This window comes from Anabrus simplex, chromosome 5 (genome assembly GCF_040414725.1).
Source record: "Anabrus simplex isolate iqAnaSimp1 chromosome 5, ASM4041472v1, whole genome shotgun sequence".
NCBI lineage: Eukaryota > Metazoa > Arthropoda > Insecta > Orthoptera > Tettigoniidae > Anabrus > Anabrus simplex.
The window spans coordinates 381,532,893-381,593,840 of record NC_090269.1 but is presented as its reverse complement, the minus strand read 5'-3'; the positions used below and the strand labels follow the sequence as shown (position 1 = coordinate 381,593,840).

The 60,948-nt window shown below is 41.5% G+C and overlaps 1 protein-coding gene across 1 annotated transcript; it reads left to right on the top strand.

Moving 5' to 3' along the window:
- Positions 1–3,034: 3,034 nt before the first annotated feature.
- On the top strand, positions 3,035–33,814 carry LOC136874555 (glucose-dependent insulinotropic receptor). Its single transcript, XM_067148191.2, has 4 exons — positions 3,035–3,450; positions 7,265–7,465; positions 28,276–28,540; positions 32,048–33,814. Exons 1-4 carry the CDS (start codon positions 3,035–3,037, stop codon positions 32,357–32,359), a joined length of 1,194 nt encoding a protein of 397 aa, XP_067004292.2. The 3' UTR covers positions 32,360–33,814.
- Positions 33,815–60,948: the final 27,134 nt, after the last annotated feature.

Below are 60,948 nucleotides of genomic sequence, written 5' to 3'. Positions count from 1 at the left end.
TAAGGCAACACACAACGATGAGTGTAATCTGCGTCACAGCGAGTGCGTGACCAGATCAAAATTAAACGAAACCAACATGACACAAGAGAAATATACATATTTACATACACACACACATTCACACTAGGGAAACACGTTTTATGTACATTATTTACATCGAATCCTGTTATGGCAAGTTTATTCATAATTTTTATTGGTGGTCGGGACGCGTAATGTTTAGCAGAAATAATCCGTGTACTGAAATTATCCTTCATTTAATAGTGGCTAGTGATCGAAGTCATGGGTATCACTTGGTAGAAACACATTTCACATATCAATGTAAGTTCATCTAACTCATGAAATTATAATGGAAGATTCTAGTAAAATCCATAAGCACTACCATCATTTGGGCTACAGGTTGAAATTACCGCAAGCGTGAGCCTTACTTGTATTACTTTTAATTCCTACCTGTGAAATACACTCGCAACACGTGCTCCAATAATTATAATCCATCTTGCGCTCCCAATACACAAGAATAAGTCAAATATCATCATTAAATCATCAACTGCACAATTATACAACAAGTATCCCTCAGGATTGGTCATATTCCAGACCCTTCATGAACAGACCACATTCAATCTCACATATAAGGACTCTACAGTATTTTTATGGCTCACGGGCGTTTACTTCTGTTTTACCCGATCTTTAGTTAATATTATTATTATTTAAGTGATTATTACATCTACTGATCCTCATGGAATATCGTAAAATTAGATGATTTCATCATAAATGCAACAAGTGATCCTGAAAGACACTAGGTTCGACCCTATTCACTCAAAATGTACACGTAAATTTCCATCCAGTAACTTTCAACATTACAAGGAAAGTAGATTTATCGTGTGGTCAGTGATTATTAAATATAAGCTCCTTAAGCATGGGAAATCATTCAAAGACAACCTACATGTCTACTCTAATAGATTCCCAAATTTCATTCACACGTACCTAGTCTACCACGACACCTTAAGAAGTGGAAAAATGAAATATTTCTAACTACAGCAAACTAATAGATCTACGACTTAAGAAGAAAGACCTCTAGTTGTACAAAAGGTAAGACAGATAAATTAAATTAAAAAGGTACTCAAGTTTTTGATGGGGTTCGATTCCGGTCGACAGTTAGTTATTCCAGCATACTCCTCCGGTCAGTCTCCTTCCAATTACCAGATACGCCTCACATTTTACAGCTCCATGGAGGCTCTGCAACAGGTGTCCCTCGATGAAACGATGTTGTCGGTGGTTGCGGAATTATCCATCTTGAGACGTTCAATTCCAAGACGACTTCCGTAGTGTGCCGGTCACAAGCTGTAACTGAGATGACAAAATTAAGTATTTTGCACAAGCACACGCCGAATATAAATATCTCGTCTACACTGTCACACTTAACTTGGCTCCTAGGCGTCTTTATTCCATAGAATTCACTAATGGTTTCTCTAAATTCTAGCAGAACGGCGTCGACTTGAATTGAAATTACTTCTCCACGTGGTCTGAGAATGTGGTGCAGCACAACACGACGAAGGATATTCAGAGTAAGAGCTTCAAGAACATTAAGAGCATTAAGAGCATTAAGAGAGCGATTTACTCGAAACAAGGCCTTTTATCTAATTAGCCAGGGAGGTGTGATCTTCAGCGAGAACGGTAATTGGCTGATGGTCTCCTTTAATTGGCTCAGACTATTCCAGAAACAAGCTGGGTTGCGCGCGTGCGAAGGCAGTCACGTGGTTTGCTCTGACCTTGGCACAGTCTTCCCGGTGTGTCACCCCTCTGAACGACGAAAAAACCTCGTTCTCAGCTCGCCACAACTCCCCAAATGATATGCTGCAGTTACAAGCAGACAATAAAATTTTCACTTTCCACTTGTTAAAATATTCGTAATATCGCCAATTTTAACGGGGACACACCTTCTTTCGATAGGAAGCAAGTCGTATAGCTCTGTCCCTGACGATTGCTTTCCATGTTGTCTGCTCCTACCGCTGACAGTGTTTTTATGAAATGGCTATGACGAGTGCATTCGTTGGCCCCTGTGCGTGTCTTGCTACCAAACGGTGGAACAAGACACTAGTTACACGCCACCACCTTCAAAAGTGGAATGTGAACCATACCCGGACTACAAAATAAATTAAAATAATATAGTACGTCCCTCTTACCAGCGATTGTTATTGTAATTTGCAACATATAGCATTCATGTATTAAAAATAATCCATTTCACTGACTTCGTGAGATTTTAAAGTAAATCATAAGTGTGAGTGTTTTTAATACGTGCTTCTTCTGTGGGGTACTCACTGCCCCGATGTACGATTCCAGGATAAATAACTCCAAGATACTACTAATCAATCAATCAATCAATCAATTAATTCATTCATTCATTCATCAGGTGGCAGATTCCCTATCTCTTGTTTTCCTAGCTTTTTGTTAATGATTGAAAATGATTTGGAAATTTATTGAACATTTCTCTTGGTAAATTATTTCGATCCGTGACGAATATTTGCCCCGATTAGTCCTCTTGAATTCCAAATTTATCTTCATATTGTGATCTGTCCTATTTTTGAAGACACCACTCAAATTTATTCGTCTACTGATGTAGTTCCACACCATCTCTCAACTGACAGCTCGGAACATACCACTTAGTCGAGCAACTCGTCTCCTTTCTCCCAAGTATTCCCAGCCCAAAATTTGCAATATTTTCGCAACGCTACTCGTTTGTCGGAAATCACCCAGAACAAATGGAGCTGCTCTTCTTTGAATTTCTCCAGTTCTCGAATCAAGTAATCCTGATGAGAGTCCCATACACTGGAACCGTACCCTAGTTGGGATCTTACCAGAGACTTATATGCCGTCTCGTTTACATCCTTACTACGGCCCCTAACTCCCTCGTAACCATGTGCAGAGATCTGTACCCTTTATTTACAATCCTGTTACCCCAATGAAGATCCTTCCACTAATTACTGACCAACAGTGTATACAGGATATTACATTCTCGCACATTAAAAAGTTGTGTGTGATGCTCCGCAGGATCCTGTCGTCCGTCTACTGGATACGTCGCAAACTCTCCCGGACGCTTCTGATAAGTCTGAGTCTAGCCGGAGCAGACGTGTTCTCCTCAGTGACGCTCGGTCTTGGTCTAGTGATCAACAGCCTCATGGATACTGCCCTGGAGATCAAAGTGAACGACTGCATGGCGCTAGTCCTGGAGGCGTCCCGTTTATCGGCTGTAATAACGACGGTGGTCCACCTGCTGGCGCTGGCCGGAAATCACTACCTGGGGATACTCCGACCACTGCACTACGCTTCCATTATGACTCACCGCATGACTACACTGTGCATTGCGCTGCTGTGGCTCTTCCCCCTGGTCTTCATCTTTTCTTACTTCTCTCTGCTCGACCAGCAGGGCTTTACATCACCAAATTGTGCCAACGAGTAAGTACTAAGCCTCTTTTACACCTTATATCAATGTTTCCCGAAGTGTTTTGTAAAACAGTTACATTCGGACAGCACTTCTTATAGGTTAGATTGTCCTGGATATTTTAAAATTAATTTTGGGTTATAATTGCATTATAATATAAAAGAAACTATACTGTGAATGCCATAAACAATTGTTTAATTCCTCGTTCTCTAAGTAATCAATAATGTACGGCTATATTTTCTTCTTCGGCGAAACTATAGAAAGCTGTATTCAAGGTTTAGTAACACGAGCCACCGCTAGGTAGCGCACGCCAGTTCGCTGTCTCATCAATAGCGCTGAGAGGGAGCGCCGACAGGAATGGTAATGCTGCCAACTGTTGGTTGTTGGTTTGATATGGCTATACTTCTTTTTTCTTGTCGTGCGTACAGTATGCGCTGCGGCGATAGAAAAGAGCCTCTCGAAGGTAATGTGGCCCCAAAGGGGTCACTGTTCTCATGACAAAGGTTACAACTACTAAACTACCTTTTTTCTTGCCGTGAGGACAGTGTTCATTACCTCTCGAAGGTAATGTGGCCCCAAAGGGGTCACTGTTCTCATGACAAAGTTAGGTTACAACTACTAAACTACCTTTTTTCTTGCCGTGAGGACAGTATGCGCTGCGGCGATAGAAAAGGGCCTCTCGAAGGGAGTGTGGCAATGGTTGGTAACATTCTCCGCCTCATCCTAGGTGTCAGTGACGTCATCCTCTTCCTTACGTGAACCAATCACCGTTATAAGCAATGGAGTATGGCGTCTAAAACAGTATTTTTGGTTTAAACGTAAATGTACTTCTAGGGGCGGGTGGGTTGGTCCCAGGCATGGGTATTGAACACATCTCTCTTCCACGATCAAGATAAGGTTGGAAGCATTTAAAGCAACATTCTATGTAAAAATCCTTGAGCACCGGTTGCTATATTTTTACCTCTTCTTCTGTCCGACTCGTTGGCTGAATGGTCAGCGTACTGGCCTTCGGTTCAGAGGGTCCCGGGTTCTATTTCCGGCCTGGTCGGGGATTTTAATCCTTCATTGGTTAATTCCAATGGCTCGGGGGCTGGGTGCTTGTGCTGTCCCCAACATCCCTGCATCTCACACAGCACACATAACACAATCCTCTACCACAATAACACGCAGTTACCTACACATGGCAGATGCCGCCCACCCTCATCGGAGGGTCTGCCTTACAAGGGCTGCACTCTGCTGGAAATAGTCACACGAAATTATTATTATTACCTCTTCTTCTTTGTGTACTATAGATATAGCTATGTTTCCATTAAGAGGCTGTCCAAACAATCAATATCGAAATGATCTCTTACATCCTCAACCGCCCAGCCCGATGAAAAGTACATGGAAGGACAAGAACCTGGTCTAAAATTTTACCGTTCAATGTCTGAATTAATGGAGTAGGCAACGTACAAAATACAACATGAACGTGATAGAGACATAAATATATTGCTGGTTACTTAGCCTTGGATTTGATGAAAGCTTAAAATTGCCTTCGATGGGTAGTCTATGGTAGAAATTTACCTATATAATAAAAATCTTCCGGGCTGTTATGCCGTGGTCCACTCCTCTCTCTCCTCGCATGCTCCTCGCAAGAGGAGTGGACCACGGCATAACAGCCCGGAAGATTTTTATTATATTGACACCGGCCGTGAAAGCCTTCATACTTTAATAGAAATTTACCTACTTAAACTGCCTCTGCAGGCGAGACCTAATGTATTCTGGTCTGGGGTAGAATGAGTATGTTACTGTCATTGACTTGAATCTGTCTCATCCTACACTTCGATAATTCGCAAGTGACTGAAAGTCGTAGTGGTCAAAAAATGAAGGTATCGGCCAAAGAAAGGCAAGTACCACGAAGGACGTGAAAATGAAAGACCTCGTAGGCCTCCAATGCTCTAATACCGTCGGAGTCAGGAAATAACAAGAGTTGAACAAGTAGGGTCTCATAGAATAGATGAAGATGAGGAGCCTGGCACAACTAACTGGAAGCAATACAGGACTCATCTAATGGCCCCGTGTCCGCCAACCCATGCTTCAAAGTTAAGAGCACCTGAAGCCGCTTTTAGTCGCCTCTTACAACAGGCAGGTATACCGTGAGTGTTATTCTACTGCCCCCACCCACAGGGGATCATCATTTTGAACATTGATCATTTCTTCACTAAAATATCGGTACTTATTTGAGAAACAATGCGGACTATCTGTTTTAATTGAAGATAATCTATAAACTTACAAAGAGAAAATTACAGAAAAGGGATAAATAAGTAAACAACAATCCATCAAACCGCTTTAAAACATCTTGCTTAAAAGTATTTCTGGAGGGTTTTACTGTAAATCACGGGTTCTTTACACAAACGTAACCTAAAATCACTTTACTGCTGAGCTAACACAACAGGGCACCAACTGCTATCCTCTATCGCAGCATGATGCGATGTTGACAGGTGCTCAAAATTAACGGCCATTTCTGGCGCAACGAAACACTTGACAAAATCATATGAAAGAGGTATTCCAAGGAGGTTTATAAAGGTCACAGAGTAGTAAAAAAGTGTGCTATTTCAATAAGAATCATCGATTCAGTTCCAAAAATCATTTTCACCAGAAGCAAAATGAGGAGGAGTTATTTGTGAGAAAGAAATGGGAGATCTAGGGAGGTCGAAATTCCAAATTTGTTTATCGTTAAGTCGCATTATTCATAAAGGAAGTGTATTTCTGAATATTTTCTTCACTAATAATTATCGTATCGTGGTAAACTTTGTATCACTCTGAAACTTGAAACCTCATCTAGTGCCTGGCAGAGAAAAAATCCGTTTTATTTACATTTATATTTAAAAAGATACAACACAATGTTTTCTTACATTTCACAAGAATACAAATAATTCAGATATGACGGACAAGTCAAAAAAATTCTGTGTCAGAGTAGAACATTGTTTTTAGCTGAAGAAGAGTGAAACAACTGTGGTTCCTTCCACCTTATATAGTTATTGACATATGGTGGTTCAAGTTTTGTAGCGAAATTAAGAACGAGACTTTTCATTTTAAACAACTAACAAGGAACTTCTAAAAGGCATATCGGAATTTTTCAGCGGAACCTTTTGGAAGAGTTTCAATACCTTTACTGACTAACACAGTTCAAAAAATTAAAGGTTCCTTGCAAAGATGTACAAATAACTTAACTGTGAATTGGTAGCTCGAAGAAGTCGCTTTTACTTTTTTTTTCAAACTCACTTCATTTACATCAGCGCGGTACGACTGATTCATCTTCCAGTTTTCCCAAACGGATGGTCGTTCTGGATCTCTGGTGACGAGTTTCAAGGTCGCTTGCGGCGATGTTATCAACTTGAGCACGTCAAAACGGGGAGTGATGATTCACGTCAGTACTAAGAACTGCAGCGGTGCCGAAACGGATTGGCCATTACTGGGAGGGCTACATATCAGCACTTTCGATGCTAAATATAACTCTTCTGCACTCCAAGGAATGTGCAAGAAGCGTTATTTATTGATATCAAAGAAGGGGGTCAGTGTTGTATTTAATAAAAAGGGCAAAGTCCGACTAGGCTTAATTCCAGAGGGGAAGAAATAGGCAAATCCACGACCAGCCAGTTGTCGTGCTACAGCTAGAAATGCCGGCTTTCCAATTGAGCACGATTGTTGGTGGAGACATGGTTTTTCATAAGCTAAATACCCATCACACTTCGTCCCCAGAGATCCTGAACGACCTTCTGAAGTACAAATGTTGTGTCTTTGTTAAGTAATAGGATACAGTCTCACCACCCTTGTTTCCTTGCTCAGTTTCCTCGGCTACTCCAAGTTCCGTGTCGTCTTCGCGACCTTGTTCTTCGTGCCGTTCCTCGTCATGCTCGTCGTCTACTCGCACATATTCATCATTGTACGACGTCATCAGAGTGCGAGGGAAGAGCTGCTCCGAGATGGGACCATCAGGGCGCACCAGAACCATCGTCTGAACAGCATGAGCCGTAACTCCCATTCGAGGTGAGTAGCACCAACTATTACCTTACACTACGAGGTACTTGCACCGAGTCTATCAACACAGGCCATAATACTGATCTCTGTTACCAGAAACACTGTTAACCCAAATACCGTTTAAAAACAACTACCTAGGAAAATATGTTTTGTTGAAGGTCGGCGGTTGCAGAGTTGGCTTCGGCGGTTCTGCACTCTGACCGACCAACCGAGCAAAGAATCACCTACTCGTCTCTTAATACATTCTTTTACCAATATATACACATCTCTTCTTATTGTATTTACATTATATATAATCTAACACTTTCGTTTAAATCTTACTTCCCATTCCTCTGAATACTTCATTTCCTTATTCGACTCCCCATTTCACCTATCTCCTATATTCCTCACATCTCCGCCTGCTTCTTTCCTCTCCTATCGCCTTTTCTAAACATAACTCCAGCCCTCCCTTCTCCTTCTTTCTTCCCTTCCTCTTATCCCTATCTTGTCTCTCACCTCTTTTTATTGCCCCCTTTTCGCTCTCACCATTCTACCTGCTATTCCCTTAATTTCTTTAAAAATCTAGCTCTAACCGCATTTAAATATTTTGATATATTTGTACCTCTTTCCCACTCTCTGCAAAACTATGCTGTCATCTTATAACTCTTTTCTACGTTTTCTATCTCTTTCTTATTCAGCACTTTCTTTTTAATCTACTCTAAGGCTCTGCACTGGTTAAATATATGCAGGTCCGACATCCATACCCACACAAAATACATCTATCCTTATTTTCTCGACCTACCCAGCCTCTGTTTTTCGGAACTCCCATTTCCCACCAGTATAAACCTCTTTTATCCCCTCTGCCCTCAAATTCGGTTCTCGGATTCGTTGTTTCCAACAATTTGTTTAAAACTGATAGCGAGTCTCTTTCCCTACATTCCATTATTGAACTTTGTCTTTCTATATCTGATACTCTCCACTTTACCATTTTCTATGCCCATTCTTTCCTCTCGCCCCATCCCGCACACCCTAATGAAACATATCATATTGCCCCAGGGACTTTTATTTGCATAGTGCGCAACACTGTGGAGGCGTTAAATTTGAAAGACTTTGTTTGCGAGGTGGCAAGCAAACGGCTTTGTGCTGGGCCGCGCCCTGGAAGAGCGGCCGGAAGCAGGTTTGAATCGGCCTGTGGTTTGAAAGTTTGAACGAGGCTGTGGGAGTGTCGCGGCGTCACCTAACGTGCGGCGAGTTTGAAAAGAGCCAATCGCGAGCTGTGAAAGCGAGTCATAAAGAATTGCGCGGGGTTGCTAACTTCGATCATCACTGTGCCGACCTATTAGAAATAAGGGTGAAATCTGATAAATAACCCGTGCTCCACGGTTTCGATACGCCTGATGAGTAGTAAATGAATTTAGACTTCTTTATCTGTTCATTCATCGGCTAACTTCTACATATATATTTGTGTGGATAGGTTATAACGGTTGTGGGCTTTGTCCTGAGAAAGCGGTTGAAACCTCGCGCCATAGCCAACAGGGCCACCCCCTCTTTTCGGAACGACGCGGGTGGGTCCATAAAACCAACAGTGGCTTGGGGAAGCGGGGCTGTCTTTCGTGAGGTGTCCGTGGTACAGAAGGTAGTCTCCACGCCAGTCGAGATCGCCATTTTCTTTGTCCGATATCAAAGTGCTACAGTGACGTTATTTCTTCATGATTGCTATATGAATATTATACACATAGAAGCGTGCCCAGACTACAGTAAAACGTATCACCCTGATGTGAGTTACATTTAATAAATACGGGAGTTACAAGTCCGTATATGTGTATTTACCGCTACGCGTGTGACGCTTCGCTCTTACATCAAGTGCGGTAGGTACCACGTATGTGTGAACGCGGTATATAAAAGGGACGAAAGCTGTGCATACCGGGAAGATTGTCGTGAACTAATTAGCTGTATTACACGCCAACGTTTCGGGTCGGTTTCGCGATCGCGGAGAAAACGTGTTCGATCGTATCGTAATTGCTCTTGCATACGGACGGATCCGGGGCGCATTCCATGATACTACGACTCTGATCAAAGAATTAATCTTTGTCCAATTATGTGTGCTAAGCAATATCTCCTTAAATAGTGTGCGCGTATGCAATTGAGCAAGTGAAGTGTTAACCTGTTTTCCATTCATTGTAGGAGTGTTATCTGCAAGGACAATCATGGAAGCTACATGTGTAATTCATATCTTTTGTAACGCCATCAAAGAGGATATGATGGCCTAGTAATCTCCTGACGCTGCAGTTGTGCAGATGGTGTGATTGCTGAAGACAACAAAGCTAAGTGGATATGTCAGATTTTTAAGCATGTGGGTAACATATGAGGTCAATTCAGTTTCATCCAGTTTTTAGGGTAATATTAACGGTCAATGTCAATTTGCTAACGATGAGTAATTATATTGTCAATAAATCAGTGGGAGATCCAGGGCAGCATGCATGCTAGTGCCCTTATTTGTTGCAGTGATTCATGGTTAGTTTAGTTATGGGAAAAAGGGTTGTAAATAGGTAAAGTTAGGAGTGGGTGTGCATGCATTGTTTTTAATCCTTTCAGAGCATTCCTATGTGTGTGTGTTAAGTATTAGGAAGGTGGATAGTTTCATCATTGACGAGGCCAGGCCGCCTTCTCTTTGTGGAATAATTATCAGTAAAGACCAGTGTAGGCCTCTTATATTTTATCTGTGCGCGATTTCAGATATATGTTCGCTGCCACAGGAACGCCACGACGTCTTCGTTGGGTAGTTAGGTTCTTCTAATGAGCAGAGACGACAGTAGATCGGGGTGGAGATTATTGCGAGGGTTGAGAGGCTGAGATCGCCTGATATATGACGCGGGAGTCAGATATGGATTTGAATGCCTGTTAACATGGCAAGGAAGGAATGTTGGCAGGGCAAGCTGCTTTGAACAAGGATGGGCTTGGATATGCCCACAGAGTAAAGAGACAGAGTCGAGTATCGAACTCCCGAGCCGCTGAGACGGAAGGCCATGTGTGACGTCTTCCTTGAGAGCGATTTTTGCGGCATATGTATTGAAAGGTGAAGAAGAGATGTTTCTGTTGTCATAGAAGATTTTATAAACGGGAGAAATAATTAGTCTACATAATAAGGCAGCAGTATTTAAGAGAGAAACCTTCTTTTGTTGTGTGAGCAAGTCTGGCTGGGATAGCCGTGAAGGAAGCAATTACCTGCACCCCGTTTGCCTGGAGTCCTTTGCGAGGCAGTATGAATCACTTTCCAGCTGGGTTCCGCTCCCATGAAAAGTGAAACTTTCCACTAGTCCAAGGGGAATGTCCTGATCGCCCTGGCGGACAGGGGCGTGCCACTAATGACCTGGTGATGAGGAAGTGCTCTGACTGCATGTACATATTTTCTTTATATTGTAATTATGCTGTTATTTTACAGGAGCTGTGTTTGTATACTTATGTACCTTGTATCGAAGTGCCTTGTCGTATTTGTTGTCAGTGTGTTGTGTCTTGACGAATTAATCTTTGTCTCTTAAATTTAGCCCGGAGCTAATTTTCTCTGGTGGTATGCAGCTTTAGGCTGGTTGTTTGCGACAGATCGGATCTGTCAGTAGAATCTGTGTAGTAGATAAGTTAGGATCCCTGGATTTTCCCTTATCAGGATTAATGATTTTGTATATGTAAATAAGTGCATTATGGAATGAAACTGGCGTGACTTTCTCTTGTCGAAGCATAGCTTGTGGACGGTCGTAATCGAAATTCCCCTCGGGGAAATCGTCATACTCACTTGGCGGCGTTGCCTATAATTAACGATGTAGAACAGGCCAAGATTTAATATTTTGTTTGTATAATTTATTTGCTCGGTATTTGGACCGACCGATTTCAGTAATGTAATTTGTAGTTATTTCTAATGTGCACGGCGCATTATGCTTTTATTATGACAGTTTGCGTCATGTTTTATTGTATTTTGTAGAATTTCGTTAGTATGAATATTAATTATGTGCTCTAGTGAATAAATCCATTTTTACCCCTTTGTCTGTCTCTTATTCACAACAAATGCAACTGTTTCCCATTCATATACACCATTGGTGATTATTTTTATAGAACTTAGATTTAATTCTCGCCCTAGACCGAACGAAACCACGAAGCTCTAACCGACTGAGTCTGGCATTGTGATAATGATGGATGGGAACGGTTCACTAATTCGCCTAACCCTAAATTTTGAAATTTTTTTTACACTTATTCACCCCGTATCCTTCGTTCTCCATACTTTTCTGGAACCTATACACCTCTTGTATTAAATCCCCTCCCTTCCCTTTTTCTAATCTTATCCAATACTTCATCACCCTCTTAGCTATTGTAATTTATATCGATTATTTACACACTAATTTAGCCCCCGCATTTGCAGTACAGTCTACAACACCCATCATAATCTTACTAACTTTCGCCGCCACTTGGTTTAGTTCCTTCCTAGCCTCCTCCAATCCTCAAACTTCTACCCCAAATAACATTTTGCCTTTTACCAGTGATTGGAACACCATTCTCTGAATTTTGTACTTTATATCCGGGACTTTATTTTCTAATACCCCCACTGCTGCAAGTGTTCCTCCCCCTTAAATTTGGCCCTTCTATCCTGATTTTTCCATGAACCGTTACTACTAATTATTACACCTAAATACTCAAGTTTTTTTCCAGGTCTGATTTCTTCCTGCTCTACTATCCAAACTTTCTTTTCTCTTCTGGCTTTCCTTTTCCTACATACCATTATCTGCGTCTTCCGTACATTTATTCTAAGTGACCATCTTCTAGTATATTCAACAACCCCTTTTGCAACCCACTTGCTGTTAGTGCCAAGATCAATAGATCGTCTGCAAATAGCAGGCCTGGTACCTCCCGCTTCCCTATCCAAGGACATTGCCATCTCTCTTCTCCATATCTCTCTTAATATATTATTTATAAACAATAAAAACAATGTCGGTGACAGCTTACAACCTTGTCTCACGCCCGTCTTCGACTCAATACACTTACTCAACCCTCCCTCCTTTAACTTAATCATCACCAGTACTTTCTCATATATTCCTTCTATTGCTGCCCTCATTTTCTTCGAAAACCCTATATCCCTTAATGTAGTAAATAGCGCCTCCCGACTCACTGCATCAAAGGCTTTCTCTAAATCAATTGCTGCTACATAAAAACCTCATACCTGCTATCTTCACATACTTCACATACATTATCCACCGTGTTCCTCCCTTTCCTAAACCCATTCTGATACTCCGATATCCTTCCATACTGCTCTGCCGAATTGTTAATCCTATTGTCTAGAATTCCTGTATACACCTTCGACAACGAGTCAAGGAGTGTTATTCCTCGATAATTATTAGGATCACTTCGAAACCCATTATTCTTATATATTGGACATAATATCGCTTTTCTCTGCTCACTAGGAAATTTCGCCGTTTCCCACATCCTGTTAAAACATTTAACCATTACTTTCAACATCGGTTCATTTGCCCCCACTTCCTTCCATACCCTGTTTGTAATACAGTTCGCCCCATCTGCTGCATTTGTTCTTGCTTTACTTAACACCCTAATTACTTCTTGTCTTGTTATCTCCTCATCTAGTGTCTGTATTCCTGCTTCTAGTTCTCTTACGATATAAGTCTTGCCCATTTCCCCATGCCAGTCTCCCCTCCAACCTAAAGGACCTCTAAAATATCCTACCCACTAATTTTCCCCTATATTTATTTCCTTCCCCGTTGTTCTAGTTCTCTTTATCTTATTTATCGCTTCCCAAATCCTTTCAAATCTCTTCTCCTTGCAATATCCGTTTATTCTTTCAGCTTCCGCCTCTTTCCATCATTTCCTCGCAGTAACTTCTTTTAATCTCTTCTTAATTCGCAATATTCCTCCCTCTTTTCTTGTTTACCTCCCTTCTTAAACTCCGCTAGAGCTGTCATTACAACCTCTGTTTTTGTTTCCCCCGTCTCTTATCTTCACTTTCTTTCCCACCATGACTCTGTTTTTCCCCCGTCTCTTATCTTCACTTTCTTTCCCACCTTCCATACTGGGAGTTCTATTAATTTTAGAACCTTATCCATATCATTTCCTTCCAGCGCCCTTTCAATTTCTACCCTTAAACTATCTCCCCTCTCTTTTAACTCTAATCTCATTTTCTCACTCGTAGTATCATTCCAGATATACTTCCATCCCTCCTTATACCTCACCCTTTTTCCTAACCCTCTCTTCACTTCATCATCCTCACCTCTTAGTTTTATCTACTACACTCCCTCCATTCGATGTGATGTACGCCAATTCCCCCTTACTGTCTCCCTTCATCCATCCGTTTAAAATATATAAATTTTCTATAGCACATAGCTCTAACAACCTTACTCCATAACTATGTATACCTTTGTCTTTACTCCTTCTTCTATACCCTCTCACTTCGGTATCCTCCCTCCCATAATCTGGTACCCTATTGCTCACTCTTGCATTCCAATCCCCCATTAAAATCATTCCATCTTCCACATACAGTCCTTTAATTTTGTTTATTTCTTCAATCAGTTCCTCAAAAAAATTTATTCGCATAAACTGAATCCTTAGGATGATTATATAATAGAGCGAGACAAATTGCCGCCTTCACGTCACTTCCCATTTTAATTCTAAACCACACCACCCACTTTACCTCATTCTGTATCCTTTCTACCCTCCCCGCGATCTCATTTTTTATTAAAACTGCTAACCCACCAGGGTTTCTTCCCATCCTCCCCATTTTTTCTTATTACGTTGACTACTCTATACCCGTCCCATTCAATTTCTACCCCTTTCCCAAACCACGTCTCCACTAGGTCAATTATCTCAAACTCCTTTACTAATTCCTCAATTTCTTTGTTCCCTAGCTTTCCCATCAACCCCTCAATAATCCACAACCCTATCGTCATATCTAGTTATTTATTCCCTCCCCCTCTTTACTTCTTTGCTTCTCCACTTCCACCCCTACTCCTTGTCACTCTTCCTTGCAAGTATTCTCCATCTCTCTCCTCTTCATTTTCTTCCTTCTTCTCCTCCTTCTTCCCTTTCTCCGTACCTGCGCCTTTTCTCCTTCCCCACAAATCTTTCAAACTTATTGATCTTTCCTTATTTAGCGCCTGTCTCCTCTCCATTTTACTTTCTCTGTTCCTTTTACACGGTGAGGATGAATCATTACCCTGTCTCCTATTACCTTCACTCACCCTTTTCACTTCACTCTGCACCGCTCGTGACATATTACTTGCTTCATCCACCTCTGCGTTGTGCTGGCTCTTCAAGGTACCTGCATTCCCGACCGTCTGGTTGCTGATACTGCTATTCAGCAGTTCTCTACTTCCCGCTCTTGGTGTGCTGTGGACTTCGCTCACTTCCACAATATCACTCTCCTCTACGTCACTGCTACTTTTCCTTGTGGCCAGTATCCAGTATTCGGGAGATGGTACTTCGAACCCCACTGTCGGCAGCCCTGAAAATTGTTTTCCGTGGTTTCCCATTTTCACACCAGGCAAATGCTGGGGCTGTACCTTAATTAAAGCCACGGTCGTTTACTTCCCACTCCTAGCTCTTTCCTGTCCCATCGTCGCCATAAGACCTATCTGTGTCGGTGTAACGTAAAACAACTAGCAAAAAACTTCTCCTTGTGCCCTTCGTCGCTTCTCCCTCTGCCGTCAGGGTCTCCTTCCGCTGCTGTTGATGTTCTTCTAATTTCTTTAGCCGGCCCACCACCCGTATACGTGTCCATCTGCCGTCCCCAACAACCAGATGCTGCCGTCTAATATATGATTTAAGGCCTTGTCTTTTTGCCTCCCTTAAATGCCTGTTCAGGATTCTGTTCTCCTCGATGACTTCCCTGCTCATCTCCCTTCTTATCCACACTTTCTCGCCTTTTAAATTACTCGCATTCCTTATCACAATGCACGCCATCAATGTAGATATTAATTTCATTCTGATGGGCCTCCTTCCCTTAACTTTTCCCACACGGTGCACATCGTCTATATCAACTTCACTAAAGTTGATCTTCATCCTATTCTGAACCACTTCTACCACTTTATACACTAGTTCCACTTTAGTCTCTTTTCCCTTTTCTTGCACACCATATATGAAAACATTCTTCCTCACACGTTCTTGCTCACCCCTAATCTCTTCGGTTCTCTCAGGTCATGCTCCAAACTTCTTACATTCTGCTTCAGTAGATCCAGCTCATCTTTATTACACCCCTCCCCTCATCCTCCATTATCTTCCTCACATCTTCCTTAATACTCAACTTTAGGTCCTTAACCTCCTTAGATAACTCTCGAAACATTTCTCTTATTTGCTCCGTCTGGCATGCTTCTCTTATCATCCCTCTTATCGCTTCAAACTCTTCCCGTCCAATGGAACCTATTGGACCTGGACCAGGATTAACTTCCACTCCTCCTATTACCAAGCCGTGAGAGGCTTCAGTTGGAAAATAATTATATTGGTAGAACTGACCACAAGTACAAAATTAGAAGGATTTTAGCAGAAGCGATTGGGGTAAATTTTCATTCATTGGGAAGGGCGTGAAGGAGTGGAACAGTTTACCAGGGGTAGTGTTTGATCCTTTTCCAAAATCTGTACAGATATTCAAGAAGAGAATAAACAACAACAGAGAAAATAAATGAAATGTTAGAGGGCATTCGACCAGTGCAGGATATTGTAAATAAAAAATGTGTGTGATTAAATTAATTCCATCCCCTGGTCTATGGAGTTTGGACAACCCAAGTAGGGGACTGCCTGTAGGGGTGAAGTACAGTGGGGATTTCGAGGGCCCTGGGACCGCTACGGTAGCTGTGAAGGCCCTTCAGGAACTCTGAAAAGTGGTAGCAAAAGGGGCTCTGGTTATGACGCAGCAGGTCGTTTTGCTACTTATGTTCCAAAATGGGTAAAATATAAATATGTAAATAAATTCAATATTAATTTTAATCTTATACCAGTTGTATATTATTATTAGAAGTAATTTCACATACTGTATATGAGTTGACTATGTTTGTAAGATATTATAAGTAGAAATTTGTAAACAATATAAATTTATTAAGGATGATGTATGTGTTTAATAGAACAAATTATTAGCGTAAATTGTATAATATTGTATTGTAGGAAAATTTTCTTTGTCTCTTGTTAATTTAAAATTTAGTGCTTGACAATAATGTATTTTAGTGTACCATTTGCCACCGAGGTAGACACCTCATTTGCAAATAAAGAGATTTTGATTTTGATTTTGAACAGCACCGCCACCACCTCCGCCACCAGTAGAGCAGCCAACATCCCCTTTTTTCACCATTTAGCTTCACTCTTCTCTCCTTTCTACTTTCCATTCTACAGTTCCAGCTCTCAATCGCTATCCTGTATTGTTCCAACGTTGCCCATTGCTCCGCGCTCAACTCAGCACATCCGCACTCCTTGCTGACTCAAAGACGACTGATATAATATATAGAACTGCCTCACTTGCAGTTAAGTGTCCAGCACAGAAGGAATACTTGAAAGCCAATACCTTACATGCCTTCATAATTTAGGCCCTATAAGTTTTCCCAGAATATCACTATGCCCACAACAGTAGTCCTATAATATAATGTGAATACTCAGCACATCCCTAACTAAATGTAATAACTGGTAAATTCAATACACCAAATGCTTAAATCAGTAAGATATAAATCACCCCGGAAAAATCTACTATTTCATTTATAAATAGCGAAGATATAAGAGACCTATCCACAAACCTTTCACAAGCCTTGGATGAGATAGAGGTGCAGTCAATAATTTCCCATTTCTCTCATCACACATGCTGGTCGTCCATTCAACCTCATGAGTTTTGAAATGGAGCTCGCACATCTACAACACAGGGCTCCATTTCAAGGACCATTCCACAACTTAAGTCATTGAATGATTGAAATCAGATATAATACACTAAGAACTAAGACTTACCTTTGCATTTTTGGAAGGAATGAAATCATCTCGGCAAATAGCTGTTAACCACTTAGCTCTCTCCAAGTCGTCACTTGGAAACGAGAAAACACTCACTTTAGGGCCAGTGCGATGATTGCCCTTACAATTTGGAACACTGCATTTCTGAGGCATCGTTATTCATAATTTGAAAAACAGTGATCGCAATTCATAACATCATACCATTAAAAATGAACTCAGTTCTAACCTCACGCGGCAGCCATGTCGCAATAAACAAAATTGATTAATATTAACAATTTATAAGTACTAAAACCTTTAACTGAACTTACATTAATAGGAATATCAAGCGAGTGTGAACACACAAGACTCGATTAAGATTAATATAATCGATGAAAAACACGTATAACCGGGAAACGCGTACTAATACACCAAGCGGCAATAAGCTGAGTTACTGGCATGGGCCGAGTCGGACATACGTCATCAGCTACGCTCATTCGTATTGCCAGGCCTTGTTCTCTAGGAGATGCTGGTTGTAACTGGACCCGTCCAGGATGAGCTTGGCGAGAGAAAAATTGAATTTCCTTGTTAGCTAATTGCTCCTAAACTAAATATATCTAAGCCTACTGTAGTGGTATCTCCCTCAATGAGACGTCTTTAGCGCAACTCTTTCTTGGAATATGCAACATGTACCTTGTTAAAAACGACGCCTCAGTTTAAGCAAAAATGCTCAAAATAAAACCAAATATATCCTTATAAACGGTAGTTAAAAATGTGAAAAATATGACGGAAACAATGGAAACGACCAAAATATGCATTTATAAGCAACATAAAATTGCTTTAAACGGGGTCAGGCCCTGTCATTCACACTTTCTTTTCAGATTTCTGGTAAATTAAGCTCAGGAAAGAAATATGACTTTTCCATAACATTCAAACCTGACTTTGAGAAAGGGTATGAGTAACAGAATGCGTGGACTCTGACCTTGACTTCCTTGTTCCCTTCTTTACTGCCGATTCAGTTTGTTTTGCCACTTTCTATAACTCCATTCTTTGCTATGTTATAACAAAGAGTACGAGTAACGGAATGCGTGGACTCTGACCTTGACTACCTCCTTCCCTTCTCTATTGCCAACTCTGTTTGTTTTTGCCTGTTTCATTAGATCACGGTTTGTTATATTATGACAATGATCTTGAGTAACGGAATGAGTGGACTCTGACCTTAATCGCCTCCCTTCAAGCCTGGTGACAGGATTTTCGAGCCGCTGGGCAACAGAGGGTCTGGGCCCCTAAATCCCGTTACACGCTACACCAATCCCAACCCTGTCATTTGATTTCGAACAGAACTGCGAATTTGCACATTATTTTATAACCAACACTTATCTGATCAACAGCCCCTGGCGGTGGAGATTGCACCAAACAAATATAGTTCCATCATTTGGCCGCATGACCATTCGGTGCGCTAGTATTACCACTGCTGTCTAGTGACGCTTCCTTGAACATCCTATCATGCCAAGCAGAAGGGGCATGAGTCACAGACTGAAGTACTGCATTTTTTATTTTTTTGCTATTGGCTATAAGTCGCACCGACACAGATAGGTCTTATGCCGACGATGGGATAGGAAAGGCCTAGGAGTTGGAAGGAAGCGGCCTTGGCCTTAATTAAGATATAGCCCCAGCATTTGCATGGTGTGAAAATGGGAAACCACGGAAAACCATCTTGAGGGCTGCCGACTGTGGGATTCGAACCCACTATCTCCCGGATGCAAGCTTACGGCCACGCACCTCTAACCGCACGGCCAACTCGCCCGGTGAAGTCCATTTTCCCTAGAACTTTATTCATATTCATATTTTTAGTGTCTGGAACTTGGACTTTTACCCAAAACGGAGATCGAGATTTGGGACTCCCTTGAATAAAAAAGAACTACTGCGAGACTAAATTCCGGCACTTTGGCGACTCTAAAATATATTTAGTAGGACGTAAAGCCAATATCATTATTAAAATTTGACCCAAAGAGAAATCGAGTCTAGGACTTCCTTACGACAATTCGGTGTATCTAAAAAGCAGTTAGTAGGACATACCTTCAGTAACGTTATTATTAAAGTCAAAACATATAAAACTGCTTTTATATTGAAAAATCCGAATATCTGCATTTAACATGAAAATTATGAAAATTAACATTCATTAAATAAAATACACAATCGTCGAACCCTGGACTCACACTTACTTCTTACCTGCTTACTTACACATACGTTATTTGAAGGGCGCCAGCTACCACTCAGTGCAGCAATAATAGAATGAGAATCTTGACTATCTCTAGGGTGTGGGGTAATAAGCTTACTTTTGAGAACATACCATATAAGTTCTGGGAAAAGGAGATTGGCGTTCGGTTTCCCCATTAATTTTGAGGTTAAGATATTTTACTGTCATTGAAATAAAACTATGAATTCGTTTGATAGAACAAAATATATTATTTAAATAATATATAAAAATAGTGAGTCTTGTTGCGATAAAACAGATGAGAATATGAAATTATGACATTGCAACTGAAAGAAACTAGGCATGAATTTGAATTCTTCTTGACCGGACATTTAACAATTTATACGAAATATTTCCCTCACTGATTCACTTGACTGTACCTTCAACACTTTGAGTGTAATTACGACGTATTCCTTTGATCTGGTGTTTACTGTATATGTGTCACGCCTAACTTGGTGATACATCCTTATGACTGCTTCTTCTCCATATCATCTGACTTTTTTGTAAATCAATATGGTATTACCTCATTGCAGGTGGTATCCCTCTCTGACTCCATGGTAAGCCCTTGCGTCCGTGTCTTCAACTAAGTGACCGACAAACCTTTGGCCTCACTCTCTCAATGACCAATGATTAATGGCTCACTGAGTCTTCTCCATCTCTCGTTCACACTCGTTGACTGACCGACTGAGGCCTCTTCATCTAGTAGACTTCTTCACTGTTCAGCTTCCGTTTAAATAATGACTGACGCTACAATATGCATCCACCTTTTATAGACGTTGGTTGACACAGCTACGTAATCTCCAGAAATAACAATGACATACTCCCACAACGCCTCAAACTGACGTAGCCATGACGTGGCAATGACTTGGCAGAATCGCCAACAGTATTGCACAATATAACAACGTCACATCCACATCTGATACATCGAAACTCTCACTGAACAGGTATTTAATGTTAATCTACATATACGTATATATGCATACACTCAATTACAAATACGCAAGCGACAAGCATTGCATAATGGAATTGAATAATAATTATAACAAAATAATAGTAATCTCACAGATAAAATAATAATAATACGGACATAATAATAATAATAATAATAATAATAATAATAATAATAATAATAATAATAATAATATCACAGGTGCAATAATAATAATAAAATACAGATATTACCTTGTAACGGGATCACAGATGCAATAATAATAATAATAAAATACAGATATTACCTTGTAACGGGATTTGAACCGTTACAATGGTCCAGGGGATTTTGGAGCTGAGCTTCATTAGTTTCATTATTTGCTATGTTATGTTATGAAGCAGGGGAGGAGTAATGGAATAGGTGGGCAGTAGTCTTCAATGCCTCCTTCTCTTGTCAATTACTAACTCGGTTTGTTTTTGGCTATTTCATTAGCCCCTTTCATGGGCTGCATAAAACACAGGTTTACTGAAAGAGTTATTTTATACATTCAAATAGCATTATGGTTCGTCGAAAGCATCCTACCGAGCTCGATAGCTGCAATCGGTTAAGTGCGGCCAGTATCCAGTAATCGGGAGATAGTGGGTTCGAGCCCCACTGTCGGCAGCCCTGAAGATGGTTTTTCGTGGTTTCCCATTTTCACACCAGGCAAATGCCGGGGTTGTACCTTAATTAAAGCCACGGCCGCATCCATCCAATTCCTAGGCTTTTCCTATCCCATCGTCGCCATAAGACATATCTGTGTCGGTGCGACGTAAAGCAAATAGCAAAAAAAAAAAAAAAAAAAAGAGCATCCTATTAATGAAACGGTGGCGTGGCATAGCGGCTAGGAAAGAATGTGAAGAGTAAAAAGGTGTTAATAGAAGTATTTTCACAAAACATTGTACGTACTGAATTGTTAAAGTACATGCAACATGGAACATCGTATTTTTTAAATATATACAGTAGTTTGGTTTTAATAAAATACTTTCTTAACAATGTACGGTAGTCTCTGTAGTCCGACACTTCGCCAGTCGGACATGTCCAGTAGTTTGACACAATGTGGCCACGCCAAGTGACATTTTAATTGTCACAGAAAGTTTACAAATTTATTTTCGTTGTGTGGGGATGATGGGATGCCAAAATCCTAGGAGTGGAAAGGAAGCGGCCGTGACCTTAATTACGGTACAGTTCTAACATCTGCCTCATATGGAAGAGGAGAAACTACGGAAAACCATCTTCAAGGCGGCCGACAATGGGTTTTCTTGCTAGTTGCTTTACGTCGCACCGAAACATCGTCTTATGGTGACGATAGGACAGGAACGGCGTGGGAATGGGAAGGAAGCGGCCGTAGCCTTAATTAAGGTACAGCCCCGGTATTTGCCTGGTGTGAAAATGGGAAACCACGGAAAACCATCTTCAGGGCTGCCGTCAGTGGGGTTCGAACCCACTATCTCCCGAATTCAAACTCACAACTGCGTGACCCTATCCGCACGGCAAACTTGATCTGTGTCAAGTAAAGACCTGCCATTTCATTTTCCAGGATAGACCTATTAATGTAGAAGATGGCCTTTAAAAAATTAACCCTGGTTATAAATTGCTGTTCATTGAATAACATTTATTTTTCATTTCATAAATGCAGTATTGTGTCTCTTTCAATGTGTACTCTTAGCAGTACGCAGTATTGTTTAAGTGTTTTTTCATAAATTAAACGATTTTATTTAAATAGGCCTAACGGTATTCCATGGAACAACCAGTAATCTAACAACTTGTATAATCGAGTTGGATATCGTCGTAGAAGAAGAAGGAGAATGCGTGAGACATTTGGTAGGGGATACAACTGGGGAAGTGGATCAGTACCTCGCCCAGGTGCCGTCACCTGCTATGCTGAACAGCGACCTTGTGGTGGGGATGGGAAGATTGGAAAGGATAGGCAAGGAAGAGGGAAGGAAGCGGCCGTGGCCTTATTAGGTACCATCCCGGCATTTGCCTGGACAAGAAGTGGGAAATCACGGAAAACCACTTTGAGGATGGCTGAGGTGGGAATCGAAACCCGCTCTATTCAGTTCACCTCCCGAGGCTGAGTGGACTCTGTTTCAGTCCTCGTACCACTTTTTTAAATTTTGTGGCAGACCCGGGAATCGAACCCGGTCCTCCGGGAGTGGCAGCTAATCACGCTAACCACTACTGCCCGAATGTGATTATAAACAGGGAACATGTATGAAGACGACCTCAGTTCCTCTCTTATTTCACCAACGGTTGCCGTCTTTAATGAGAACTGGATAGTGGCCTGCTTCATCGTGTATAAAAGTGTATTTTCTATTTGTTTTTTATTTGTAATTTATTGTTAACTACGTTTTTACTCTGGTTTATTTAGTCTTTGTGTGTTTTAATATGTTATTTTATCTTTTAATTTGAATGATATATACTATATCACTTCAAAGGCAATATTTCAATCTTTTTTAATTTTTTTATCTCTTATAAGGCAATAAGGGATTGCGAGTTAGATGCACTGATTATTTTAAATTCATGTTCATTCTAAATCATCATTTATTTTTGTTCCGGGAATATCACGGACCGCCTCTGTGGTGTAGTGGTTAGTGTGATTAGCTGCTACCCCCGGAGGTCCGGGTTCGATTCCCGGCTCTACCACGAAATTTGAAAAGTGGTACGAGGGCTGGAACGGGGTCCACTCAGCCTCCGGAGGTCAACTGAGTAGAGGTGGGTTCGATTCCCACCTCAGCCATCCTGGAAGTGGTTTTCCGTGGTTTCCCGCTTCCTTCCCTCTTCCTTGCCTGTCCCATCCAATCTTCCCATCCCTCCACAAGGCCCCTGTTCAGCATAGCAGGTGAGGGCGCCTGGGCGAGGTACTGGTCATTCTCACCAGTTGTATCCCCGACCCAAAGTCTGAATCTCCAGGACACTGCCCTTGAGGCGGTAGAGGTGGGAGCCCTCGCTGAGTCCGAGGGAAAAACCCCTGGAGGGTAAACAGATTACGAACGAACGAATATCACGAAACGCAGAAATGTAAGGAGGTGCCGGCGTGAATGGGAAGACAAGGAAATGAACAGTTGAAGAACTAAATTTTGTAATTTTCATTTCTTTCCTTCCTTTTTTATTTTAAAATTTAATATATAGAAGATTTGGAACAAATAACAGTTAAATAGAAATGAGCTCGTCAGCTCTGATAACAACAGCGGACTATAAGTCCAAAACTCAGGTACAAGTACTAGAGAAAATTATCAACACGTCAATATACAAGGGATGAACATTATAGCTCTGAACAAGTACAATATTTTATAAGACATCTTTGCTCCACTCACATCCTCAAGGAGTTTGAACTCCGAAAGTTAATAAAGTCCAGCCTCTTAGAGGCACAAGTTTCCTACAAAGTAATACCTAACAAGGTAATGAGAGTGGATAGAAAGACTGGATGTCCTGATTTGAGATTATGTGTTCTTGTTATTGTATTATATTCCATTTTTATGTGTACATTTTATGCCATACGATAAATAAATAACACGTCTCATATAATATGAGCCAACGGCCGTAGCCGTGTTGAAACACCGGATCCCGTGAGATCTCCGAAGTTAAGCAACATTGGGCGTGGTCAGGAGTTGGATGGGTTGCCACGCGCTATTGGTGGGGGGGGGGGTAAGGGAATGGAGGAGCGGAAAGGAACTGGCTACCCTACCGCACGTAAACTCCGGCTCAGGAACAGCTCTGCGGAGGTTCGGACCTGCCTTCGGGCAGAATAACCCTTACCTTACCTATATCCTATTCATCATCATCATCATCTGTTTACCCTCCAGGTTCGGTTTCTCCCTCGGACTCAGCGAGGGATCCCACCTCTACCGCCTCAAGGGCAGTGTCCTGGAGCTTCAGACCCTTGGTCGGGGGATACAACTGGGGAGAATGACCAGTACCTCGCCCAGGCGGCCTCACCTGCTATGCTGAACAGGGGCCTTGTGGAGGGATGGGAAGATCGGATGGGATAGGCAAGGAAGAGGGAAGGAAGCGGCCGTGGCCTTAAGTTAGGTACCATCCCGGCATTCGCCTGGAGGGGAAGTGGGAAACCACGGAAAACCACTTCGAGGATGGCTGAGGAGGGAATCGAACCCACCTATACTCAGTTGACCTCCCGAGGCTGAGTGGACCCCGTTCCAGCCCTCGTACCACTTTTCAAATTTCGTGGCAGAGCCGGGAATCGAACCCGGACCTCTGGGGGTGGCAGCTAATCACGCTAACCAATACACCACAGAGGCGGACACCTATATCCTATTACTTAGTTCATTTAGTCAAAGAACGAGCCTCCTGATTGAACAATTCTGGACAGACCCGTAAATAAACTAGTGTGGACAGGTTCGATCCACCGAGTGAGATGGCAGTGTGGTTAGGTTCTCGTAGTTGTGAGCTTGCGTTCGGGAGATACTGGATTCTAATCTCACTCTCGGCAACCCTGAAGATGGTTTTCCGTGGTTTCCTATTTTCACAACAGGCAAACGCAGGGGCTGTACCTTAATTAAGGCCACGGCCACTACCTTCCCAATCCTAGCTTTTTCCCGACAATTCATCGCGGAAAACTTCAACGTGTTTGTGCGACGTTCAACCACCACCTTTTAGACTCGAACCATATTCATTGCTGCTCGATCAAAGTGGGCGATTTTTGAACAGTGAAAATGAAATGAAATGTCGTATGGCTTTTAGTGCCGGGATATCCCAGGACGGGTTCGGCTCGCCAGGTGCAGGTCTTTCTATTTGACACCCGTAGGTGACCTGCGCGTCGTGATGAGGATGAAATGATGATGAAGACAACACATACACCCAGCCCCCGTGCCATTGGAATTAACCAATTAAGGTTAAAATCCCCGACCCGGCCGGGAATCGAACCCGGGACCCTCTGAACCGAAGGCCAGTACGCTGACCGTTCAGCCAACGAGTCGGACATTTGAACAGTGAGCTGTAAGAATAACACCCTCGTAGTCGCGAGTCACAATCAGCATCAGCTTCACCCGACTCGGTTCTTGTCGAAATTTCTGTGGACGTGGCGAACCTGGGTGAGGTCATTCTTTCGACTGACGCTTTAGGTGGTGGTGATTACTGTTTTAAGAGGAAGTACAACTAGGCATCCATCCTCTATTAACACTAATCAGAGAGAAAAATTGGAAGGAATCCGACACTTCGAAAACTGAAGGTGTCGACCAAAGAAAGACAAGGGCCACGAAGGGCGTGAAAATGAAAGACTCCCTAGGCCTCGAGTGCTCTAACACCGTCGGGGTCGGAAAATAACAAGAGTTGACCAAGGAAGGTCGGATAGGATAGATGAAAATGAGGAGTCTGGCACGAATAAGTGGAAGCTATGCCAGGGCTCACCTCAGGGCCCGGTGGTCGCCAACCCACGCTCCCAAGTAGAGGGCCCCTGGAGCCTCTTTTAGACACCTCATACGACAGGCAGGGGATACCGTGGGTGTTATTCTACCGGCCCCACCCACAGGGGTGATTGACGCTTTAATTCAGGCTCATAGGCTCGTGCCACGTCTCATCAATGGCGACAATACACTGCAGAAGTGCGTCTCCTTCGTTGCGGTATCTGCCCGGGTGGATGCCAGCCAGTGCATACCGGTGCCATTTCTGTACATCGGTGCTTTGATGTGGAACCCAACGGGACGCAGTTTTTCTCATTAAGACATTTCGTCACTATGTGCCACACCGCTTGGTGACTGAGACCAACCTCGACGGGTAATTCCCGGACAGTCCATCGATGGTCTACGGAAACGAGACCACACACGATGTATATCTGATCTTGAGGAGGAATGGACGGCCGACCTGTGCGGCGCAAATCCGCAGTCTGATTCCGACCCGCTTGAAACGCCTTTCCCCATCGTGCAACTGTCCTATACGGTAATCCGTTCTCGCACAGGCTTCACGTAATCCTCGATAGCATTCTTATGCATTTTTGCGGTGGGCAACCTCGATTTTGATCCTCGAACGCTGATCACCTTTTTAAAACATGCTTTAGAGCGGCGAAATCTACTCTCTTCGCTTCAACGCCACAGCAACAACACTCCCGACTGGATGCCTGTCAAATGCACACTACACATCGACAATTGCGCCACCTGACCCGCTCCCATATCCCAATTGCGCATGCCCGATCTCCGGTCAGTGTCAGGACTACGTTGCCACTATTTTATTTACAGACCTCGTCAAATAAGTTATTTTGTGTATACAAACACCTGGCGCTTGGTAAATAAGTTTAATTATTTTCATTTCATTAGGTTATGCTTAGCAATCTGAATTAATTATTTTGACATACAACCTATGACAATAAAGCTCAGTGAATAATCCTGTACTATCAACATAGAAGAACAATGCACGAGAGTGACCTTACTGTCTTTCGAAATAGTCCCCTCCCATAACTATGCACTGCTGAGATCGGCGATACATGTCCTGGAAACTTTGCAAGAAGGCTTCCTTTGGGATGGTGTTCAAAAGCCTCGCCAAGTTTCGTTGGATGTCAGGAATATCGTCAAATATATATCCTTTAAAAGCGAGTTTGAGTCGTGGGAATCGGAAGAAGTCTGGAGGATTGAGATCTGGCGAGTATGGGAGATGTTCAAGCTTCGTTTCAGGGTCGTACTTGATACATCAGGTTCCATCCTCAGTGACGATACAATTCAAAAAATTTGGTGTCACATCTACCGTTTCTACAAAATCCTGTGAAGCCTCTAAACGTGCCTGCTTCTGATCGTCAGTCTAGTGATGTGGCACAAGACGAGAACACGATTTCCTCTTCCCTAACTTCTGGGTAACGATTTGTCGCACGGATTCAGTTAATCGCCGATCGTTCGTGATTAATGTCCTCACCTTTTCAATGTTTTCGTCACTGACGGCGGTCGCCGGTCTTCCGCTACGGGGGTTGTCAGAAACACTTTCCCGGCATCCTCGGAAAAGGGCGAATCACTCGTACACACACCTCAAGGACAGTGCTTGGTCTTCATACACACGTACCAGCATCGCATGCATTTCTTTCGGTGTCTTGCCAAGCTTAAAACAAAACCGTACATTGATCTTTTTGTCGCTCATGTTCCTGTTCACAGTTCAGAACCAACGCACTAAACACGCACAGTGTCAAACAGGTCTTACACGGCACACGCTCGATGCTCAACTAAATAACGTTGGGAGCAGTTGGTCAAAACCTGCTGCGATGCAGTTGCAGCGTTGCGTGCCGCGAATGTTGCCGAATCCACGGTTTTGACTTCATTCATCGAACGTTATTGTCACAGGTTGTATAACTAAATACTTCTTTGACTACAAATGGTAGTCATGAAAATACTGTAGGCCAAGCTAAAAGCTTCTTTAGGAATGCAGCGTAAATAACGAACGATGAACGAACTGTTCTATTGCATTGTGTAAACATAATATACTCAGCCAGGTGCATTGCTTTGGCTTTGCTTGCGCCTTGACTCCACATACCACCATCTAATCTTTACAGCACAAACTATTAGAAGTCAGCTACTCCTCTTCTCGCGCTCATGCCGTTAGCTCAAGGATCGATGCTCTCTCATTGCCTCTTACGCTGCAGATACTATCTGAATGACATGCCCCAGCAGAACTGTCCTCTGGGGGTGTCTGGAAACCACTGCAATGTACTAATGCCTTGTTTGTCAACAGTGGAGCGACGGAACAGAGCAGACATCAGCAGATGGCGAGGAATGTGAAGGCCATCTACACGACAATGTTCATCCTGGGCTCGTTCGTCATAGGGTGGATGCCAGCGCTAGTGGTGCTCCTGCTGGTTTGTCACGACTGTAGGTACCGGCTCGACTCCGGCCACAAGGTGGTAATGATCGGTGTTCACTCCTTCACCAACTTCCTCGTCATCCTCAAGACGCTACTCAACCCCATCATCTACGCCGCGAGAATGCACGAGATCAAGGTAATAATGAACATATTTTAACATTACACAGTAACAGAGCCTCAGTTCAGTGGTTCGATCACATCCTGAGTCGTATAATTGATTCTACAACCTACTTAAATCAATGGATATCTTTGTGTTTGGAATTATTTATAAAACTAAACCTATGATGAATGATGATCAAGGTTACAACAGTTCATGTAAAATTTTAACCTCCCTCACTGAAACTCATTGATACCTATTATTCGGACCATCTTTTGAGCAGACTAAAGCGGAAGAGAGGGCAGAGGCCGGGGTAAGACGCGCGTGAGAGGGACTGCGCCTGCAGTGTTGACTCATGATAGGAGAGGGCCAATGGGACGCGCGATTCATGCCTCTTGTCAGCACGAGTTACGGTAATGGTGTCGCCATTGCGGACATGCCATACTTATTCAGTAGGTGTCCTTGGTTATGTGGATGCAGTTGCTATCATAGTCCGTTGAAAATAGCAGTGGCGGCATGGAACTCCAGTAAAACGAATAATTTAATGCATTAATTCTTTCAAAAGTGCTCTGAGCTGTGGATTGTTTGTTTGTAAGAGTAGGCTACAACTTTCAATCGCGCGCAAGTTAATTTGGAAACCAAGATGAGTGTGATGAAGCAATGACGTTACTTCCGCTTTAGTCTGTTGAAAAAGTAGAGTGTCGGTCGTAATGTACACAGTGTTGTGTATGTTTTGGTAAGAATTCAACTCCGTTTAAAATTTTGAACTTCACGAATTCATAGACTTCTCCGAAATTAATTATGTTTATTCTGTTCCGTAACTTCTTAGTTTCGTTTTCTTTACAATTCCTATTTAATAATTGTATCTCCTTCGGCTGCCAGTTCTTTCTATTTTCACTCATTAAATCTTCGCACTCCTTCTTTCTGCAGAAATCGATCCTTATTTCCTGACAGCCCTCATTTCTGTAACCTGCTAGTGCCCTTATCACTTCAGCTGTTTTTTCCTTGCACTTATATCATTATGCCATAAGTTTTGTTTATTTCCTATTCCCCTCCTTACAGTGATTCTTCTGCCGGCTATTGCTATTGAACTTTCAACGATTCGTATTGCTCCATCTGTGTTATTTTTCTCTATCATATTCTCAATACCTAACTTCAAAATTTCGATTCCCCCTATAATTATCTCTAAATTCATCTCTATGTTCCACCGAGCAAGTGGCTATACAGTTTGAGTTGTGTAGCTGTCAGCTTGCATTCAGGAGATAGTGGGTTCATACGCCACAGTCGGCAGCCCTGAAGATGATCTTCCGTGGTTTCCCATTTTCACACCAGCCAATGTTAGGGCTGTACCACGGCTGCTGCCTTCCCTATTATATCCCTTCCCCATCCTTGCGTCACCGAAAGACTTCGATGTGTTAGAGCGATGTTAAACCACTAGAAGAGAGTCCACCTTTCAGGATCACTTAAGAGGAATGTCTGTGTGATGCCGGAATTTAGTCTCGCAGAAGTTCTTTTACGTGACAGTAAATTTACCGACATGAGGCTGACGTACTTGAGCACCTTCATACACCACCGGACTGAGTCAGGATCGTACCTGACAAGTTGGAGTCAGAAGTCCAAGCGCCTAAATCGTCTGAGCCACTCGGCCCCAGCAGTGGTGGATATTTTCGGATAAGTATGATGTATTTGAAAGCACTGGAGAAGAAAAAAGTACGTCATCCAGCACTGGTGAAGTTACTGGTTCTGAAAAATTTATATTCATCACTTTTCTTTTCGTTTCAGTTTCAGTGCGATATAGATGGATTACTAGAATATAACTAGGACTGTTACAATTTTAAACCAAAAATAAATTAAGAGTAATAGTTTATTTTTACGTTTACAAGTAGGGTAAATATTGTTAAAATGTATTCCCTCCCCGCCCTGTCACTACAGCCCTTGAAGGGCCTTGGCCTAAAAAGCGACCGCTGCTCAGCCGGAAAGCCTGCAGATTACAAGGTGTCGTGTGGTCAGCAAGACGAATACTCTCGGTCGTTATTAGTGGCTTTCTAGACCGGGGTTGCTGTCTCACTGTCAGGTAGCTGCTCACTTCTAATCTCGTAGGCTGGTGGACCTCGAAACAGCCCTCAGGTCAGGTAGAAATCACTGACCTGGCCGGGAATCGAAACGGGACCTCCGGGTGAGATGCAGGCCCGCTACCCCTACACCACGGGGGCGGCTGTTAAAAAATATTAGTTACAAATAATGTCATTACTATTGCTCAATAACTTTTAATTTCTGGAAATACCGGAGTTGTGTTGCCAGTTTTAAACATTTCAGATTGAGAAGGAAGCGGCTGTGGCCTTAATTAAGATACAACCCAAGCATTTGCATGGTGTGAATGTGGGGAAACCACGAATAGCCACCTCCAGGGCTGCCGACAGTGCGGTTCGTATCCACAGTGTCCCGAACCCAAGCCCACACCTACGCGACTCTAACCGCACTCGAAACATTTCGTTATTCCCTTTTCTGTAAATTTGGAGCAGGCTCTAGAGAAATATCGAAGAGAACTGGTAAGGCTTCAATGTAATATCAGTTTTAAACATTGGTACTGCATTATAATATTCCAGCGGCCTTCTTGTATTTTAAAAGAACTTGGAACCATAAGAGATTCAGCGTATTCGCGCACTGCCATACAAATTAGTCGCTATATTCGGTTCTACAAACCTGTGCGACACATATTCGCAGTCATGAACCAGAGTAAAACTAGGTCACGTTTGTTGTAGGTTGCATTCGAAGCAGAGTAACACATTCGTAAACAATAAACTATTTTTCCTGGTATCACTAAGTTGGTGAAACCAAAGAAATATCAAGTGTCGTTCTAAATACCAAAAAGGACTCTTTGATTTTCGTAATTCGTTAATTATTTGTCTTCTTCTTCAGTTCTCAACCCATAGGATGATTTGCAGCATTCTTCTCTTCTTTCGGCATTCCTTTTCAGTTCCGTGTCGTTTGCACATTTCATATCTGACAAGATTTGGCTCATGGATTCCAGACGCAGCCGTCCTTGCCGATTTCACCCTTCTTGCAGCCCTCTGATATTGCTGTTATCATTTTGTTATGGCACATCAGATGGCCTACCAGTCGGTCTCTTATAATCCAAACCTGACGCCAAAGACATCTCGATTCTTTTGCTCAAGCGAACACCACCTCAGTCATTAGTCTGTCCACCCAGATGATTTTGAGCATTCGCCGGTAGCATCAGTTTTCCAAAGCTTTAAGTTTCATCTTCTTGACAGTCTCACAGCCATACAAGGCAACACTCAAAACATACGGTTAGAAATTCTTTGTATACCTCACAGCATGTGCTGTCCATACTCCTCACTTATTCGCTATCTCTCTCCTTCAGGGGTTGCTCTCAGTCCTAAGAAATCAGGGCTGCCAATTTGGAATAGTCTGCTTTAGACTATATACATAAAGTTTACCGTGATACTGCTTCAGTATTTTGCCATTTCCAGATCTAATAATGAATGCCTTGACTGAAATAAAACGTTCATTTCTTCATTTCAGGTGGCCATTAGGCGAATGCATTGCAGTATTCGACGTGTTTGCTGTCCTTGTTTGCCGGCGACTTCCAACGGTGGAGCCATGGAGACAAGTCAGAGTGAAATGTCCAGACATCTCACTCAGCGATCGTCGGCTTTCAACTGCTCTACACGAGCCTCTGGTGCTGTGTTGTGCAGGGTGCAGTCGTATCCTCCAACGGACACTCCTCTGACGTCATCGAACGGTAGCTTTGAGGACGTTAAGCTTAGCCTACTTCAACGCTCCACAAAGAGATCTCTCAGTCGAAGACGCGACGTGCAAAGCGTGGTCCTTTGAAAGACTGTGAGCCACCCTCGTACGTAAACTTTGAAAATCTCGAGCACATTCGACTGAATTACGAGATCTCATAATCGGAGGAATGAAGCGTACCAAGATTTGAACACTCCTCCCATGTCGCCAACTGGCAGGGTGATTTGTTTCTCAACATCTCTGAGGTCGCAGTCCATTCGAAAACTGGCATGACCAGATAAGTGGTTGTACTCTGCGATGACGGGTGTCAGGATCTAATTCATAAGCATCACACGATTTTGTGAATTACATGCAGTTATCTTGATCTGCAGAGCGTCCGGTATCTGCACCAGCAGCCCACAAGACGTGAATATAGTACGGGAATGAACGTAAACATTAGAGAAAAAGTATTGTTCTGCAAAGTTTATACACACACTATGCCAATACTTTGCAGGAGGTGATATCAAATGTTCCAGTTTACATTCCAGCTCGAACACGACTTTTAACAACGAGTTTTCAAGAATGCCTTGATACAATATCTTTGAATTAAGGAGGTAATTGAAAAACTGATAAAGAAGAAAAATAGTGAGATCACTTTCACTCTCATAGTCTGTGCCGGTAAAATGGACATCGTGATCAAGAAGAACAGTGATAATACGTACTCTTTCTTACAGTGTTCTACCACAAAATTTCACATATCTATCAGAAGATTTTGTTTCTAGCATTTTCATCACCTTCTTGTCCAATATACACCTGATAAATGCCATGGACTTGAATATTACGACACACTCTATACTGTCAAATAATAACACCATGTTAACCAACCGTCTCGAAGAGTGCGCCTCAGAGCAGGTGCTGAGGCACTCATAACTTATATTCCAACTCCGTCAACTATCACTCAAGGGCATCTTTACCCGCATTACATCTCCGGTGATAATTCTCCCGGATTATCCCCTCGGTTTATGGACGAAATTACAGTACGGATAAGAGGACTTTGAAAGTTAGCTCCGAAGATTGGAATATTCCCAATAAGCGAGTAAATATCCACGCTTTAGTCATCACCTTCAAAATTCTCACCCTTGTTGAGAAAACCAGTCAGATAATATTTCTAGAATCAATCAGAAACATTCACGCAATTAGAAGTCATCTCTGGTGTTCAACGATTCGAGCAGGGAAACCAAGATTGGAATTCAAGACAACTTGATGGTACTGACTATTCATTGCTCGAGATCGGTAAACACAACAGTAGAGAGTTAAATGAGATTACTAACGGATCGTCCTTTTATGAATCAGAGTGATAACGTTCAGTTGAGGTCATCAAAAGTCCAGCTTCCACTGCGGATCAATTGTAAGAGATCCCAGGATCGTGGGTTCAAACACGAGGGGTGTAATCGGATTGTTCAAGTGGGAAATGAAGTCCTTTCAGCATTCCATGTCGTACAACAGGTCATTCCAACTCAGCGTTTCAGTGCTAGGGAGTCCTGCCGCTGCACCGCGTCTGCCGAGTGCTGGCGTCGTGATGCACGCACTGAGTTGCTGCCTTCCCCATTTTAGTCGATATTACAAACTGTTTGAGTGATTAAAATGTTTTTTTACAAGAAAACATTCATTATTTTATCTCGCCGAGAAATATGTTTGATGTAGGTTCCTATCCTCCTACGGCGTATAATCCTGGAAATCTACAACCTCTTTCCAGTCATTCGACCGAGCCAAGAATGGAATGATTGAAGCCCATATATAGCTGCGAAGATAAGAATTGTGCCGGCTGCCGAAGCCTGCCGCACTCCTTTCGGACAACGATTGATGACTGACAGATTAAATGAAATGATACTGGAGAGTGTTGCTGGAATGAAGGGTGACAGGGAAAACCGGAGTACACGGAGAAAATCCTGTCCCGCCTCCGCTTTGTACAGCACAAATCTTACATGGAGTGACCGGAATTTGAACCACGGAACCCAGCGGTGAGAAGCCGGCGCACTGCCGCTTGAGCCAAGGAGGCTTAGGATGTATAATCTTACAGATCACAATGCCTGAGAAAATGAAAACATTTAATTAGGAACAGGTTGCCAACTAACAGCCACTGTATACACGCAAGCACGGAAATGGTGTCCCGACATAAACAATCAACTCTTCGCCACTGCAGTACTGAAAATAAGGGGAGAGAGTGGAGGGGTTGCGTTGAAGGCTACTCCAGTGCCGAAAATTTGGGGAAGGGTATGAACGGGTAGTGCTGAAGGCAAAGTGTTTGTATATCCACTAATGTGCCCATTACGATCACAACAGTCTTTTAGCGGGCTGTCTACTTGCAGCAATGAATTAAGTGAGGAGGTGGGGGATGCCATGCGTTATTTATATCGCGACACCATATCTGTGCTTGCGTGTACTGTTACAAAGATGGAAGCACGTCTATCGAATAAATAAACATTATATTGATTTTGAATCTGTTACATGCACGTCCACCGGATAGAAATTATAGACTTTAGATCATTCCATGTTCAGAAAACAGAATTGCTCATATGGACCTACAAAGAATGAGCACAACTCCCTCCTCGACACCTATAATTCCTCGTGATTAAGGAATATTATAATGTACTTTATATTGTATTATGAACGAAAGAAAATCGATGAGGCATGTTTTGCCCTAAGTTATTATATAACCACTTAACACGCTCTGTTTCATAAATGCGGTCACAGGGAGGAAGTATAATGACAGGAACAGCCAACGCTTTGTTGCCCACGTTCATTCTCCTTCTGAGTTGCTCCAGTACATTTAACGCGTAATCCGTTAAGCTGTAAATCCCCGAAAGCTCGTCACTGTTGAAGAGATGCCATGTGTTTATTTGTGTGTGTGTTCTAATACCGGTATTATTGTACTGTAGATCAGTTGCTAGTGAAGATTTTGATGCTGTGGTGTGCAACGATGCATCTTGTACTGATACAGAAATTAGCTATGATTTTTACCTGTGCCTGGTAATTTTTAACATTCCTTCGTGGGTCAATACGACGGCACAGTACTACCCGGAGGTGTCTGGGCAAATTTATTAAGTGCAATTAAATGTATCCCCACCCCTGAGCCTATGAAAGTTATCTGTTGTCTATTTTCTCGCCAATATAATTGAAAATGAACATTTTTTTGGTGCAGCAGTTATCCCTTCTTGGTGTATAAAGCTAGTTAATTCCCCTCTAAAATCCCCACCCTCTTGAGTTCCTAAAAATAATTTGCAGCTTAATTTCTTCCTCTTTTTATCTTGAACTAAGTACTGTGTTTCACGAATGTATGTGAGCCGTTTTCACGTATTGCTGTGAAAACGAAAATGAGCCCCTTCTAAAAAAACCGTCCCCTTGATTTTCTAATAATAATTTTCAGGTTGTTTTCTTCCCACTTTAATCTTGAAATTATATACTGACTTTCACCAACATACGTGCCATCATTTTCCCGTGAAGCTTTTCAGGAGAACTGTTCGATATGGCAGCCCTCTTGTCATAAGAGCAATACTGTTTTCTTAACGTGGAATGACCTATAGTAACTCCACAGAACCGATTTTCAGTATCCATTTGCGATAGCATATAACCTTCAAGTTTTCAGGCTGTCAAAAGCAATGCAAGATTAAGGATCACTAGAAAACGCCTGGAAAGGAGAGCATTTAATCGAAGAGCTAGTCTCCAAAACACAAAAATATTACATTTTCAGAAAATATATTGTTTAAACCACAGCCTACTGGGGCAATATTGCTTCATTTTGACATAAAATAAACATTTTCAAAGACATTTTTGTTGCTACTTGTTTAACGTCTCAATAACACATCGACAATTAAGGTACAGCCTCAGCATTTTCCCGGTGTGAAAATGGGAAACAACGGAAAACCATCTTCAGGGCTGCCGACAGTGAGGTTCGAGCCCATTATCTCCCGGATGCGAGCTCACAGCTGCGCGACTCTAACCACACAGCCAACTCACTCGCGTTTATCAAAGTAATATTAAGAACAATGTTAACAAATTAAAACCTTTTTACATTATTAACATTAGAATGCAGAGTAGTTTCCAAAAATTAAGAGTAAAATTAAGGTCACTTGACTTAGGTCGAGTCTGGAAAACAACTACAGACTTAGGGTGTAGTGATAAAATATCTACATGCACGTCATAGGTTACACATTTAGAAGTTAACTAGCAAGCACTCAAAACGATGAGAAAAATCTTATTCTAGATTTCTTCCTATTTACTTTCATATGTATTAAAATATACAACGACGCCAGATTTACAAGTTAGCATACAATATTTTGGATTTAATGAAACGCAAGAGTAAACAAATTTTCTTTGAAAATCAATGAGGTAAACAAACGATTGTTGAACAATTTTCGAATATTTGCCATTAAAACGAAATTTAAAAATAATCTAAAATATTAAATCAATGATAATTCGAGAACAAGCACACTGCCACAGCCTTAAGCCTGCACGATTGTGCTATACTACACAAATGGCTTTCTTCAGCATACCGTAGTGTAATTCGGAGTGGTCAACATCTCCAGAGCTTGGATGTGATATAACTGAGCTTATTGAGACAGAGAAACTAACTGCAGAAGTTACATCCTTCTTCTTCTTCTTTGGAGATATTTTGTTGCACTCCCCTACTACAATGATCAACCTGTAAGAGTTCCTCCACCGGTTGAGTTGGCCGTGCGGTTAGGAGCGCGCAGCTGTGAGCTCGCATACGGGAGATAGTGGGTTCGAACCCCACTGTCGGCAGCCCTGAAGATGGTTTTCGGTGGTTTCCCAATTTCACACCGGGCAAATGCTGGGGCTGTACCTTAATTAAGACCAAGGCCGCTTCTTTCCCATTCATAGGCCTTTCCTGTCCCATCGTCGCCATAAGATCTATGTGTCGGTGCGACGTAAAGCAACCAGCAAAAAAAAATGTTCCTCCAAGAATAGACTGTTTTCTTCTTTATCACTTGGTATTCATTGAAGTATCCATTGTAGGAATTCCTTGAAAAACTTCTTTCTTCCGCTTTTTTTTTTTTCAGTTGAAAACATTTTGTTAGCAAACAAACTAGGGTTCTCCATACTACAAAGAAAACGTTAAATTAAGCAATTTCCTCAATTGTGCCTGAAGTTGAAGGACTAAAGGGCCCGGAAAAGTTTCAAATTTTGAGTCTTGGATAGCTCTATCAAACCAAAAAACACATTTCGAAAATCACTTCCGGCCCAGTTGCAATTCAGCAAAAACAGCCTAAGATCGCTTGTATCTTTGTTCGTTTTCTTTTTTATTTAAATTCTAGCCAAAATAACTTATTTAGATAATTATTTCTGTAATGTGTTCCTTGGTTCAATAACCTCGAACTTTTTTTGATTATTTGAAAAAGTTCACATCGAATGTGGTTATAAGGGCTTAAGTGAAACAATGAATTGACTCACATTAGCGTTCGTAGTAGTAGAAAAAGGCAAACTGCTAATCTAATCGACCGGATAACGACGATTAAGAAAAGGATCGTAATTTTTAAGAATAAATAAAGACTATATTCTCATATTTTATTGTATTTTATTTACCTAAAGTTCCCTAGGATGTTTCCAACATTGAGTTGTTTGCCTGAAGGGCTACAACTGTTGATTTTTTTAAATACAGAATAACACGCTGTTCCCTCGTCGAAAATGGAAAACACACGAGCTAATTCATATACATGGATGTTAGACTCAGCAGAGTTTAGAAGACGTCACGATCCGGAAAGAAGTACGATTTCCAACTCCACACTTTACGATGACATAGGGAGTTCTGGAATAAAATATTAGCGGCATAGATCGGTATACACATTGCGAACAAAACCCAAAGTATTTCTTCAAAACCTGTCTTAGTGAGTTTTGGAACGAGCTCTTCAATCACTTCGAATCAGGTGTTCTCAAGGAATGTCCCCATGAAAGTATTTCTTGGTCTTCCTTGGTGTCAGGTGTTTTACCTTCAATCACTTCAGTCATCAAACTGCCATACCCACATAGACTGACGCAGCAGTCGCCTTGTATCTCGTATCGGGTGTCCACAATCAAACTGACGGTGTTCAGCACGGGCTGTAATGGTCGTATCCAGATTTTCTCCTGGGGGCAAGACGTGGAACTAATAATTGTTGTGGCATAATTTGCGAGCGCATTGGTTAGTTAATATATCTACGAAATTTCAGACTCCTACGATCATTACAACCTGTACTGTGTAGCAGTTTTATTGTGGACAACCGGTACATTTCCTTCTCCAACTTATTCTCTGCAACATCACATCTCGAAATTTTACAGCCTCTTGATCTCTTTCTTATTGAGCGTTCAGATTTCAGTAGAGTACAACTCAACAGTCCAAATACACGCCTTCATTATCCACTTAAGGGCACTGAGGGACATTGTATTTTGCTGTAACAGGGGATGTTTGTCACAGAATGCTTGCTTTGTCAGTGCTGTACGAGTCGTAATTTTGTGACGGCATTGTACATTTTCTGTGGTAATCTGGCCAAGGTATATGAAGTGAGCTACCTGCTCTACTGGATCGCCATCTACTGGCTCTTATAGAGGGAACGGATTCTTGCTGAACACCTTTATGTTTGTTTTATTGTTACTGATTTTCATTCCATACACTTTGAGATTTTCATTTAGCAGAAGCAGAATTCTTGATTGATTGATTGATTGATTGATTGATTGATTGATTGATTGATTGATTGATTGATTGATTGATTGATTGATTGATTGATTGATTGATTGATTGATTGATTGATTGATTGATTGATTGATTGATTGATTGATTGATTGATTGATTGATTGATTGATTGATTGATTGATTGATTGATTGATTGATTGATTGATTGATTGATTGATTGATTGATTGATTGATTGATTGATTGATTGATTGATTGATTGATTGATTGATTGATTGATTGTGACTATGTGCCGGGCTGAGTGGCTCAGACGGTTGAGGCGCTGGCCTTCTGACCCCAACTTGGCAGGTTCGATCCTGGCTCAGTTCAGTGGTATTTGAAGGTGCTCAAATACGTCAACCTCGTGTCAGTAAATTTACTGGCACGCCCGCGGGACTAAATTCCGGCACCTTGGCGTCTCCGAAAAAATGTAAAAAAAATAGTTAGTGGGACGTAAAGCAAATAACATTAACATTATTTTGACTATACCTTGGTGATAGGAATTGGATACCCTGTTAGTTACCTAGTTAGGAGTGTGTTAGGGAGTCCTTGAAAATCCATTAGACGAAGACATTAAAACTTCCTTGTGAATCTCTACAGGGGCTAATATATCCTTGTCAAACCGGATAACTGCACTTTGATGGTATAAGTTGTACACCACTCGTATCACATTCTGTAGACAGCCTGTCCACTCAAGATGAGGAAACATCCTATGCCAAGACAGCTTTTCAAATACTTCTCCGTACATCCTATACAGCGCAACGTAACAATTGCATCGCGTGTGGACTTTGTGACGGTGGGTTCGCGTACACAAATAATAATAATAATAATAATAATAATAATAATAATAATAATAATAATAATAATAATAATAATAATAATAAATAGAATAATAATGCAAATAAAGAAATACCGGTAGTAAATAATATAGACACATAATACTATGAATAAGGTAATAGTAAAATGACGCAGTGGCGGTGAATTCACATCAGAACCTGGAAACGTGACGAGTATCTTTAGATACGCAATATTGAATCACATACATACAGGGAAAACTTACAGGCCTAAAAATGACAACTAACAGAGGAGAGTAGAAGGTGCTTGGAACCCTAATGAGGTCCATGGGAACGTATAACGTTATGGGGGAGAAAAGACTTACAAGAAACACCCTCTAGCTCAACTATATTAAAAATAACAAACGAAAAATTACAAAATAAAGTTCAATCACAAAGCAGCTTTGACAAACTGATATAATTACGAATCCAAAACACAAATAAATGGATTGTTGAATTTAAAAAAAGGTGAAAGACTTGAAATTATAAACAGCGGGAATCTAGGGCGAACTCAGACACGTTAAATTTTAAAACTTTAAAAATGACATTAAGCAAGGAAATACCGAAATACCAAAATAATTAAATTAAACGAAACCAGGAAACATAGAGATTAACATTGAAATAACACTTACCGCGGAAAGGCAGGGGTTCCCGAGGGAAGCCCTCGAGCTTGCGCTCGCTAGGGCGGTCGGATGTAAAAGACGCCGAGCACACGCATCAAAATTCCGAAGCCGGCAGAAAGTCCGGAAATGGCCCAATCACAAACGACCAATGGGAAGCAATTTCCACTAGATTCCCTATATTTTCGCCAATAGGAAATCTCATTCTAGCGAATAAAATTGCATGACCATATATGGTCATATTAAGATAGTTAGTAACTTCTTGAGATTTCCTATTGCGACACCTATTTCAACACCCATAACCGCACATGCAGTATAGGATGTTTCACAACAAAAGCATCCTTACATTTTTTTAAATGTTACCAAATTACATCATGATATACAGATCACTTAATCACTCTTGCAATGTTAACAATCCAATCTTGAGGTTTTCTTAAATTACATTTTTACTAGTTACATAATTTTTGAATCAAAATACTTCTTGCATCTTGCAATGTTCATTTACAGTTCCATATATCTTGAAGTTACAATATTTAAAAAAATTATTACAAACATTTTTCAGTTACGTAAAAATGATATTCCAGCAGAGTCCAGAGTCCTGTCACACAATACAAAATATTACAAACAAAATTAAATCCTTCGGACACGTTAAATTAAAAAAACTTTAAAATTATATTTCCCATTATTGTAGTTCTCCGTCTCACCACATACTACAGACTTAATTCTGAGGAATCTGGCGTAGGCTAGAAAAGTGTGAAGATTATTTCAGCAAATCACATATCTACACACACAACACATATCAGAAACATAAATTTAACACAAAACACAGAAGAGTATACGTTAAACAACACAAAATAACAGATCCATACAACAGAACATAGCACAAAATGGACAATATCACACCTCATACACATAAAGCGAATATTAAATAGCACGTATAAAACACAATAACTTTTTTAAATTTTCCGAACGGGGAGTAGGCTATAACTACTTGAATATATCATAAGGCATCTTGAAAAAGGATATTTCTAATTACAAATATGAAATGGAAATTCTAAGTTCCCATGGAGGGAATTAGATTGGTGGAATAATATCTAATTCCCTCCATGGGAACTTAGAATTTCCATTCGGAATTGCTAGGCGGGCAATAATTCCATTGTGGAGATTTGTCTGCCGTATGCAGTTATCAGACGGTGCCTCTTATAATGGGCTTCTGATAAGTTCACCTGCATACACCCCAGCGTCAGTGGGTAGGGTCTGGCACATCCCACTCTGATGAGTATAGTGCCAGACCTAAGACGAAACGCTGATTGATAGAGCAAACGCCTGAAAGGCCTTACATCTGATCTGTTTTTTTTTTTTTTTGTTTTTTTTTTGTTGTTTTTTTTTTACAAATATCAAATCACTATGCTCAATGTTAACAACTTGTCATAAATCCTATAACATTCCTATTTACAATATTTCTGATTCCTAATATCACCTATTTCTGACTAGTATTGTGTTTGATGTATCCTCCTGAGAATACTTTCTCTGTTACAAAGGAGACTTTACAACGCACTTGAATAAGCAATGTTTGCACCCCTTGAATATGAACGTATTCGCATTAAATCACAAAGGAACAATAATATTGTGTACGTACAAATTCATGAACTATTGAGTGCACACAGCGATACATGAATTATTTTCAAAACAAGTGACAATGTACAGCTCAACATTGCAGAAGTTATTATGGTTAATTGAAGTGAAAAGCTCCATACTCTCACAGATACAAAATAGCATGTAACAACATTCATCCAAAAATTCTTGTAAATTATAAAGAAGTTTGCAGAAAATTAAAACAATTACAACAAAAATCTTGAATATATAATTTTAGTCACATGTGTAAACACAAAGTATGTTAATAAGAGAGTTGATCAGAAAATAAAATCACTTACCCATTGTTCAGAAAGAAACGAACGAAGCTCGCTCCAGCTTCCGTATCCGACATTCTGTAGGCATATCGATAGACTGCGCACGAATGCACAAGTTGGTAAACCTTGTTGCTTGTTGTTTAAAGGGACCTAACATCCAAGGTCATCTGCCCACTGTTGGTAAACCAGAACAGTTGGAAATGGCAAAGTTGCTGAACGAGAGAGTCAGTTTTGTGATCAGTTTCCTTGGGGAGTAGGGCACAAACAAAAGAGTATTGTGTCTATATGAGGAGGGAAAATGATGCATGTTCCAAAAGTTCCGCGGTGCTGTGAACTTTAGGGGGTCGAACGGCCGTGAAAGACGAAGTGTAGAGTGACTGCCAACAATATCAGACACATTCTTTCACATCACTGATGAAATGTTTTGGGAGAACAGACTGCAACGCTGAATTCTCACAATGAAAATTAAACGTAATGCAACGAAAAAAGCTATATGCTATGTAATATAATGGAACCGATCACAATGGATCACGCAAACTTAGTAAGAATAAACTTATTAAGAAGTTTGCAAGGTCCAAGGTTCTACACTTATGTTTGTTCGGAATATAAGAAACTGGCCAATCAGAACATACTGATGTTCAATTTTTTTATTTAGTTGTACAATGGCGTCTTCGAGAGAAAATCTGGTTGCTATTTATCAGGCACATCCCTGCTTCTAAGACAAGAAAAACTGATTATACATGTATGTAATGTTGAAAGCTAACATATGGATATCGATTTCATGTTAATTCAATAGTGAACGAAAAAGAAAGTGGTATATGTTACTGTACGTACGTAATCTATTTCTCTATCTGGTCACAAGAAACCATTTCAAATTAGGTGTAAGCTCTTGAGTATAGACCTCGATCTATTTTCACACTGGCTAATACTTACGTTTGCGTCGTTCATTGTCAATGCTTATATGTCAATATTTGTCTGCGTTTAAGTTTTATGTTATTATATCAACGTTTAATTTTCATTGTGAACGGGACCTTATATGTGTTAAACAAATAGGATATTACTATCTATCGTCAAGGAAAGCATTCACTTTGTGACAAATGTTTGAATAACTTCAGTGATTACATCGAAAAAGAAAGTAGTAAAGTCGAAATTCAGCAGTGTTCTTTCTAACTGCTTTACGAAAAGCACCATCAGGGAAATTTATTTCTAACTTACCGCCACACTAGTTAATGCCATTCATTCAGTAAGAATTCTCACAATTCGTGATATCTTCAATGCCGAGTCCAAAAAGGAAGGAATTTAGAATGAGAGATTTTCTTACTTTTCTGTTAGTATTACTACGATTCACTCCAGGACTCGTCTTCGTTTATAATGGAACTTTTATGTATTATCAAAGGTAACTTGGGAATATCATCCATCAAGCAAAATCGGACTGAAGAGACTGAAGACTTGAAGACCAAAGTGGCAAAGTGGCAGACATCGAGCATCTTGACTATTCGAACGTTTTGTGTGAAAGGTGACAAAAAGTTTTCTGACTTTCATCACATTAAGTGATCCAACTCAAAACTTCATATTATTATAAAATTCCAATGTTTATAACTTTTCTTACAAAGAAAATCACATACTGTACTGTGAAAATAATCTGGAGTTGGGTGTCTGTCTAAAAAGGTCTCACGGCCTCCCTAAAAATAAGAGAAATGTTATGAACTGACTTCTTTTATTTTCCTAAATGTATTCTGTTACAAAATGATAAAATCGCTGTATTTTGTGCTCATAAACAACGATACTATCACTCAGAAATATATTTGACTATTCATCTTGTAATTTTTTCCAACCTCATCATGAACAGCTGCTTATACACAGTGTTCAAAGAAGAGGTAACTGAACAAAACTGAACGTTTTATATATATATATACATAATACAGATGATTCGCCTAACATCACTACTGGCAATATTTCTTAAGCAACAAGGAATTTTGAAAAACAACTTTCATAAACAGATAGTCTTAAAAAGCTGTTTTTTTACTTAAAATCCATCAAGAATTAATCTTTGACCAGTGATATATAGCAAATCTACCTTAACTGGGCTTTTTTCCGACGTTTTGGGTTAAAAATTACTCCTAACGTTAAAAAGGTCTCGGATGATACTTTAAATGACTTTTAGAGTAAAAAATAGGTTGCGGCGAAAACATCCCTTAATTAAAAACGGATTTTAGCTTAAAATTTATCAAAACTATCCTTTAACCGGTGATATATATCAACTTACCTCGACTGTTTCTTTTCAATATTTCGGGGGTAGTAATGACTTCGAACGTTAAAACAAGCGTTATGTGATAATGTAGAGCAAATAACATGACACATTTTAATCTCAAGAACAGTTTTGTATGACTGCCGGTTGTAGAGATATCCCATTGAATTCTTACGTTAAGGGATGTGTTCATTCTCAACGTACATTTTTTAACTCTAAACGCTTTTATTTTTCATCCATATATTTGCAAAAATATGGGGTAAAGGTGCTCAAAAAGTAACCAATTTAATATTTACTCTTAGTTTGTAGGTTATATTATACCTCAACCCCACACATCTCCTAAATCTCAACCCCCACCTTCACCTGAACCTCAACTTTCGCCTCCACCTCAACTTCCGCCTCCACCTTGATCTCTGCCTCTCCTTCCACCTCCAACCCCACCTCAAGTTCCACCTCAACCTCCATCTCAACCTCCACCTCAACTTCCGCCTCCACCGTAATTTCCACCTACACCTCTACCTCAACTTCCGCCTCCACCTCAATTTCCACCTGACCTCAACCTCAACATCCACTCCACCTCAACTTCTACCTGCAACTCTATCTCAGCCTCAACTTCTATCTTCGCTTCCACCGTGGTTTGATTTTCATTCGGTTCGGGGAGTATTTCAATTAAGCACAAAGCATCCAAAGAAGCTTTGTCATACCCGTATGAACCCATAGTTACCGCAACTCCCAGCATGATCTTATAAGAAAATATCGAGCACGCACACCATCTGCCTCCACAAGCGCTCAAAACAAGCTCCTTTACGATGTGTTATGTCCCCCAAGAAGGTCCGACCATGCCCAATAGAAGTCCTATAATATCCCAAAAGAAGCCATATAGCACCCAAAACAGATCATATAACGCCCAAAAAGTACCTTGTAGCATCCAAACAAGGCCATACAAGTCTACGAGGTTAGCTTGAAGTGTCGAACTCGAAGTAACACGGTTGTTGGCCCCACTAAGTAAGCTCTCCAGATATAGCCACTCATAACAGTAATGTATACTCATCAGCCTTGCACCACCTCCCTATTCACACAAAAACCATTTATAGTCGCCATCTTGTTCCGAATTCCAAGCTCAGCTCCGAGTCCCTTAGATCGCCCACCAAAGTTAGTCCTCTATAAGCAGTTTATACAATGCATACGTATTAAGCCTTGCACCGCCTCCTTAGTACATTACAAATCATATATAAGTGCCAGCTTGTTCAGAATTCTAATCTCAGCTCCGAGTTCATGAGGTCACCTTCCAAAGTCAGACCTATATAAGCAATGCATACGTGTTAAATATGTTAATACACAGCTACAGTTACTACAGTCACACTGGCTATCAAACTCATTCTGCGTACATATAAGGACACAGAGCTGATGACCGCGATGTTACAAAGCTCCTAATAAAATACAACAGATGTCATTACTTGTATAGATTAAGATTCTGCATCACGCTCCCATGTGATTACGCGAAGCGCAATGCTAGTCTTGACTACTTGGCTCACCAAATTTATCGTCATAAGTTAAACTTCACCAGAATTCTCTCTAAAGGCGAAGTTTCACTTCGCTATCTTTGACATTCTATCACAAAATGACTTCAAAAAGTCTCCAGATCGCTAGAGTTGGCAGCTCAATCTATTATCCATCCGACATACTTTTACCGAAAACTTGATTTATGATATATCCGATTACTCTATGCGATACAACTGAATGATAGCCCATTTGAAACTCATTCGCTTATTTTATTCGATTATTTATTCGACATTTGCCCCAATGTATCGCAGCCATCTTGCTTAGTAAAACAGAGGTATGTCTGGAGTTTTATAGCCATCCAACTTGGGTCTGTAAGGTTGGCACTCCCTCTGTCAGGTTCGTAAGCCTGTGCATGTAGATACGGAGTTTTAACATCGCCCGACAGAGGGAAGCACGTGCAACACCCTGAACCCCCTCCCATTGGCGAAGCAGCAGCTGTCACTCACAAGCACACCCAACTTTCAAATTGCCTGCGGACACAATTTCAAATTTACCGCACTATGAAGCCACGCCCGCCAACCATTCAGGAGCCAGCTCGTGCTGTGACGTCATCAGTAACGTGACCGGCAACAGCCGATCAGCGCTTGGGGTACTATTCTAAGCTCCCTACTCCTGAGGTAGGCCTATCTACCATATGATTCCCATATGAATCCTCTCCAAAATTTCGGTTTATACAATTAAGTTTCAACAGCGTGCTAAAGCGTCTGCTGAAAATGGAGGTAGGTGTCAGAAGACTGGCTCTGTCAAAACAGCAACTAATTCATCAAAGCTGGGACAACGCTGTCTGGACATTACAGTGTAACTCAGCGAGGATGTCACCAGCACAGTTAGCACCCTGGCTAAATAGTTAGCATGCTGACCTTTGGTTCAAGTGGTCACGGGTTAGATTCCCGGCTAGGTCGAGAGTTTTAACTGTTTGTCGTTACTCCTCTGGCTCGAGGGTTGGTTGCTTATACCGTCTTCGGTATTAGAAATCATAGTAGGTAGGTCCCTCAGCTGACACCCTGTAGCCATTCTGCACCAGGCCTCTCCGAAGGCCGCACGCATTATTATTACCGTTCACCACTCTCTTTTTTCACAATTAGTAATACGAATCGTATGTAGATATTTTGATTTGACGTCATCTGGCCTACCTGATGGTCAATATCGACGTCCAGAACCACCCTCGAAGTGGTTTTCAGTGGTTTTCCACTTCTTCTCCGTGCAAATACCGGGATGGTACCTAACTTAAGGCCACAACACTTCCGTCCCACTTCCTTGACTATCCCTTCCAGTCTTGCCATCCCCCACAAGGACCCTCTTCAGTATAGCGGTGAGGCCGCCTGGGAGAGGTACTGGTGCTCCTCTCATGTTGTATCCCCGACCAAGTATCTCACACTCCAGGACACTGCCCTGAGGCGGTAGAGGTGGGGTCCCTCGCTAAGTCTGAAGGAAAAATCAAACCTGGCCGGAAAACTGAGTGATTAATAATAAAAAACGCCATCACCGATCCACAGAAGGTGCTTTAAAATCAGTCATTTTCAGTTTCGATAGCGGCTTAAGAAAATATTGGCAGTGCTTGTGTTTTCGGTGACAAACGAATCGGAAATTGGTGGTCGTGATTATTATTTTAAAAGGAAGTACAAGTAGAAAACCAGCACCCTTTCCACCTTAAACCTAATCAGAAATTTGTTAAGAAAGGCGAAGCCATTCTTTCCAGTGTCGACTCAGTCTGTCCAGGCATAAAATACAAAATAGCATTATATTATAGAATACCTGTAAAGGAACACATTAATAACAGAAAAACATGTTTCATTCTACAGGAACATCCTTAGATTCCATCGAATCACACTAACGGGATCGTAAACAAAGGTTACAGATTTTGAGAATATTTATGTGCCTATAAGTCTCTGGTAAGACGTTAATTAGAATATGGGTGCACATCCAGACTACTTGATACGAGAACTAGAAAGGGTCCTAAGGAAAACAGCTCGATTTATTCTGGACGATTTGCGACAAAAGAGCATTTTTACGAAAATGTTGCAAACTTTGGGCTGGGATGAATTAGGAGTAAGAAGACGGCCAGTTCGACTAAGTACACGAATAGTGCACATAATCTTGGGAAACGTGCCTGGAAAGAGGGAGCGTGGGCGAGCACCTATACGCTGGACAGATGGCATAAAACATGCAACAAAGACATCGTTCATACAATCAACGCGAATAGCAGAAGACCGTTGAGGATGGATACAGGTACAAAGAAATATCTTCAGAGATCACGATCCTCAGGATTGAGGGACCGATATAGACAGACAGTTTTTAAAAATAGGAAAGATCAAGATATAAATTTGGCATTCGAGATGACAAATTGGGACAAATACTCGTTTATTAGAAAACGAATTAGATATTAATACATTTCCAACTTCTTTGACACCATTTTAGGTAAACAACTGATAGGTAAACAGCCACCTGAGTGTCAGCACAAAATCCAGATTAGTGGTGATGTACTGATACTGCCGCAAGGACGACAACCTTTCAAATCCACAATAGCCAGATTATTTCAGCAGTATATACCACTAAAACTTGCGACGGTTTACCGGGCACAACCCAATATTTTATATATGGACGATAGCACTATGCTACTACAGCTGTTGAGTTTTTAACGGATAGATTGGCCTGCATGTTCTCCAGATTTGAACCCTATACACTACGTGCTGGAAATCGTAAGGAAAAGCCTTATGGTCCAGAAACACCTACTTGAAAATTTACATAACTTGAAGAGGGCTATTGAAGAACACTGGGTTATACCATCACAATAACTCCTGGACAACTTCATTTAAAGTATGCATAGCCGACAGAGAGAATCATATCCCTTGAGATGGCTACTGCTTCCCTTCTTTACATTTTTGGCATAGGTGTATAATAGATCTCTCAGTGTTTTGTTACCATTTCTGAATAAAATATGATTGTAAAATTTCTTACTTGCATTTTCGTTATTCATTAATGTTAAGTAATTTTGTAGCTTACGAAGTACGATCACTGGATAAAACATGAACAGTCACTCAATAAAGAATCAGTTCATAGTATAGTATGTTTCTCGTATTTAACATTTTATCAGGTGAAATTTTAATTATTATCGAAATATAATTCACATCCCATCTAAATACAAACCCTGCGGATACCCACGACAATTATGATATCTATAGGTTCAATTGTTTTTGAGAAACTTATACCTGCGAGGAACTTATCCAATACAATGCGCTCATTCAGTGTTGAGTGACTGTATATCTGGTATGATATTCTCAATGACACAAGCTTCCTGCAAGGCACCAAGAGAAATCCTGTTTTGTTCGTAGGTTTTGCATATCAGTGTACCAGTTGAGTATTACACTCATGTTCATAATAAACAGAACACCTTGAAAGACTAGAGATAGGACGTTCATATTCACAGGACATGTTCATTAGTATGTTCTGCAGAAACGATTAGCATTTCAGTTACCTAGGTTTAGCGTGTGCCTTGTCGCCTAATAGGCACTGGGTCCTCCATGAACACTGACAACTTGTTCTATGCGTGATGGCATCGACGCGTATAAGGCGCGAATGGCGTCCTGGGCTATAGTCATCCATGCTGCATTCACCTGGTTCCACAGTTCAAATCTGATGGTTGGCATTGGGTCTCAGCGCTGCACCCGTCGTTTCACCATATCCCACACATTTTCGATTGGCGACAAGTCCGGTGATAGGGCGGTCCAGGGCAACAGTCTGACGTCCTGTGACACCAAGAAGGCACACGTTCGTGCAATAACATGTGGTCGCGCATTGTCCTGCCGAAATATGTTGTCTGGGGTGTCGTGCAGAAAGGGTATGGCTACGAGTCGCAGCATGTCTTTCACGTGGGTCAAACTTGTCACAGTGCCCTAGACACGCACCAGATGTGATCTGTAGTTGTACCCAATAGCACCCCATACCATAAGGCCTTGAGTAGACGCTGTATGTCTTGTGCGAATGCAGTCAATGTGATGCCTTTCCCCCCTGCCTCCGGTGTACCGAAATGCGGCCATCATTTTCAAATAAATAGATCCTGGATTCGTCCGAAAACACTATCTGCTGCCATTGCTGTAGCCAGTGACGCCGTTCCATACATCACTGCAATCTAGCATGTTTATGCACATTAGTCAAAGATAGGCGGAGAAGTGGACGACGCGCCGGTAACTCAGACTGTATTAAACGGCGACGGACTGTCACTCCTGATAGTGCACGATGTTTTACGCTCTTCCACTATTGCGCTAGAGCCGAGGAGGACGCAGATCTCTCCTGCAATGCCAATCGAATGAGATGTCGATCTTCTCGGGGGGGGGGGGGGTAGTGTCTGGGTGGTGCGACCAGACCCACCTCGTCGTGTACTACAGCCTTCTGTGAACCATGCCAGCATTGCCAGCACACTTCGTCCCACACGAGCAGCAATTTCCCCTATGGATGCATCCCGTTCTCTCCTGCCAATAATGCGCCTTCTTGCAAACTCACTCATTCGACGATACGGTTCTCGCATACGTCTGCGAGGTATCCCGGACGTCTGCTCAAGTCACACTGATCCATTGCCTTCGGTTTATAGCGACAACGAGAGCCGCAAGCACATTTTACCAGTCGGTGGTGGTGCACCGAGATATCGATGTGGACCTTGAACTTAAGCGCCGACGTAGTTCAAATATAAATCGTTTCTTCAGAACAGACTAATGAACATGCTCTGTGAATAGGAACTTCCTATCTCTAGTCTTTCAAGATGTTCTGGTTTTTATGAACATGAGGTTATGTAACTTAAGGGAACACTGTAGTGAAATTTCTAACTTCTATATTTTTCAATGAATGTTTACCTTTTTTTCTGAGGCATACCTCCTCAGATATAGTAATGCTTTCAACTTTCAATATTTTACCAATAAAACTTTTTGAGTAGGATTATTTTTATTTTATTTTATCAGCATCATTAGCAGAAGTACCTGATATCACAATTTTTTTTTTCATTTGACACAAAATTTTGCAAAAATCTCCTGGATAGTTAGCCAACAAATAAGTATCAGTGTCGTATCAGTGTCAAAGCTTGTTGTTTGACATATAGATTTTCTTTAAATACAATGTATAATTTTGTAATGTGTGTACACACAGCATTTCGTAGGTAAAAATTATTTTGAATCACTTTCCATCGTAAAATGGACATTATCACTTATGCACCAACTGAAGGAGTCGGGGCAAAAGAGTGCCAAGCAACATTTTTTGACAAAACTGAGCTGTCGGTGCCATTTGTTGAGGATTATGATAAGCTATCAGTAAACACTGAAAACTTGCATAGATACACATTCAAGTGTCACTGCATGTGTCTTTCATCTTGTTGCCTCCAACAGTTCTTAGAAACACTCGGAGCAAAACAGTGTCAAGCAACCAGGAGACGCAGATTACCATGGATTGTAGGAGGAAGCTTGTGTTTTCGAGTGATTCTGAAGGATATCTCAGTGATCCTGATGTAGACCCTGACTATCTTCCTCACATAGCATGTGCAATTTCCTCTCAAAGTGGAAGTGAGGTAAGTGTTGCCAGGCATTATTTTGACCATAACTAAAGTTTCCGCCGTTGTTTCTGTGGTTATGTAACTTATTAAGTTAATAGGTTATGTTTTAGGAACCGTTATAACACACTTTTGGATCTATAGTAAGTGGCTCTTTCAGTTCAAAGTTTACTCTGGTTATTTTAAGGCCTTTGTTGACCAACATTCCCAAACATGCATTCTTCCAATTTTAAATCTGTTGCTGTCAGTCATCATTTTTCTCAAGAAAGGTTACAGTGTCACTTGCGACCAGAGGTTTATACAAGTTAACAGAAAAACTAGTGCATAATTCTGTAGCACTCTTGTTAAAGTAATCGTTATTAGTTACATAACAGAGGATACAACATGGGTATTTCTAGTACTAAGACTTGGTGTTTTGCACTGTTTAGGATATCCTGGATCATTCAAGGACACCGCTACATTCGCCTGAGAAAGGCCCGAATTTTAGGAAGAAAAATAGACGTATTAATAAGATACAGATGAATAAGAAGAGGCGAAACGAAGGAAGAGAATATGTAGCGCGTAAGACCGGAAAAGTTGTTCCAGGAACAAAAGTTGGAGAGCTATGTCACTGTCCCATGAGTTTTGAACTTGAAGAACAACAGATATTGTCAATATTTAATGGGTTTTGGGATCTCGCTGATTTTGATAAGCAAAATGCTTATTTATTTGGATGTATTGAAGCTATTCCTGTAAAACGGAGATACAGGACACCTGAAGGAGAGCTAAGCTACGGAAATTGTGGACATACAATGTAGGCATTCATGACTGTGGTAAAGACTTAGGGTGCATGTTTTTGTGGGATGAGAGTATTGCAGGAAGAGGCAGTGACGAAATAGGTAGTGCAGTTTTGAAGTATCTGAAAACAAACGCCGTCGATGCTTAAAAGCTTGTGATTTTTTTCTGATAACTGTGGGGACCAGAATAAAAACTGGATTATAATGGCATTCTGGCCTTATTTAATTCATACTAAACTATTTAATGAGATCAAACACTGGTTTTTAACATCTGGCCACACATTCTTGCCATCAGATAGAGACATTGCCAAAGTTGAGAAGTACCAACGAAATCAACCGCATGTGTACGACGCTTCCGACTAGAAACGTATCATTCAAGAATGTGGGAGAAAGAAGTAGTTCGGTGTAACAGACATGAAACAAGACGACTTTTATGACCTGACAGCACTAAAAGTTGGACTCCTGAACACCAGTAAAAGAACATGTGTAAGTGGCATGGAATTTAAATTCACAGACTAAATTTGTTCAAATTTGAAGCAAGCAATCCATGGTTTATCAAACTAAAAACAAGAGTGAATATGGATTTTGAAGACTGTAGCGTGCGAGAAAGAGGCAACACCACAACGTTGAGCTTGAAACGAAAGTACACTACTGTGCGAAAAATACAAATTGCAAAATGTGTTGAAACTCCTGGTCTATGTCCCACCTGTCCATCACCAGTTTTATCTCAGCTTGATTCCTGATTCTGAAGACACTAATGAAGTTGAAGAAGTGTAGGAAGGAGCAGCTGATTTGTTAGTTTTAATGTTATGCATGTGCAGTTATAAGTTCCTAAATTCCATATTTTGGAAAGAACAACATAGTTAAAAGATACAAACAGACGTTTTTCCGTGACGGATTTATGTTGATTTATTTAAATTTCTTTTCAGTTGCCAGTTCTACCCCGATTTCCACTGCTACCAATTTAAATATTATTGGTGGAAATGTTATTTTGATTGAAGATTGGTGTTAGTTTTCATTTCTGATTAAAATAGTTGAAATATCAGACATTGTTTCATTATCATAAAATAATATTCCTAAGATAAATGTCACTCCCATTGGGGCAATAACGTGCCAAGCCACAGTATTCTGTGACGTGGTATTAAAATTACTGACTTTTGACCCTACAAATAGCAGCCCGAAAGAAATGATGCCTGCAAATCACATAAAATGAATATTACTGAACCCTTCAAAGCCATTAATACATCATTCCCGTGAATGGTACGATTTCACGATTTGAACAAACTTTCTAACTGCTCTCCCTTAAAATTAAGAACATGTTGCTGGGCACTCTTTTGCCCCGACCCCTTCAACTATCTAACTACTACTGTGTAAAATTTCACCTACATCAGACAAAAATTGCGTGATAAGGGACTCTTTTTATAAAAGAAAACATGAAGATTTTGCTAAGCTTTTTTTTAGCAAAATAAAAATCTATGCAACGTGACTGACAATAAATATGCCCTTCAGACTTCTTTCTTCCCTCCTCAAGTGATATTTTCATCACCTCCTGTTTTTTCCTCAGCTCTTTGCTTTCACCTGCTTTGTTGGGGCGTGTCTAGTAGAGCATTGGACAATTAAATACCAGCGTAGCGCCATTTAAAGGAGGCGCTGTGGACTTTAAAGATAGCGGCATTTAAAAAATGAAAGCATTTTTGAAGAGCACGCATCAGGGTATTTTTTAGTATTCTAAACCCAACTTCGATATATATATATTTTTTAATATCACGAAATTTTACTATAATGTCCACTTAACAGCTTTTCAGTCTGTCAAACACACGAAGTTCAGTATAAACACAACACTATAACACACCTGTAAAAACACACTATTAAACAAGGAATAAACATACACTTAAACAAAGACATTTTCTTCAGGTATGTTAGAGTGAAATATGTGTATTGAACTTGTGGGTTCGACAGAATGAAAGGCTTTTTTTCTTTGCTAGTGGCTTTACGTCGCACCGACACAGATAGGTCTCATGGCGAGGATGGGATAGGAAAGGGCTAGGAGTGGGAAGGAAGCGGCCGTGGCCTTAATTAAGGTACATCCCCAGCATTTGCCTGGTGTGAAAATGGGAAACCACGGAAAACCATGTTCAGGGCTGCCGACAGTGGAATTCAAACCCACTATCTCCCGGATGCAAGCTCACAGCTGCGCGCTCTTAACCGCACGGCCAACTCGCCCGGTGAGAAAGGCTTTTCAGTTACATTTAACTGAGTCGACACTGGGAAGTATGACTTCCTTCTTAACAAACCAATCGAATATTAGTAAAGCGCTTTTTGAACCAACTCTTCACTATTAGAAGTAATGTACAAATCAAGCTTCAACATGCAGCATATTTGGAATACACGAGATAAGATGCTTGGTCGAAAATCATGTTGGGAATAGAAAAGCTGACCTGTTTGAATACAAACACCTTAAGGACAAATACAAATCGAGGAGGAAACGGGAGGATGTCCAGGTTATCTTCACGAATTATGCATTGTTCTGTTTTCAGAAAGAGAAGGAAAACTTAGTACAAAGTTTGTGTGAAACCGGTCTCATCAGATCTCTTATAATATGCATTATACACTGTAATTCGAGTACTCTTAAACAAAAGATGTCATATGCATCAGGTTCAAATATGAGCAGTCTTTAGTAATTGAGCTCGGAAGATACGGAAGGACGTAATTCGTAGATGTTGCATGTATGAATGTAAACGTTACTTTATCCATATACACTACGGAAAATGGGAACTGCAACACCGTGTACGGGTGTGCCCACAACACATAACCAGTGTGCATGGTGTCACATATGAGGCAGTGATGCGATTATAACAAGTTCGGGTGCCTCTTTGTGCATATGCGTACATAGGTCAGTACGAGGTATGCCCATCCCGAATTGTAATACATAGAGAACCGGTATTCTGCGCAGTATAGAATCAATAAGGCCAGACATCATGTTCATTGAAATTGCAACCCATGCTTGCTGCATCACATGTATCAGTTCATCCAGATTTCAGGGTGACCGAGGGGAACTGTATAGGCGTCTACCCCATCATGTCTCACACATGTCCAATAGCGCTTAAATGCAGGGTTCTTCCCTGGAGATGCTTGCAGTGTGAGGGCGGGCATCGTCCTGCTGAAAGATCCCGTTTTCAACGGTCACCATCGAAGAGACAATCAGTGGATTGACAACCTTCTCTACTTACTCTCGAGCAGTCAGTGCTCTCTTTAACGGCTCACATGAAAACCAATAGATCCACAGACTGTAGCAGCTGGGATTGTCTCCAAGTGTCTCTTGACAATAAGATCATTATCGGATATGATTGCTACTATCGTTAAGGCCAAGACAAAAGCGTGATACATCGATAGCCTAGCTTGACCGTTCGCAACACCAGTACACCTCCACACGTTGATGTTGTGGAATCCGTGAAACACACGATGAGGGACATTGGATCGCATGCTACTTGCATGCGAACAATTACCCACTGTTCGTTGCGTAATATGTGCTACCACAGTAGCTCAAATTCCCGCTACTGTTCTTCGTCTGTCCAGGTCGAATCTCACACCTTGTCTGTTGAGTAGGTCCTATCTCAAGTCCCCGAGCATACATTGCTTCATTTGAGCACGTTCTAGCCTGCAAGTGCATTTCGGCCCACACAAATAATCCAGTCTCACGCACACCATTTATCTGGGTCCTCTCAACCAGTGACAATATGAAGGGTCCAAGGAAAAGAACAGGTAAGTCACTTTTTCATGAAATTACAAAACAAATATTTTATTATAAAATAAAAGTAATACGAGATTTTCATACAAAGCAATTCATTCAACAAAGTCTTGAAGTGTAGTGAACCAAATATCTGAAATGTCAATAACACCAAACAAGGTAAAGAGTTCCATCCATACACCAAACTTTGAAGGCAAATAAAAGGATGTCTTAACCTGCGGCCACTGAATTAGACGCGTGGGGAACCTGCGCTGTCGCGCGAAACGACAGATGGTGGACAGTTACTTGCCTCTGAGCACGGACTGGCAACGCTGACCATGCAGTGCAGTCTAGTCGAAGCCGGTCCGCTTCAGGTCAGGTATTCTTTAAAGTAGTTATCCTCTTCTATATTACGCACTCCAGTAGGCATATACAGTATTGAAGTATTTAAAGTTATATTGTAAACCGTTAACAAATAAAAATATTTCACCTAACTCGATAGTTGCAGTCGCTTAAGTGCGGCCAGTATCCAGTATTCGGGAGATAGTAGGTTCGAACCCCACTGTCGGCAGCCCTGAAAATGGTTTTCCGTGGTTTCCCATTTTCACACCAGACAAATACCGGGGCTGTGCCTTAATTAAGGCCACGGCCGCTTCCTTCCCATTCCTAGCCCTTTCCTGTCCCATCGTCGCCGTAAGACCTATCTGAGTCGGTGCGACGTAAAACAGATAGCAAAAGAAAATATATATTTTAATAAAACTGATATCCCGTGTGGGGATTTACCGGTTACCTCCATCGGGGGCGTCCCATTGGAATTGGGGAAGCTCGCTGGCTCTGCCGCCAGCAGAGTCAGAGGGTAGTAGGGAAATAAAATACCACCGTGAAAATAAAACTGGTCCCTTGCCAGGGTTACGGCGAAGACTGGTAAACGACCAGAAGCCAGAAAACATCTTGAGGCAACCTCTAGGGCTAAGAACCCTAGTTGTAAAAGGATGGGTACCCGTCCAAAGCAAAGTCAAGTCAAAAAGCATGATGGCACAACATTTCAAGAAACATACCCCAGGGGGTAAATCTTCGGATAAATCCCTCGTCGTGAACACCACGGCGCACGAGTCTCGTTCGGATTCTGGGGGAGACTCGACATCATGCAAGAGATGAGTCGGAGCGTCTCGGTGTACCCCGAAGAGTCAAAAACTCAGGCCAAAATCTAAAACCTTTCTAGCAACTTTCAACATAAATTCACTTACACAAACTGGCAAGCTGAAAACCCTTACCAACGCTCTTCACGAAAATCAGATATCCATAATGGCCCTACAGGAAACAAGGTACCCAGATGAAGAGATTTTTGAATCCGAAGGCTACCGATTTTTCAAGAGCAAAGCGCAAAGAGGAATCCTCAATGGAGCTGTGATGCTTGGAATCGCGTTTGCTGTTAGAACCAAGATCCTTAAATCGGTTGCAAATTTCGAACCTGTGAATGACAGATTGTCTATACTCACAATTAAATGCGCAAACAAAACCTATGCCCTAGTTAACGCACATGCTCCTACAAACGATAAGAACAAGTCTGATCCAGACGAAGTTGATAATTTCTGGGACCTACTGGAAAATTAAACAAAATCCCCAAACACCATGTCAAACTTCTTTTGGGTGACTTCAATGCCCAACTAGGTCGTGAACAGAAGTACAAGGAAGTTATAGGAAATTACCCTGCTCACAAAAGAATCAATCCCAACGGCAAAAGACTGGTGTCCATTTGCGAAAATCACAACCTGCAGGTCATGTCGACCCACTTTCGCCATCTACCCAGAAAGCAAATGACTTGGCGTTCTCCCGTCCAAGCTCTCGGAGAGTTCCAAATTGATCATGTTGCAATCTCCAGGAGAAACAGCCCTGAGATTATGAATGTCAAGGTAAAGAAAGGCATCAATGTGGCCTCAGATCATTATATGTCTCTTGTCAAATTCAAACCAATTCCCGCAAACACAAGGAAGACAACCAAACAGATCACACGCTTCGACAATGACAAACTTCGGCAAAGGGTCGAGGAATTCCAGAAGAAGGCTTGACCAAATGAATGTGACTTTAAGAACGCCAAAAGTCTCCTTGTTTGCAGAAATCAAGAGAAGCAAAAAGCATGCCTTGTGGAATGGTACCTGCGAATCAGTCCTCAAAGAAAGAATCAATGCGTGGAAACAGTACTACTCTACGAAATCAGAAAATGATTGGGAAACCTACAAAACCCAACGTGTCCAAGCATCTAGGGTGTTCAGAACTGAGAAACGTAAGTACGAAAAATCTCTCATTGAAAAGATAGAACAAAACTTTAGGAAGAATGAAAGCAGAGAGTACTACAGAGCCTTCAAACGCAAACTCACTGGCTATAAACCACCATCTCTATGCTCTGAGCGAAAGGACGGCACACTGGCGACGTCAAATGAAGAAAATTGCAGCATTCTGGCAGATTACTTCAAGAATTTACTTAATTGCTCTAAACCGCAAAGCGCCATTGAGACCAAGGAACCCTTACTCAGGTACCCAGATTCCAGACCACCCGACAGAGATGAGATCAAGCGCCATATTGCCCGTCTCAAAAATAACAAAGCGCCGGGGGAAGACTCAGTAGTAGCAGAACTATGGAAATATGCCCCAGAGGAATCACTTGATATCTTGCAAAAGCAAATAGAAGAAATTTGGAACAAGGAGACCTTACCCGAAGATTGGAAAATAGCTTTGATCCATCCATTACACAAAAAAGGCAACATGAAGACATCAACAACTACAGAGGAATATCTTTGCTACCCGTGACTTACAAAATTCTATCACTTGCCATCCTGGAGCGTTTGGAAGCACAAGTCGAACATCAAATAGGTGAATACCAAGGAGGGTTCAGAAAAGGTCGCTCAACAGCTGAACAGATCCAAAATCTCAAAACGATCATCAGATATTGTACACTAAGGTCCAAGCAGTATGTGTCTGTCTTTGTGGACTTTAAGAAAGCGTACGAGTCCATTGACCGGGAAGTCCTGCTAAACATCTTAAATGAATTTGGAGTTGATTTGAAACTGCTGGCATTAATTAGAGCCACCCTGACCGATACAAAATCCAAGGTGAAGTTCCACGGATGTCTCTCGCATTCCTTTGACATCAAAACTGGAGTCCGACAAGGTGATGGGCTATCCCCGATACTCTTCAACTGTGTTCTTGAAAAGATCATCAGAACCTGGCGGGTGAGATTACAGGAAACCAACTACAGTCCATTGAGAATAGGAACCAAATCCAAGGGGATCGCAACAGACTGCTTAACATTTGCCGATGATATTGCTGTTCTCTCAAACGACATAGAAACCGCTAGAGCTCAAGTTGAAATTTTAAAGGAAATTGCCGAACAAACTGGTTTGCAGATATCGTTTGAGAAAACAGAAGTAATGACTAACATCAAAGAGGCTCCCCCAAAACTCCATACAAAATACGGGGACATCACCCGAGTAGACAAATTCAAATACCTGGGTGAGATCATCATGAAAAATGGACAGGACAAAGAAGCACTTCAGGAGCGAGTACGCAAACTGGAAATAGCCTACCAAACATCCCGCACAATCTACAACAAAAAATGCCCTTCCCAAAACACCAAGATACGTCACTATGAAACAGTTCTGAAGCCAGTAGTTCTATATGCAGCCGAAACCCTGTCTCTAAATGCCAACAAAGGACTCCTTGAAGAACTGGAGAAAAGAGAACGCAAAATTGTGAGAGGAATCTTGGGATCAAAGTACAGAAATGGAATCCATCAAAAGAGATCCAACAAGGAAGTCTACAGCAAAATAGAGAAAATTACCGACACAAGCAGGAAAAGACGGGCACGATTTTACGGTCATCTGAAAAGAATGGATGGAAGAAAGTTAACTAAAGAAATCTTTCACTTTTTTGATTCAAACCCCAAAACTACAATTCCCTGGTTTAGAAATACCAAAGAAGACCTGCAAATGCTACATATCTCAGCTGAAGACGCCCTTAACAGAGATCTCTTCCGCAAGAAAATATTGACGAACGGGCTAAACCGAGACGAGCAACCGAAGAGAAGACCCGGTGCCCCTTAGACAGAGGAGCGTAAGCAGGCCCAATCACAAAGAATGAGGGAAATTTGGGCTCTAAAGAAGGCCAAGTTCAGTGTCAAATGCAACAAGACTTAACGTGGTCCTTGATGGCCCCAGCGAATTACACTGACTGACAGAGCAAATGCAACACCAAGAAGGAGTGGTCAGAACTTTATGCCAATTGCAGGGTAGACTGACGTCACTGAGGTATGCTCATGATGTGAAATGCGCCGCTGTGCTGCGCACGTAGCGAACGATAAATGGGACACGGCGTTGGCGAATGGCCCACTTCGTACCGTGATTTCTCAGCCGACAGTCATTGTAGAACGTGTTGTCGTGTGCCACAGGACACGTGTATAGCTACGAATGCCAGGCCGCCGTCAACGGAGGCATTTCCAGCAGACAGACGACTTTACGAGGGGTATGGTGATCGGGCTGAGAAGGGCAGGTTGGTCGCTTCGTCAAATCGCAGCCGATACCCATAGGGATGTGTCCACGGTGCAGCGCCTGTGGCGAAGATGGTTGGCGCAGGGACATGTGGCACGTGCGAGGGGTCCAGGCGCAGCCCGAGTGACGTCAGCACGCGAGGATCGGCGCATCCGCCGCCAAGCGGTGGCAGCCCCGCACGCCACGTCAACCGCCATTCTTCAGCATGTGCAAGACAC

Bases quoted from the DNA above. Each gene is read 5' to 3' on its own strand.
- LOC136874555 (XM_067148191.2), top strand. From the start codon at position 3,035: ATGCTCCGCAGGATCCTGTCGTCCGTCTACTGGATACGTCGCAAACTC. The intron at 3,451-7,264 runs GTAAGTACTAAG...TTCCTTGCTCAG, and splicing joins TCACCAAATTGTGCCAACGA to TTTCCTCGGCTACTCCAAGT. The intron at 28,541-32,047 runs GTAATAATGAAC...TCTTCATTTCAG, and splicing joins CGAGAATGCACGAGATCAAG to GTGGCCATTAGGCGAATGCA.